General features: G+C 52.5%; 1 protein-coding gene across 2 annotated transcripts; it reads left to right on the top strand.

Annotated features, from left to right (window-relative positions):
• The first annotated feature begins 5,461 nt into the window (after nucleotides 1-5,461).
• Sdc3 (syndecan 3) lies at nucleotides 5,462-38,471 on the top strand. 2 transcript variants are annotated; one of them, XM_076934108.1, is made up of 5 exons: nucleotides 5,462-5,743; nucleotides 29,623-29,740; nucleotides 31,107-31,771; nucleotides 34,021-34,309; nucleotides 34,888-35,093. In XM_076934108.1, the coding sequence occupies exons 1-5, from the start codon at nucleotides 5,612-5,614 to the stop codon at nucleotides 35,052-35,054; spliced, it is 1,371 nt and encodes a 456-aa protein (XP_076790223.1). In that variant the 5' UTR covers nucleotides 5,462-5,611; the 3' UTR covers nucleotides 35,055-35,093. The 2 variants fall into 2 exon arrangements, with proteins under 2 accessions (XP_076790223.1, XP_034358255.1); XM_034502364.2 differs by having other exon boundaries at nucleotides 5,480-5,743; nucleotides 31,131-31,771; nucleotides 34,888-38,471.
• Nucleotides 38,472-65,056: the final 26,585 nt, after the last annotated feature.

Here is a 65,056-nt window from a genome sequence, read left to right as displayed (position 1 = left end):
TCTTTGGACAGGACAGTGGCCATCTAGAAAAGGGGTTGCCATGGCCACGCCACACCTTTGGGAGACAGGACCCGTTCTGGTGTGAGTTTATATAAGGTGTGAACAATAATCTGGAACACAGTGGCCCTCTGCAGTAGGGTAGCTGCCCCTAGGCTCGGAAGGGATACAGCTTCTCTGAGTCACCCGTACTGGGGGCTTTTGGAAGATGCAGCTGCTTTTGAGTGAGTTATCCATGCTTCTATGAGTTACCTCAAGCTGGGCTCGGATGGGGTTGTTCTGTGGTCTGTTGAGTCCTGTCTGGGTCGAACAGGCATCCATCTCTCAAGGAAAAAGAACAATGCTTAATCTAGGATTCCCAGATAGATAGAAGCTCCTGCCTCTGCGCGAGCAGAATGACAGAATGAAGCTCCAGGTCATACTCCAGGTGGCTTCAGAGCACTTGTCTGCCCCAGCCTCCTAGGAGATGTCACTACTAGGAAGACCACCTAGATTTCCCCAGGGAGAAGCCTCATCCTGGCACCAGGCTGGGTCTGAGGATCTGTTCAGATGTGAATGGCTGTCGAAACAGCATGGCCACAGGCTCAGGCCCCTCACACAGCCCCCTTTCAAGGCTCTGTTCTCGGTGCTGTATATGGGCACCTCAGGGCAGCTCTGGGCCAATCAGGGTCCCCAGAGCCAGTCCCACCATCTCCCTTCCCCTCCCCAGCTGCTGGTCCGGAAGCCTCATCTGCCTTCCCGCAGCCCCCTGGCTACTCTGGCAGTTCTAGCCCAGATGCTTTGTGCTGCCAAGGACCTGTTGGGGTCTTGAGACTTCTATGGGCCCATCCTCAGCCATCCCAGACACGAAAGTTCCTTTAGCTGGGACTCTGACTTCCCTTCCACAAGCCCATGAACCTGAGGGATGTTTGGGCAGACAAGAGTTTGAGTAGGGGACAGGAGGGGCTGATGGTGCAGCAGATGCTTGTGAGGACCCTCTTGTCCCAAGGCCACCACCCAGGTTACACAATGGTGGTGCGTGCCTTTGATCCCAGTGCTCAGAAGTCAGAGTCAGGCAGATCTCTGTTAGCCTATCTCAAGGACAGCCTAGCCTACTGAAGAATCCAGGCCAGCCTGGGATACATCGTGACACCATCTCTATTTATTTACTTTTACTTTTAATTAATTAATTAATTAATTTTTTTAAGGCGAGAGATGGTTGAGTAGTTAAGCAAACTTGCAATGTTTTCAGAGGACCTGAATTTGGGTCTCTGCAGTCACATTAGATCTGATGCTCATGGCCACCTGTACCTCTACCTCTTGAGGGTCTGATGCCTTCTTCTGGTTCCAAAGCCATCTTCATTCAAATACCCTCTTCACATACACACACCTAGACAATATAAACTTCCGTTTTAAGAACTGGGTCAAGATTCCTGGTTTGAATCCTGACTCACCCACTTCCCGCCTGTGAGACCAGAAGCAAGTTACTGACCTCTAAGTCCTGGCTTCTCCAACTAAATAGTGGGAGCCCTCAGAATCAGCAGGCAAGGCACTCACTGTGGGCTGGGCTCTCTCCGAGGAATTGGTCTCTTGGTCTTCACAGCACCAGGCCTGGGAGGCGTCAAAGAAAACAGGTGCCTGGCCAGCATGTGGTAATGAGATGCCCTCTGCGATCTCAGCTTTTCCTACTCCTCAGGGGTTTTGAGGACCCCATCTGCTTGGCCAAACGTCTGGGAGAAGCAGGTGGAGAGATCATCCTCAGTCAAGTCTGGGGTGCAACCTTGAACAGAGTGGAGTATTGATAACCCTAACCCTCCAACCCTTTTTGTGGGGCTCCCATAGTTAGGAGACAGTTTCATAAGGGTATAAGGATTGAGGAGACATGGCTCAGATGGCTGGTTGGGGGTCCTCTGCGTGCCCTTGGTGGAGAGGGTGCCTCCCTCAGTAACTCTGTAATTCACTCACCAAACACTTGCCAACACAGCCTGGGGGTAAGAGCAGAGGCCAAGGTCTGGGTTCTCACTGGTGCTAAGATGGTGGTGGAGGGGGGGATGGGGCTGGACCTTTGCCCTGGTTTGCTTTTCTACTGCTGTGATAAAATGATCAAGAGCAACATGAGGAGGAAAGGGTTAATTTCGTCCTAAAAGTCTAAGGTCACTCTCAGTCACTGAGGGAGGGCAGGGCAGGAACTCAAGACAGGAACCTGGAGGCAGGAACTGAAGCCTAGGAACTGTGCTTACCGACTTGTTCCCCAGGGCTTGCTCAGCCTGCTTTCCTTTCCTCCCTGCTTTTCTCCCTCCCTCCCTCCCTTCCTCCCTCCTTCCCTCCCTCCCTCCCTTCCTTCCTTTCTTTCTTCCTTATTTCTTTTTTTATTTTTTGAGACAAGGTTTCCATGTAGTCTTTCCTAGCCTAGAACTCACTCGGTAAACCAGGCTGGCCTTAAATTAGGGGTCTGTCTGCCTCTCTGCCTCTCTGCCTCTCTGCCTCTCTGCCCCTCTGCCCCTCTGCCCCTCTGCCCCTCTGCCCCTCTGCCCCTCTGCCCCTCTGCCCCTCTGCCCCTCTGCCCCTCTGCCCCTCTGCCCCTCTGACTCTCTGACTCTCTGACTCTCTGACTCTCTGACTCTGACTCTGCCTCTCTGACTCTGACTCTGCCTCCTGAGTGGCTGGGATTAAAGTCATGTTGCCTCCACCTGGCTTAAATATTTATTATTATTTTTGATGTGTAAAAGTGTTTTGCCTGCCTGTATGTTTGTGCACAACATTTGTGCCCAAGGAGGCCAGAAGAGGACATCAGATCCTCAGGGACTGGGGTTACGGGCAGTTGTGAGTTGCCTTGTGGGTGCTGGGAATTGAACCCAGGTCTTCTAAAAGAGCATCCAGTGCTTTTAATCACTGAGCCACCTCTCCAGCCCCAGTCTGCTTTCTTATACACCTGCAAAGGGATCAATCACACCACTCACAGTGGCCTGAGCTCCTCCACATTCTCATCATTAACCAAGAAAATGCCCCTCCCACATCTGTTCATGGGCTAAGCTGACGGGGGCATTTTCTTAACTGAGGGTCCTTCCCTGATGACTCCAGTATGTGTCAAGTTGACGACTGTCCAGTTCTTCAGCTCTGAAAAACAGGGGCAGTGTCCTGTCAGAGAGAAGGGTGGAGTGCAGGCGGCCTGGTTAGAGCCCTGAAGTTATTCATTAAAAATCTGAATTTTCCCAGTTCCAGGAAAGACAGGACTGTTCGAAGGTGGGGTGGGTGTGGTCAGGATGGCTTATGCTTTAGGAGTCTTTGCCAGGTGACCTGTGGCTGGATGAAGGCAGTTTCTGGAATCTGTTTGGATGGGGATAGAACAGGGAAGGAGACATTAGTGTTCTGGGGGTGTGGTAAGGACACACATGGTGGTATAGACAGGGTGACCTGTGATGTACTGTATGCCCAGGGACTAAATGTGCACCTGATACCCAGGGAGAATCCCATTTCAGCTCTGTCTGTGGCTATACCTATGACAAGCAGCAGGCGGCGCTCTTAGCCAAAGAGTCCCCACAAGGTTTCTTGCCAGAATCTCAGTGAAGGGGGTTTGCAGAATAAGGAGGGCAAGGCTGGGCCATGCTCCCTGACAACTTGGTAGGCACCTTTGAGCAACAGTCTGAGCCTTGCTTGCCTCCCAGCATGGTCAGCTCAGTACTTTGTCCGTCAGTCAGATCCAGATGTCCCAAGGTTTTCTTTGCACCAAGTTGACATGCCACTCCTTGGGTCTCCTTCTTGATCCCTGCCAAGCCTTTTGGGAGCACCTCAGAACCAGTCTGTCCTCTTGAGCTGCTCAGCCACTCTCTGAGGTAGGGTTATGTCCATATCCGAGTCCCAGCCACGTTGGTTGAACGCCCAGTACTGGAAAAGGCAGAGCTCACAAAAACTTCCCAGCCTGTCCCCCTGACCTGGTACAACACAAGGCATTCAATGTTTGTTGAATGAATAAGTGAAGCCCATATGGTCATCATTTCCATCATACATTAGAGAATAGGCTCAGAGAGGTGAAGTTACACAAACAAGTACCACAGCTCATGATTGCCAGAACCAAGATTTGAACTTGCTTAACTCAGAGCTAGAGACCCTCAGCTCCCGACTGTGCTATCGATAAAGCCAGCTCCTGATTCCTCTGCGGGTCGATCTGCCTGTCCTATTCTCTAAGACATCCTTGTTTCAAATACCAAAATATTTTGAAACGGGATTGACTTAAAAGACTGTTTATGAGGGCCTGGAGATGTAGCTCAGCGGGTGGGGCACATAAAGCCCCGGGCTCCGTTCTGCATAAATTGGATGTGATGGAAGGTAGGAGGATCAGAGGTTCAAGGTCATACTCAACTACATCAGAGGTTCAAGGTCAGCCTGAAAGCCCATCTTCTTAAAACAAAACATGTCAACATTTATTTTTATTATTTTTTAAAAGATTTATTTTTATTATTCCAGTGCATGTGTGCAGGTGTGGGCATGCGTGCCACACCTGTGCACATGAATGCAGGTGTCCTTGAAGGCTAAAGGTTTTGGGTCCTCTGAAGCTGGAGTTACAGGTAGTTGTGACTTGCTTGATGTGACTACACTTACTTCCTTAAGTAATACACTGTATCTCTCCCAGGCTCTCCCTCCCCTCTGACTTGTAAAGACAGACTCAGTAAGTAACCCAGGCTTTGAGATCGCTCTGCCTCAGCCTCCTAAGTGCTGAGTGCTGGGGTTACTGGCAGCTACAACTCACGCTTGACTCTTTCTCAGTGATCTGTAAACCACACAGTGGACGGCCCCTCCCTCCTGATGTCTACTGAGGTTAGCTAGGCAGGCCTTGCATACCTGTGATGCCCCAGCCTCTCGCTCCCTCTGGGGAACCCATCTCATACTCTGCCTTATATGGTGCTGAGCTTCATGCTCTGGGTTTCTTTCCAAGGACACGTGGCGATCCAACGGATACTGCTGATGGCAGGGACATCGAGGGTGTCCTGCTCAGCTCACGTGCCAACTAACCAAAGCCTACCCTTTCCAGCCTCTCCGGAGACCCCTTGGTGCAAGTGAGCCCCTGTGAATGGAAAACTGGTGACTTCACCAATGTGTGTGGAGAGCGACGCGTGCTGGTGCTCCCCACGCGTGCCTGCAGCTGACCCAAACCCCTGCTTCCTGAACTCAGTTCTAGGGGCTATAGCCAGTGCCTCTCAGGCAGACAGGCCAAGGAGACGCTCAGGAGGACCAGGGGGACCCCAGGCCGGGGATCCTCTGACACCATCCTGCTGGAGGAGGAGAGACCCGGGTGCCGTCTGGAGGAGCCGGTTCTTCCGCAGCTCGCACACGGCGTGCTCCGCGGATCCACAGTTGGGGGGGCAGACGTCAACGCCCCTCGCTCCCACCGCGCCCGGGGAAACTGAGGCCGGGGGCGGTGTCGCGTGCGGCTGTCGCCGCGGCCCCGCCCTCCTGTTCGCCCCGCCCGCTCGGGGGGCGGCGGTGGCGGCGGCGGCGGCGGCGACGCTTCCTGCGGGCGCGGCCGCTGTGGGCGCGGAGCCGCGAGCGAGCGAACGAACGAACGAGCGAGGCGGAGCCGGCGGCCGAGGAGCCGAGCGCAGGTCCCGCGCAGCCCGCGCCGCGAACAAAGGCCGCCATGAAGCCTGGGCCGCCGCGCCGCGGGACCGCACAGGGCCAGCGCGTGGACACCGCCACCCATGCGCCCGGGGCCCGCGGGCTGTTGCTGCCACCGCTGCTGCTGCTGCTGCTGGCCGGCCGCGCCGCGGGGGTGAGTGATGGGCTCCAAGAGGGTCCCTAGCGTGTACCCCGCGTGTCTTTGCGTGTCCCCTCGTCTCGCGTGCCGCGCTGGGTGTGTCCCGGTCTCCCGGGGTCCCCTCCCCGCTGGGAAGCGTGTGCGTCCGGTATCCGCTGGGGTCGCCTTCTCCCCACCCCCACGCCAACCCAAGCTGCCTGCAGGGCCTTGGGGACTCCGGAGGAAGAGGGGGTGGGTCGATGAAGGTGACCCGCAGGGGTGAATGAGGGTGACCCTGTGTGTGTGTGTGTTGTGTGTGTCTGTTTCTAAGAAGGGTGCGTGGGCACCTGTGGGTGTGGGCACGGGAAAGGCTCTGTCCATATGGGTGGATGGCATCTGCATCCCGCTCCACACTAGGGTGACCCATTGTGCACGCTGTGTGCCACCATGGCCATGGCTGTATGACGGCTGTGTGAGGGGGTGTGTGCTTTGACCCATGGAAGTGAGTGAAAGCACACGCGTGTGTGTGCAGGTGTGTGGTGATGGTGGGCCTGCTTAGCTCCCACCCCAGAAGACATGGGTGTGCCGACAGAGGTGGGTACCAGGTGACCCCTGACTGTCCCTTTGAGAAATCCAAGTAGCTATGGGATTGAACTTGGTTCCGGTTTCATTAGCAGACCGGGAGGACGAGGGTCCTGCAGTGGATGAGCCAGGTCCCTGCTCTGAGGAACCCAGCTCCCAAGTGAGTTCTGAGTTGACAGGTGTCTAAATGCCAGCTGAAGGAGCTGGGGATTTCTAGGTCCTACACCCATGTGGCTGGCTCCAGGAGCAATGGCTGTCCCTACCCACTCAGATGACCACCAGAGCCCAGGCTGGCTGGCACGCCCCTTCTCTCCTAAGAACGGTGGCCAGGTGGGCAAGACCCTGAGCTGCCTTGATGACCATTAGCTTTGGGGAGGGGACCCGAGGATAGTGCCTTGCCTTTTTTTTTTTTTTTTTCTTTCTTCTTTTTTTCTTTTTTCCTTTTTTTCCTGATAGGGGTGAGGGGAGAGGTTCCTGAGGGAAAGGCAACACTACCCACACTGGCAGTGTGAACCGCTTTCAGCAGCATGATAGAAAATTACCCTTGACATCAAAGACCTGGTTTCAAAGTCCAGTGAGGACCACCATCCATTCACAGTGAGGTCTTGAGCCAGCCTGGCTGCTCCTCTGAGCCCCAGCTTCCCCTCTGCAAAGACGAACTAAGAGTCCCCTCCTGGGAGGAAGAGTGGACACAGAGGCACCTTTGAGGGTATTTTGGTGTTGAGTACAAAGGGCTCAGGACAAATGGCTCCACCGGAGCTGCTGTCCCTAGGAAGGAAAGGGCTAATACACGTTCTACCAATAGGGAAAGGATCCAGGGAGATTTTTGAGGACCCAGCACATAGTAGGGCCTCAGCCAGGCAGGTGTGAGGGCAATGTGGGGCTGGCATGGTTCAGACCAATGCTGAGTGACATGCCCAGGTGGTGGGCCTGGCTGAGTGAGGGGAGAGACTGTGATAGGGATGGAACTCAAGAGGTGTTCTCTCTGTAAGCATGCTGTCCTCTGGGGAAGGGCTGGGGCTATAGAGGAAAGGCTCTGCCCCGTTACCTGGCCTGGGAGGCTAAGGGTTAAAGGGTGGTACGCTCAGAAAGGACTGAGGCTAGACCAGAAGAAGCCCAGCTGGTGGCTCCAGGAATGGTCTCTGGTGTTAATTAGCCTTTGACAGCAAGGGACTGACAGTGGTTGTTCAGTGGCTCAGTAGGGGAGAAACAGGATGACCCTGGGTCTTCTTGCCAGTCTGGGAGGGAATTGGGATCAGGGGAACAGGACTCTAGGGAGGAGAAGGCTGGTTTGATCCAGGCTGTGGCTGGCAAATTGGGGGTGTGTCCTGACCTACAGATTTGAGATTTCGGTCCTGAGAGACTGACTGTCTGAGAACCTCAGGCCACCTCAGCTGCTCTGGTTAAGTGACTCCCAGAGTGGCATGGAATGTGGGGACACTAGAAATTATAGCCTTTGAAGAATGTCTTTTAAAGGTCCAGATCTGAGAGTGACCATAGCTGCCATTCAGTCTGCTGTCAAGGGTGGTTTGATTTGTGGTTGTGTGACTTTGTGGAAGGGACTTAACTGTTCTGGGCCTTGGTTTCCTAAGCTGGTCCTTGCTCTCTCTAAGATGGAGCAAAGAGTGACAGTGCAGCCGTAGCACTTGGTGCGTGTGGGTTCCTTTTTGGTGGGGGTGGGGGCAGGGTCTCACGTAGCTCAGGCTAACCTCAAACTTGCTATGTAGGCAAGGACGATCTTGAACTCCCAACCTTCTACTTCCCAAGTACCAGGAACCCTCTCCTTTTGCCCTTCCACACTGGTGACCTCACTATAGAAATGAAAAGCTGAGAGCTGTTCCAGGCTGGACCCTATAGTCAGCAAAGGGATTCAAAGGTACCATAACCCAGAGTCCTCATGACTTCTGGGCTGCTGGGCACCAGGAGCAGATATTTGCTGTGTGATCTGGGTAATGCTGACATCTGTCTCAAGACCCTCTCTCTGCATTAGACACTGCCAGGCTCAGCCCTTCCTCCCAGGAGCTAGAGTACGCTGCCTTTCTCTGGAGATAGCCCTTCTTGGAGGAAGCCATGGAGGCTTCCTGGAAGAAGAGGCCTTCTGAGCTAAGCTGACAGGGTTCACGACGGCAGCCTGTCTAACCCTCCACACTCTCATCACCTATAGAAACAGGGTTGAGTTTCAGGGCTATTGGGTTGGACCTGAAGCCTCCTGCCCTCTGGGAGCAGAATCGGCCTCCTAAAGTCAGACAGCTGTGGACAGGTTGCATGGGAGGGACCACTTGCTTCTTTCGGGAGAAGGAAGGCTCCCTGAAACTGCCCCCACCCCACCTTTCCAAGCTGCCCAGGGAGAGGCCTGCTACTTAGAGTCCTCTGGGCCAGCTGCGGACTGGCTGAGGAGGACTCGAGGTAGACACCACAGTTCCAGGCCAAGCACTGGGCAGTTCTGACATCCTGTCCCCAGCATTCTGTGTGGCTGGCTGTAGGATGTGTACAGAACAGTCTTAGAACTAACCAGAATCCCTGTTCAACAGAGGTACTCGGTGACTTGCTCAGAGTCACTTAGCCAGAAGTTAGCTGTTTTGAGTTGGGGCCAGGCTGGCTCCAGCCCTAGGCCTCAGTTCTAGTCTATGCCCTCATACTCCGTGAGGTTACATGCTTCACTTCACCTCTCTGGGCTCTCCCTATGCCCCAAGTTAATGTATTTATTAATTAGTTTTTTTTTTCCAAGATAGGGTTTCTCTGTGTAGCGTTGGCTATCCCAGAACTCACTCTGTAGACCAGGCTAGTCTCAAACTCAAGAGATCCGCCTGCCTCTGTCTCCCAAGTGCTGGGATTAAAGGCGTGCGCCACCACCACCCCACTTATTAAAATAATTTTTGAGACCAAGTCTCACTGTATAGCCCAGGCTAGCCCTTGAACTTGTGATTTTTTTTTTCTGCCTCAACCTCCTAATTGTTGGGATGATAGGCAAGCGCCACACTGTCTCCTCTTGGCTACGTTTGTTAGCTCCTCAGTCTCCCTGTAGATGCTGTCCCTGCTGTCCCCACTCATACTTCATTCTGCCTTAGTCTTGGAGGATGTAACAAACAGCTCACAGGAGAGGAGCTTTCCTAGGGCGCTTCCCCTACCAATTCACAAGTCCCTCTCATCTGCAAAGGGGTGGCTCTAAGGGTCCTTGGGAACAGGCTGGGGGAACTTTGTAAGGGAGGTGTACAAAGCCAGGGCAGTGGTGGCCCATGCTTTTAATCCCAGCACTCACGAGGCAAAGGCAGGTAGATCACTGAGTTCGAGGCTAGCCTGAGCTATAGAGTGAGTTCCAGGACAGCCAGGGCTACAGAGAAACACCCTCCTCCCCCGACTCTCCCCCAAAAAGATGTATAGAGCTTGAGTCCTTGTGTTGGGTCACATGAGCACGGGGCAGGAGACATTTAGGATCTCGAATGAAAAGGGGCTAAGGGTCTTAGCCCTTGGGTATGAGCCATGAGCCATGTTTGTCTCTGCACCAGCCACCAGACCTGCCTTTGCGCCCCTCCTCCACCCTCCATCCCTAGAAAACATTAGGAGCCCAGAGCCTCGCCTCAGCCTTCCCTTTAGAGCACCAGCTCGCTGACCCTCACTTTCTCTCTCTTCTGGCAGCAGAGGTGGAGTGACTCACAAGGTCTAAGACAGGAGGAAGGGAGTCACAGGACTTTCTTGACAGACCTTGAGCTTCTGGGGGCACCTGAGGCCACTCTGGGCAGCGGGAACTGAACATAGAAACACAGAAAATGCAGCCGGGCCAGGGACTTTGCTCCTCTGTGGAGGGATCAGTTGGTGAGGTGGGCGGGGACCTTCCCTATTCAGGGTATTGGTCGTGGACTGGGAGACGCCAGGGGGCTGCTTAGGGCCGGCCTGTGGTATCGCTGTCACCTCCAAGTCTGGCCATGACCATGAGGTTGTGGCTCTGGGCTTCAGCCCAGCTTTGTGCAGCCCTGTAATTTTGTGTCTGGGGGCAGGATGACCAAGCGGGACACTGCCTGGGGGCTGGTCCCTTATTTCTACCACCCCTCCTGGCTCCCACACCAACCAAAGCAAGGGCTGGGTTAGTGATCACCTGGACCATTCAGATCTCTGTCCCACAAAATGTCCTGGGAACATTAGCCTTATTGACTGTCCCCCTGCCCCCACTCCCATTTGCCTTGGCTCCTAGCCTTCCAAGATTCCGGGAGGCTGGGCAGCCTTCACTTCCGGCCCCTCACTCTAGAGCAGGCCCCTAGCCAGAGGAGTGGCCGCTCCCCTCCCCCACTCCCACAGACCAGGCCCGGTCTGAGTATCAAACAGGAAGATGGTGATTACAGAGTGGAGTCTGAGCAGCCATGGCTGGGGGTGGGGGGGCGCCTAGTTGTGGGAGAGTGGGGACTCTCGAAAAAGGATCTAGCACCTTTCCTGCCTGGTGGCTGAGGGTAGCAGCCTGGGGCCATCTTGCTGGCCTTTCACACCGGGCAGAATTCTCTTAATCTCCACTGCTGGAAGAGTCAGGGCTTGTCTTCCCACCCAGACCTTGGTGCTGTGCCTGTTTGTGGGGAGGGGTGTGTGTGTGTGTGTGTAGGGGGACCAAATCTGAAGGTGAACTTGAAACAGAAGAGCAGAGACCTCTGGGCCAAATGGTGAAGGTTGAAATCCTGTTGTTTCTAGTTCCTTGCTGTGTGATCTGGGCACATCCGCCCAACCTCTCTGAGCAGCTTTATAGCAGGGAGTGTGGTGGGGGTGGGGGGTGTAGTAGGAGTTAGAATATGGTGTCAACAGGGAGTGGCGCTCCTTCAAACCTTAGATTAGCTTCTTGCTTTTAACTTCCCAAGCTTCTGACTTTTTTTTTTCCCTGCCCTCTTGGTATTACTAAGGAGCTGCTGTCTGGAAACAGGGCCAGACTTTCCCTACAAGAGTGTGGGAGCCAGGTCTGAACGGCCTGAAGCAGAGCCCTGGGCCCTGAGTAGAACTTGGGTTGGGATTCCCAGTTGCAGCTGGCTGGATTTAGGCCAGATTAGACAAAGTATTTTCTAGGCTCCATTGGTGCTGAGTTTCTGGGAATTCTGTCCCCTACACCCACCCCCCCCCACACCCACCCCCCACCCCACCCCCCACCCCCCCACCCCCCACCCCGCAGTGGTGGCTGGAGGCAGGTAGACCTATCTACTGCTCAGACCCCATGGCCCTGGGACTCCTGGAAGATCATGTTACCTGCAAATCCCTGGGCAGGGTGGTGTTTGTGGAATCTGAGCAGCCACGGCTCACACACCCATGGTCCCACAATCCAGAGTGCTTGGCTGCATTCTGTTGGTCCCCTAGGCCTGGCTAATGTTTAGGAACCTTGGAGAGGGAGGGTCCTGGAGAGATGCTCACCCTCAGCCAGTCCCTCTCAGTGGATGACCTGTGCCTTGCCCAGACATGGTGGTACATTCTGCAGTCATAGGTGGCTCACTGGGCCTTCCAGCTTCTCTAGGAGACTGGTATCATTGTCTTACTTACAAGGCTCTGGGATGGACAGATACCCACCGGCACCCACACATGCCAGGAGGACATGGAACCTGTGCTCAGGTGCCCCAGTCCTACTCTGGAGGTTTCCCCCCAGTGGCTGATGTTGTGTCACACCTTCAAGGGTGGGTAGACTATGCCCGAGCAGCTCTGGGGCATCCTGCACCCTCTCCTTACCCAGCGGACCCCCAACTCCACCATCCCCACCTCAGCTCCTAGCCAGGCTGGAAGAGTCATATAGAAGCAGCACCAGTGACATCTGGGAGTCTAATTGCAGCTGGCTGGTTGCCAGTTCGATCGCCAGTGGCTGTGGCCAGCACCAGAATGGGCGGAGGGAGGAGGAGTCTGGGATGGTTCTTTAGTGTCTCCCGCCCTCCAACTTCAGGCCCAGGGGACCACTGAGGAATCCTGGGGGTAGGGAGAGCTGCTGACCTCTGCTCTGGGTACATGGTGGAGCCTATGACTGGCACACTTCTCCAGGATGTGGCGGGTATGGGTGTCCACCTATCCTTTTCTCCTGACTTCTGTCATTGCCTCACCTGGGTTGCAGAGTTTGTGTCTGAACCCCACCCACATTCTGCTTTCGAGGTGCTTCCTGTCAGAGGGTGGAGGCAGACAGCAGGGATGACAGTTGCAGGGACGGTGGTCAGAACATACAGGGTTCTGTTAGGCACTAGGCATCTCTGGGTCCTCAGCACAGCCTGTGGGACGTCACGTCACCCTATCTTACCCTATCTGGGCAGCAAGCTGTCTGCCAAGGTGAACACGGTGCTTTGCATTCTTCTGGGTGCTTGCCCAGGGAACTGGGCCACCAAGTAGAGCATACAGTGGTGAGGGCTTGAGCATAGCTTCTGGATCCTGATGGTGGACTGTTAGATTGGTGCAGCAGTCTTTATTGGGCACCTACTGTATGCATGACCCGTACTTGGGGGCTTGTGGTATTAGTCTGAACAGTCTCTCTGCCTGGCTGTGGATGGCTACAGGAGGATGTGAAATTTGTGGAGATGGGGCTGGAGCCCACTTCTGTCCACTCAGGGTGAGTCCACTCAGGGTGAGTCCAGCCTAGCCATGGAAAGGGTCTCCTCTTCTGTGGTGAAGGGACTGGTTCCTTAGGCTTTGGAGACAAAGCTGGCTCAGCAATCACTAGTTACAAGGGTGGCAGGTTTTATTTTTAGTATCAACTTCCTCTAAGATTGCCTGGGCTCAGAGGTGATTCCCCCAGCAACTCACCCGTGGAGAGGGAACTGCAACTGTCTGTGAAATGGAGCCATTGGATGGGGGTGATCTGGGCCTGCAAGTCCTCATAGCCAAGGATGGCCTGACCTCCAGTGTCCCACACCCTTCACGTGTCCTGTTCATGGTTCCTCTTGGGCCTGGGTGGGAGTCCCTTTCCTTTCCGGTCACACTGAGAGCCACCTCTCTCCCTGACCCTGGGGACGCGGTCACTCACACCCAGGTCACCCAGGAACAGGAAGAACACTGAGTGTGGAGTCTATCACTGGGTCCTTGTCCTCATCTGCCTGCTGAAACCCACCAAGACCCACAGCCCCCATCTGAGCTGCGTGTTTCTCCCCCACCCCCACCTCATGTCTGCCTCCAGACTTTATGAAGCTCCAATAATGGAGAAGGAAGGAGTCAAGGAAGTGAGGTGTTGGTTTGACTCTAGAGGCTAAAGAGAGGCCTCTTCAAGGAAGTGTTCTTGGTTCCAGCCCTCAGAGGATGACCAAGGGTCAGAGTGGGCAAAGACTCAGAAGCAGGAAGGACCATGGTCTATTGGAAGGACTGGCTGTGGAGAGGAACAGTAGGACTGCCAGCCACAGTGAGCATCTAGTGTGAAAGGCGAGCATGCCTCTCTTTGGGATGGAAGCTTTTTTCTCTGTCCCTGTCCTGTTGCTAAGTGTGAGGCCACTTCCAGGTTTCTGGCTTTATGCCTCAGCACATTCTGGGGTTAAATAGTTGGTCCCACCCAATCCAGTCCAGCCCCCAATGCTGAAGACTCCACACTCCACACAGGTGAGTTGTGAAGTGAGACCCCTGTGTTCTGCCCTGAGGCAGAGGTGTGGCCTGTAGGGGGAAGGGGCAGATACCAAACCTGGCATATCAAAAAACACATTCAGCCCCATGAGAAAGACACAGGTATTATTTTCATTTCTTAAATATGATAGAAACACAAGATGAAGTACTTTGCGCAAAGTCACAGAGCTAGTTGAGCTGGGTTGGGATTTGAACCCATGTAGTGTACAGCTAGGGTGGTCCTATCCATTACACAAACTGCCAGCAGCAGAGAAGCTGTGGAATCTGGTGCTGCATCAAGACTGAAGTAAAGGCCAAGGTCTTGCCAGGTCCCTGAACTTGTGTGATTGCTGGGTGCTGACTCAGACCAGGCCCTTCGTGACTTCAATGATGAGGGTGGTTCTCTGTCATTATTGTCCCTGCTGAAGCTAACCCAGGCTTGCGGAGAGGGGACTGGTGGTGGCAGAGGACCCAAAGTAACAGTAAGTTGATTATCGAACCGAGATTAAGAACCTTCTAGAGTCCTGGGGTGGCCACCACCCCCTACACCAGGTTCTGTCTTTTACCTGTCTCCATTTTTGCCCAGAGTGCAGGCATGGTTCTATTATACGTCTCTAGAAGCCTCGCCTGGCTGCCCCCAGATGCTCTCGTGTCCCTGGGTATCTATGCCACATCCATTCTCATTGTTCAGTGCGTGGCTTCAGACTGGTTCCTCTGCCCCGTGCACCCTACACACTGCTCCCTCGCCCCTCCAGTGGCCTTCTACTCATGCTCCAAAGCCCAGCTCAGATGGCCCTTCTTCCTAGCTGCCAAACACAGGGGGAGCTTTCCTTCAGTCCCACCTCTTCTAGATTCCTAGGCCCTGCTCTTTCTGAACACTAAGATTCTTTGCCAGGCCTGGGTCCTGCTTCATTGCTTCTTCTTGTCTGTGGTCTCCCTACAGGGTTACATTGTTACCTCCCCTCTAGGGATACACTGTCTTGGATACACTGTTGCAGCTGCTACCCCCCCATGACATCATCTCCCGGCCCAACTCACACATCAACGTTTCCCTGTCTGACATTGCTGCATTGTTTCTTTTCCCCATTTTCACACATCCTCATTTTGATTTATTTCTGGTTCTTCTCACTCTAACACCTTGTCTTTTCTCCCTGGCCCTCCCCTGTATGACGCCCCCCCCCCCCCAACCTGGGAAGAAGAGGAAGCAAAGTGCAGCTGGGGAGATGTAGCCAGGGTGCTTTGGCTTAGGAGCAGCCCGCTGTGGAGATGTGTGTGTGGTGTGTGAGTGTGTGTGCATGTGTGTGTGTGGTGTGTGGTGTGAGTGTGTGTGCATGTGTGGTGTGTGGTGTGAGTGTGTGGGGGGTGTGTGTGAGTGTGTGTGTGGTGTGTGAGTGTGGGGGGTGTGAGTGTGTGTGTGGGGTGTGTGGGGTGTGTGGGGTGTGTGTGAGTGTGTGTGTGTGGTGTGTGTGTGAGTGTGTGTGTGTGTATGTATCTAGGGATGCTTTGACTCCTTGAAAGTAGGCCCTGGGGGCTGGGTTACCTGAAGGTGTTCCCTGCCGCCACCTTTCCCCCTCCTCCACCTTTGCTCCCCCTCCCTCTTCTTTCCTAGTTTTTTTTTTTTTTCTCCTCCTCTGATTCCCTGAGGCTGGCCCTCCCTCCCTCCCTCCCTCCCTCCTTCCCTGGCTGATTGGTACCTCTCCCATCCCTGGCTGTTATTCAGTGGAGACTTAAAGTCTTATTCCTTGGTTAGAGCTGGGATAGACACCCCTTGTGGGAGTCCTCACCTCCTGGTCAAGAGCTCATATCTCCCTTTAACAAGCCCCAAGGAATCTGAGGCCAAAGCTGCTTTGAGGACAGTAGACACTGGTCTTGCTGGTCAGGGTCCTGTGCCCAAGAGAGCTGGGAAACTTGTTTTATCTTCCTCTCACGTGAAGTGGGGGAATAATTTTAGACCTGGCCGGGAGTCTGTGATGGCCCCTGAGTGACCCTTTCTCATGTACAGTTACTAATGTCATGTTTCTGTCCAAGCTTACACTATGGGGAGTGACTAGGTCATCTGCATGCAGGTATGTATGGATATTGCCAGGAGTCCAAGCTTATGATCAGGAGCCTGGAGTAGCAGAGGCTGCCTTTCCCCCTTCCCCAGCTGCTAAGGTTCACCCCCAACCCTGTGGCTGTACATGGGTTTTGGTGGAGGGAGTTGGGAGATGCTATGGCAACGCTGTGAGCGTCAGATGTGCACACAGAGGCTGGGCACTTAATCACTGAAGTTCTAGCTGTGCCAATGTGAAGACCTAGAGTCCAGGAAAAAGCTGGGTGAGCATGGTGGCCCGTGTATCATCCCAGCACTCATGAGGCTGACACAAAGGGTCCCTGGGACAAGCTGGCTAACTATGCTCCCATGTCAAACTGAGCTCTGGGTTCAACAAGAGACTCTGCTTCAACCATGAAACCTGGAGCAGGAAGACACCCAGCATCAATTTTCGGCTTCCGCATGCACTCATACATGGGCACATGTACCAATGCGTGTATACATGTTAAGACGCAGATAGATGAATGTGCATGGACTCCTAGACAAGTGGCAGGGACCCTCTTCCCATGGTACTAAGACCCTTTGTGCCCATAGGAGCAGGCTCAGACTCACAGTATCTACACCCACGGATGATCCCGTCCCACGCACACACACGGGGTCCCTAAGGGCTTCCACAAGCCCTCTGGCCACATGTGTATGTGCCGTGTAGGGACAGCCCTGGAGCTGTGCTCATGGGAACAGGCCTGTCCCTAATCCAGGTCTTAATCCCAGGGTCCAGAGCTCTGGCCAGGGGCAGCTGGTCATCTGGCCTCCTTAGAGAGATTAAGGCAAGGGCAGAGGAGACACCGGGAGCTCTGTCTCCTGCCCAACCCCCCCCCCGCCCCCCCGAGGCACTTCATTCTCATCTGCCAAAAAAGCTACTCTTGGGCCCCTCAGAGAACTGGTTCTATACGTCACTCATCAACTCAGGGTGCTGACAGGGTGGGAGTGAAGACAAGAGCTGTGTGTCCCCCAAGAATGGGACAACTATTAGAGAGAGGCCAGGAGGGCCATCTTTCATCACTTAAGTACCTACCCGCCTGCAGTGGCCCCTGACTCAGAATCTTCAGCACTGAAGCCCTCTGATTCTAATACTAGAGCATCCTGATGCTACAGGAACATGAAGACACATCATATTTTGGGTCCCGAGCATGTGTACAGCTAAGCGTGAGACCTGTCCAGGTGGAGGGGAGATCTGAGCTGGAGGTCCTGGAGGTGACTAAGGACATTGTTGGTTATTAGCAGAATGCTGTAGGAGATGTCACTGAGTAGTTTGTGCCTTGGTGCATGGCTGCTGGCTGAGCGTGGTCCCCTGGTGGGCCGCTGCGCTATGAGGCATATGAAAGCACTTCCGCTAGAGGAGATTGACATGAACTGTGGCTCTGAGGTGACTGTCCCTGGCCCACTGTGGGAGGGCCCACACTACCCGGGACCTAAGATTGAGCCTTGTCTCTGTTTCTTCCCACCTCAGCTCTGTCCAAGTTTGGACGGGTAGCAGTATGCGTTGAGGATGATGGAAGGAGGTGACTTAGGTGACAGGGCTGTGACTTAGGCCTCTGCTTGTCAAGTGGGCAGGTCATCTTGTACCTGTGCCTCTAGATCCCCGCTGTAAACAGGATAGTCCCTGTTCCACGGAGGGAAGCCTTAGGGCTCATGCGGCCAGTTTATGGTGGCAGCCTCAAGCTGTGGCCAGCGTTTTGGTAGTGGGAGGAGTCTCAGCCACTACAGAGGTGACATCCCTACCCCACCCAAGGCTCAGTGAGCAAGACTTCCTTAGCAACAGCCCGCTGGCTGACATCCAGGTTGGTGGCCATCTTTTCAGCTCAAGCCCTCTGTTACTAACACTGTCTTCTTACAATCTGGATCCTAGGCAAGACCATCTGGTACTCATTCATTTGTCCCCTCGTCCATTCATTCATTCATTCATTCATTCATTCATTCACTCATTCATTCATCCCCCTCATTCATTCCATCTCTCACTCATCTCCTTCCTCAATTCCCTCCCTCATTGAATTATTCTCTTATTTATCCATTCCTTCTGCACTCTCTTATTAGTCCCCACCCCCCATTCATTCTTTCCTGAGGCTGGGCTGGAGGCAGCCACTGCTCTATGTTGGCCTTGCCCCATGCAGCTCCCTATAGGGAAGGGTGCCAGGCGAGTGTTATGGGAATTCTTCCAGCCTTGCCTGGGAAGGGTCTGGGAGCAGTCTTGGTAGAGGGGACATAGTAGCTTTGTCTTTGGGCTGCAGAGTGGGTGGAGGCCAGAGCACTCAAGGTCCTTGAAGGTGGGGTGGACTCGGAGCCCAGTGCGGAGCCTGTGCTGAGGGTTAGGGGGAGAGGACATATATCCTCAAGCATCTTGGGGTGCTGATGAGGGCAGAGACAGCATATGGGGCTTTCCATGCTCCCTCCACCCTGTCACTGAGGGGACACTGAGAACCTGCCAGACAAAGGCGGGCAGCTGGGGCCTGGGCCAGGCCTCAGGACAGATGGGGCCTCCGTCTGGGAGCAGAGAGCGGAAACTGCCTGGGGCTTGGCAGCTGCTGTTGGCTTGGTAGAGGTTCGGCCGGTGAGCCAAATGGAGGTGGGTTAGGCTGAGGGACAGATCCTGGAGCCTACAAGGCTGTCTGTCCTTGAGGCTATACTGGACAGCCACAAGGTAGGGGACAGATGGACTTGTGTCCAGCCTCTGGGGCCCCCTCTGGCCCTGTATCTTGTTAGGGCAGCTAGCAGGCCTCCCGAGGAGGCATCTGGATGTGAGCTGCACCTGCACCCTTTAGTGACCCTTAGAGAGTTGGTGGCCTACAGACGCAGAGAGGCCTGGCTGGGCCCTGATTACCTGGGGGCTCCACAGCAGGGGGTTGTCCATCTGCCACCGTGGGGCTTCTCTTGGGTGCTGGGAGCGCTGAGATGTGGCAAGGGTGTATGATAAGTTGCCTGGAGATTCTGAACTTGAGTCCAGGCTCTGCCGTGTGACCAAAATTTCTCCCTCCGAGCCTCAATTGTATACTCTGCCTTCTTGCACAGTTGTACAGCGAGGAGACTCACATGCCCTAAAGTGTAGATGTCTCCCTCACCCATGGCTTTACTCCCTATGCTCAGCCAACCACAGCGTGACAGTGCTAAGTGGAAAATTCCAGAAACAAACAGTTTATCAAGTTCAAATTGTGCATCTTTCTGAATCCTGAGCTGTCACGCTGAGTTCTGCCTGGAAGGACAGGGCTCATGCTGTGTGTGCATGCAAGTCACTTAGGAACATCTCTGTTACCAGATGGGCTGTCACTGTGTCACCGTGCGGGTCTTCAGGTGTTATGCTTGCTAGAGGCCCCAGTATCAGGAGTGGAGATGCATACAAGGTACCAGGTGTAAGATGTGGAAGGACCTCTGGGCCTCATGTGGCTGCAGGGCATTGTGGGAATGATACTATACCTCTGGGTCAGTCTGTCTGAGGTTCTGTATGCCCTCCAGGGGTCACAGGAGGAGGGTGGAGGCTGTTGTAATTCAGAGCTGCAACCATCACCTAGATTAGGATTTAAACAAACAAACCAGGTTTCTGGTAGTCCAGGCTGGCCTCAAGCTTGCTCTGAGCCAAGGATTACCTTGAACTCAGTGAGTCTCCTGCTTCCACCTCCAAAGTATACGGGGGTAGAGGGAGGGGAGTGGGGGTAGGGTGGGGGTGTCTACAGATGTGTGCCATCATGCTAGGTTATTTCAGAATTTTTTTGTTTGTTTGTTTTGTTTTGTTTTGTTTTTGAGACAGGGTTTCTCTGTGTAGCCCTGACTGTCCTGGGACTCACTCTGTAGACCAGGCTGGCCTCGAACTCAGAAATCCGCCTGCCTCTGCCTCCCAAGTGCTGGGATTATAGGTGTGTGCTACCACTGCCCAGCCAGAATGTTTTTTTTATTAAGTGTTTTGTTTTGGGTTTTAAGATAGGGTTTCTCTATGTAGCTCTGGCTGTCCTAGAACTTGCTCCATAGACCAGGCTAACCTCAAACTCAGAGATCCACCTGCCTCTGCCTCCCAAGTGCTGGATTAGAGACATGCTCTACCACCACCTTTGTGACTTTTTTTTTTTTTAATCATTCTGAAAGGAGCCGCTGTGCCAACATCATTGTTGTCTGTGTGCCCAGCGTGCCCAGTGCTAGCTGTCAGCAGACTGGACACTTCCCTCCAGGGGACTGCCAGTATATGGTCTGCGAACCTGACTTTGTCCCTTAGCACAATGCTTGGTTTGAGGGAGCTTTGCTCATGGGATAGTGTCCGCCATCTTTGTGGCTTTCTCTGGTGAGTAGTATTCTTCTACGTGGATGGATCCTGCTTTACGTATCCTCGCAGCAGGTGATGCGTGCTAAGAACAAGGGTCACGTGAACATCGTGAACATCGGCACAATGACATAGTAACTGTTCATCTGGTAACAGAGATGTTCCTGTGTGACTTGTGTGCACACCCAGCAGGGGCCCTGTACATCCAGTCACGATGTATTCGCTTTTGCCTCTTATCTATCTATCTATCTATCTATCTATCTATCTATCTATCTATCTATCTATTTTTGTTTATGTTGGGCATGTGGAGGTCAGAGGGCAACTTATGGGAGTCTGTCCTTGACTTCCACCATGTGAACTCTGGGAACTGAACCCAGGTCTTCAGCCTTAGCCGCAAGTGCCTTTATGAGCTGAGCCCTCTTGCCTGCCCCACTTTTGTGTTTCACTGGGTCATATAGACATTCTGTTTCACATTCTGAGGAACTGCCCGGTGCTCTTTGAGAGTGGCCTTGCTGTTTTGATGTACCACTGGAGGGGGTCTGAGGTCTCTCTCCCTAGCTTCCCAAGCTGGTTGTTCTCTGGCTTCTGGGCACAGTGGTCCCTGCATTGCTCAGGTGTCTATGGGGTGGCACAGTGAACAGGGCACAAATGGGTGACAATGGACAAGAGCTTGTCCTTTGAGGGGCCGCTTCAAAAGCCTAGCACATGTAGGTGCTCAGCTGACGGAGCCAGACCGTCTGGGGAGCTGGGACTGCAAACCCATAGCTTGAGAGCGAGACACGGGAGAGTGGAGAGAGCTGCCCATGGGCTACCTGCTGTGCCCAGCACCCTGTGCTTCATTCTCAAGGCCCCCTGCCCTGCGTCAGGGTCTGCAGATGGGAGCCTGAGGCTCAGGTGGACAGCTTGCTGAGAAGGGAGGCTCTTACTGGGCCCTTGTTTGGGTCGAAGTTGTTTTTAAGCGTACATAAGCAAAGCGAAAGACATTGCGGCTCAGAGAAGTTGGCTTTCTGCCTAGGGTTGCACAGCTGTAGAAAGCCATTGCTGGGGTTTGGCCCTAACTTGGTCTAGCCTGGGTCCCTGTTCCTTTTGGATGATCTATGTGGCTTCCAGGAACCAGGATGAAGGTGGCCGGGGACAAGTGTGTTGGTTCCTAATCAGGCTCTGAGCGCTCGGCCTATCAGACCCCCCTTGGTGTCTTATGTGAATCCTTCTGTATGTGTCATTTTCTACCTGGACATGGGGATGGTGGCTCCTGAGGCCTCCGCTGCTCAGAGCATCCAGAGTCCCCCGAAATGAGGCAGCTCTCCTCCAATGGGACAACAGACTGGGGAAGGATGGGACCTGAGGCCCTAGTGTGTGAACTCACATGAGGTAAATAACCTGACAGGTCACACTGTACAGTAGGGAGCTCGTGGGGTTCAGCTAATGTTGGTTTATCTTAGTCCTATTGCTGGGAGACTCAAGGCCAGTTGCTTCACCTCTCTGAGCTCTGGTTCCCAAGCGTGGAATGAGAAGTAGCCCCCACCAGTGAGGTTTGTGAAGAGAATTGAGGCTGTGTGCATACAAAGAACCAGGACTATGGTGAGTGCTCCCTGTGGGGAACACTAACTGTTCTTCACAATGAGGGATGGAATGGCACTGAAGTCCTCCTGAAAAATGCCCAGGGGATACACCATGCTACAGCTTGGGGCCTGTGTGCACTCTTGGAGTCTCAGGGATTCAGTCAAGGATTCAAGTCCTACTGGGACACACTTGTTGGTGGTCAGAAATCTTACTGTCTTTATAAGTGAGAAGAGCTGGGGACCCAACATGGTCAAGCAAGCCTAGCAAAGCCCACTGAGGCCCGAGACCAAGAGCTGGCGTATCACCTTGGGAGGATGACTGGGCAGAGGTGGGAGGACCCAGGCCTCCATGGGTGTTCCTCCTTTGTACAACTCAGGGCTGGAAATCAAGGAGCAGTGTGTCAGGGTGGTCCCAAAGGTGATATACAAGAGCAGGTGACTGGGACAATGAAAGTTGTCTCAGCCTGGGCCGAGGAGTGTCCTAGCTTACCAGGGCTGGTCATTGTCTTCCATCCAAACACAGGAACAGAACATGTGCCATGGAGAGTCACTGCCGGATCTCATGCTTGGACGGGTGGCTGGTGGGTGCCTGTTTGCAGGGCTATCATGATGAGGGTGGTGGCTGGGGGGGGGGGGCAGCCGGGCCCACCAACCTCTATCTACAGCCAATTGCTTTTTCGGGGGTGTCCACAAAGGAAGAGGGCTGCAGAGGCCGTTGGTTGGGGGGTGGGAGGCGTCCTGCACAGGGTCAAGAATGGACAGCGCTTAAAGCCTGTGCCAAGTTCTGGGAAAAGCCAGAGACGGGCCCAGAAAGCCGGCTGGCCTCTTCCGCTTTCTGAAATGTAACTTGGAGATGTCACTTCTGCAGCGGGCTCTGCTGGGCTGGCTCCTCTCCATGCATGTTTAATAGTCACCCTCTGGAACTTGGTGGTGAGAGTATTAACTGCCGACAGTCCTCGGCCCAGCCTCCATTATGATGCCCCAGAGAGGTCATACTGCCTTTGTTTTGTCTGGAAGGGCAGACTGACAGAGTTGGTGTCCGGCCAGGGCCATTCAGGCATTGAGGGACAGAAGTACCCGGCAGTCACTTTAGCGGCCCAGCTGTCCCTCTCCAGGCAGTCAGTGGACAACTTTTCCCTTATTCTGGAATAGTCTTTCAAAACAACTTTTTTTTTTTTTTTTTTAATCTTCTGGGATGCATTCAGGCCTTTTAGGGACCTAATAAGGCAACATGGGTGTGTGAGAAGACACTTACAAACTAGTCCATGTACACTAACTTCTTTAGCAAGCCCCTATTGTTGGGAATGAACAGTGCTTCCAGTTCCCCTTATTCAGAGCACTGCCCTGGGGCTCCTGTTCTTGGGGGGGGGGGCAATTCCAGAAGGCCAGCAAGGTCCCTGACCTGGGCTTCATAGCCTGAGGGTTTTTTTTTGCACTTTATGAGGGGGGGGGGGAGGAGGAGGAAGAAAGTCCTGTTTGGAAGTGGGGAGGAGCTCACGTGACCTGTGCTCTGTTGGTCTGGGGTAGACATTAGTGCTGCTGTACAGAAGAGATTTGGGGGGACACCAGCAAGCTAGGGAAGGTGATAGAGAGAGGTTTTGCTGACACCCCCACCCCACCCCCATCCCCTGGCACACAGCTGGGGAGGGGTGCAGCTACCGTCTTGATTTCTGTTGCAGAGAAGTTAGCTGGCTAGGAGGTGCTAGGTGGGGGTGAGGGGTGAGGAGTGGGGTTGGCGGGGTAGGCAGGTTTTGGGGTGGGGGTGGGTAGGAGCTGGGGTTGGGGGTGAGAGGGTGAGAACTGGGGTGGTGTGTCAGATGGGGATGAGGGTGGGGGAGGGGGAGGTGGGGTGCATTTTCTGAACTCAGTGCTGCCCCGTGGGGTGGGCGGAGTGGGGTGGAGGGGAATCTGGGGAGTAGGACTGGGAAGGGGGAGGACTGAGGTTATCCATGCTGTCATTGTCACCCTGGCCATCCTTCTGCCCAGAGCCTGGCCACAGCCCACATTCCTGCAGAGAGGCTCTGGGTCTCCCTGGTGGAGCTGGTGAGTAGGAGAGGCACAGAGTTCTCACAGGGCTGAGGGCCTTTGGGGACGGAGCCCACGGGGACCCTGGGGCTAGTGTGGACTGCTCCCCTCCCCTCCCACTCATCTCTGCATCTGTTGGGAGAGAGACTTGAACACTGTGATCTCTCAGGCCTAGTTTACACTTGAAATTGAGGTCTGGTTTGGGAATGTGTGCTGTGGGGACATCAGCCAAAGATGAGCGTGTAGCGCTCGCTCCTCACAGGCTGGTTCTCACTACAGCTCTGTGAAGCGTACATTATTATTGTCATTGTTTAGCCAAATATAGGCTCAGAGAGGTTATATAACTTGCCCAGAGACATCCAGCAAATACAGCTTGACTTGAACCCAAGACTTTCTGAGCCTAATGCTGGGCTCCCAGCCCAGCTCACATTGTCTCTGGTCACCAGGACAGTGGAGCCCTAATCTGACTAATTGGGAGAAGGAAGCTGGGGCAGAATTAATTACACTTGATTTTGTTCTAGCTTTTGCAGTATGATTAGCGGAGCGCTAGGCTCCTGGCCCCCGGCGGCTGACCTAATTTATGTGTCCGAATGCTTCTGCACCTTACCCTGTCTTTCCTCCTCCAGCCTCTGTCTTCAGTCCTCTGTGTGGCTTTGGCAATGTTACTCAACCTCTCTGGGCATCAGCAGTTTCCTCTGCATCTGTCTCCTCCAGGAGGAGGCTGTGGCTTCATTTCTGTAATTGTGGAGAGATTAACATAACTGGTAATCAATCGCTACTCACCCCTCCACCCCCGCCCCTCCTGTTCCTACTTTGCATGGCCCTGGCTGTTCCTCCTAGCAGCTCAAGATACCTGCTCTTACCAACTCGGCTCACAAATGAGGAACCGAGGGACCAGATTCTGCACTACCCTGTCTCTCTACAAGGTGGGGAAGGAGGTGGAGAGGATCCCTTGGGACTTTGTTGGTGACTTAGGGCTCTGAATAGGGGATGTGTCTCAGAGCTAGCTGTCAGTGGCTGCTGTGGACCATGGGGACATGTCTAACTTGAGGCCTCACCTTGCTTGGTCCTGGGCAGGGAATCTGGGGAGAAGGGGTGGCCTGCAGGAGGAAGCCTTCTGCCCAGGCAAAGGGAAGCCCAGCACCTCCCACAGCTCCACGATACTGGGGAGAGAGGCCTGTGAATGGGCGGGTGGCTGGCCAGGTGAACTTGCTTGTCATAGGGCCAGGTTCCCCACAACCCTGGACAGGGGTCTGGGTGTCTTTGAGGGCTGAGGCTTTGTCAGTCCATGTGAATGTGATAAGGAGGGGTGGGACACTGTAGCTGATCAGGCGCACCTGAGTTTGTGCTGTTCCTCGGGGGGGGGTGCATCTCTGTGAGTCTGGGGGACCTGCTCCAGGAGTGAGGGGCCTGTGTCTTCCGTGGGGAGGGTGTGTGCTGTGAAGTAGACTCAGTCACTGAGGCCAACCTTGGTGAGCAGTCGTGGGGCTGCAAGCATAGCTAGGTGCTGATTGCTGGCGTGGGTGTCAGACTGGGCAAATGGGGCTGGCCATATGTGTAGGAAACCTGGGCGCTGGCTGAACATGGGGTTGGGTGGCCTGGAACACTCAGAGAGGACTTGGGATGAGGGTGGTGCTCGTGCCTTGGTTGTTGGCCAGCCTTGCTGTCTGGCTTTGTAGACTGAAGATAATGACCCTCCCCCCAGGGGATGATGATGGTGATGGTGGTGATGATGGTGATGGTGATGATGGTGATGGTGATGATGGTGATGATGGTGGTGATGGTGATGATGGTGATGATGATGATGGCAGTGGTCTGATACCCAGGTCCCCAGTGACAGGAAGGAAGACGTACTACTGGCTGTTTGCCTTGAGTTGGCCATGGCAGAAAACATGTCAGGGGTACTTCTCTTCATGGTATGTGCTGGACTGGGGGTGGTACCATGATGTGCAAGTGTGAGGGATTGGATTCAAGTTGTGATGTGTGTGTTTGAATGGAGCAGGCAGTGGAAGAGGAGTGCCACGTGGCCTAGGGAATGTGTATGTGCACACATGGAGGTGAGCCTCGGCACATGTGCTGAGGTTTGTGTGGAGCAGCTGCAGGGGTGAGTTATTCATTCATAAGTTCCGTAAGGTATGTGCACATCTGGAACAAGAGTGCACTGGCATACACCACTGATAAGATCTACTGGGCATGTGTGTTGGGGTCTGTCAACGCTGCTTTTAACTGTGTCCATTAGGTTGTGTGTCTGCTGAGGTGTTGGTGTGAAGGAGTGTGTGTGTGTGTGTGTGTTCACAGGTGTATGTATGGGTATGTATGTGCGTGTATATGTATGTGTATGTGCTCGCGCGTGCATGCGTGTGTGTCTGCTGAAGGGAGTGTGCCCACTGGGATATGTGTATGTGTGTGTGTGTGTTGTAGTGTGTATGTATGTGCTAGAGTGTGTATACATGTGTGTTTATCTTTGTGTATACTTGGGTGTGTGTTCAAAGGACTGTATTTGTGTGTGTGTGTGTGTGTGGTATATGTATGTCATGGGGGTGTGCTGCGGTTGTGTAGTTTGTGTATGTGTACATTAGACTGTGTCTTCTCTCAGTCACTTGCTGGGACATGGATGTCTGCAGGTTGCTCAGCCACAGGGGCTTGTAGATCGCTTCAGTGGGGAGCCACAGGGAGGGTCAGACAGAGAGGCCAACAGGGCCCAGGGCACTAGGACTCTATTCTTTAAGGGGGTGACAAAGACAGTTGTATTCATCAAATGTGAAGTCAGGCAAGTTCAGATGCCATTCAAGGGTGAGATACTGTCTTTGCCCCCCCCCCCCCCGCCAATTTGTGACATTTAAGGCTTTCTTCACTGCTGCCTTGAAGGTTGCCCCTATCCCCTGTCCACACACACACACACACATCCCTCCTGTTGTCCTCTGGGAGCTGAGCTACCAGCATCCCTAGTGTCCTGCAAGCCTCTTCTTCCTTCTCCTCTGCTCTTCCTCTTCCTCTTTCTCCTCCGATTCTTTCTCTTCCTTCTCTGTCTCTTCCCCCTTTTCTCCTTTTCTTCCTCTTCCTCCTCTTCCTTCCCAGACCCACAGGGTGACCTCAGGGTGACTAGGGTATGGGCTACTCTCCAACCCTGTCCCGGCATCTCTGGAGGAACGATGTCTGGTGGAGGCATGGTGGGGAAATCACTAAGGTTGCCTCTCCCCAGCAGCCTCTGATGAGTAAGACACACCCCCCCCAACATTCTCACCTCCCTTTCTCCCCAGCCCTGCCTGCTCTGGCCTTCCCCCTCTTGATCCCTCCTGTCCTCTGATCCTTCCCCATCTCCCGCTCCCATACTCTCAGCTCTGTGGGGAGCTGCAGCTCCTGGTCCTTAGCATGGAGAATAAGGTTGCCATGGCAACCGTTGTCATGTCAATGGCTACTGAGCCAGGATGAATAGTATCTAGGTGAGTGCTACCTGAGTGGAGGCTGATAGGTTCATGAGAGGCTACATGCTCCTTTCTGAGCTCAGAGCTGCATGGAACACCCCCCCCCCACACACACACACTTCTCTCACAGACCCCAAAAGCATGCCAGTCTGCTGCCTTCAATGGCTGCCTCTAGGTGAGTGTGTGTTGGTGCAAGCCTGTGTCTCTCTGGCTGTGTCAATTGCAGCTTTGGAGCTTTGGCACTGTCTCTGAGTTTATGCAAGCCCCTTTTGGCCTCTGAGGAGGCTTGAGGAGTCCCCATTTTGGGTCCCTGGAATGACAGAGCTCTTACAACGGTCCTTCCCAGCCTGCTTCGGAGGAGAGACAGAGATTCCTGCTTAGTCCCCATCCTGCTGTGTGACATCGGGCTACTAGCTGGGAAACAGAGAGGGACAGGTGTCCAAAGCTCCCACAGGATTCTAGCTTGTAGATGTGACTCTTGCAGCCCAGGACCTGGGAAGCGTGGGCTGGGCAAAGATGGGAGCTGGCAGGGGCTGATGGGCTCGCTCTGAGCTTCTGGGATGTCTACAAAGGAGGAAGACCCAGTGATTAGTCATGGGGGCAATTACACTAATTGTTCCACCCCGTGACTCACTGGTATAAAGTAAATACTGATTAATTCATTACTTCCAGACGTGTGTGTGTGTGTGTGTGTGTGTGTGTGTGTGTGTGTGTGTGTGTTGTATGTATGAGGGGCATCTCCTGGCTCCCTGCCCTGGCTGGCTTGGTTGGGGCTCTGGAGCAGGTGCTAGGGGTTTGGGGCAGAAAGCCAGGACTAAGAGCCTCTCTTTGGCTCGGCATGAATTCCAGAAGCATCAATGAGTGGCAGGGGTATAGGATGCACCAGCCTAGTTCCTCCTCTGCTTGCACACCTTCCATGTCTCCCCTCTGCCAGCTGGGGCAAATGCCCAGGCACTACCCAAGAAACCCACCCCTGGCTAGGCACTGGGCCCTCTGTGACCAGCCTGGTGACTTTGTATCCACACCTCTAGCCATTCCGGGTCCTAACTCCAAATCAGTCATCCTAAGCCCCCTCAGTGCCAGGGACCTTGCTAGACAGGGCAGCCAACATCTTGGAACATCTTGTTAGTAGATGGTAAGTGGGAATAGCCCCTTAACGTTGGTAATTCAAAGCGAACTGCTCAGAGCTTCGGGCATCATGACTTGGGAGCATGAGATGCCTTTCAAAAGAAGAAACACTGGAGGTGGCTTGGGAAGAATGTGGTAGGCAGAGAGATCAAGGGGCTGTGGAGGGTGCTAGGTGAATCTGCAGGGTAGGCAAGGCTAGCCCAAGGGAGGCAGCTACCTTGACCAACCACAGAGTGTATGTATTAAGTTTCCCTTGCCTGGGGTGCCTTTCTCTTTGGATTTTGGTTGTCAGATGCAAATACCCTAGGCTTCAAATTCTAATACCAGGGGCTTGCCCTCAAAGCTCTGGGGGTGGGGACCACAGCCAGGGTAAGTCAGGCAGCAAGTCAAGGCTGCTTAGCAGTCTTTGGGAATCTCCGTACAAGCCTTTGAGGTTCTTAGAGCTGGTTCCAACTGCGGGCTATCAGTTAGAGCTGAGAACACCCGCTCCAGGCTCCCCAGGTTCTGACCAGGAGGGGTCCTTAGACCTGGGGAGCTAGATGATTGGAGAAGCCTGCTGGAAGCAGAAGTACCCCCCCCCACGTCTCCCATATACTGTGGGGTAGGCCAGACGGGAGCTAACTTTCTGTTAGGGGAAGAGCCTGGGCTGGCTTATCGTGGAGAGCCCTCCTCTCCCTTCCCCTCCTCCCCAGCATCCATGTTTGTCTTATAGAACTATCTCCTTGCCTTTGCCAATTTTTGATGTCATTTGGATCCCAAACCTCCTTTCACTCCTAGACTTCTGGGCATTGGAGCCTCAGTTTTCTCATCTGTGAGTTGGGCTGGTGGCTGCCACCTTAAGTCACTTATCTTAAGCCCCCGGCCCCCCCAATGGGATCCTGTCTGTGGGCACTGTTCACCCAGAGGTGATGGTGGACCTGTGTTGAATCTGCAGCACACCAGGGCAATCTTGGGATAGTGAGAGAGACATTTTTTGTTTGTTTGTTTACCAAACACACAAACGGAATGAACAACCCAGCGAGTGTGCAAATGACCTGTCTTGGTTTCAAACTTAGCAGTGCATGCTCTGAACCCATTCTCCTGTGTGGGGGTTCTCATGGCTGGGGCCGGGGGCAGGGCGTCGGCAGCCAGCGGTCCCTAGTGGCAGCTGGCAGGTAGGGGAGAGCTCTTCTGCCATGGCCTTGGGTAGGTGGGAAGTGGCCATCTGCCAACGCCCAGCTCTCTGTAGCACGTATGGGCCACTCTGCCCATGAGTGTGCCTGCTGTCTCTTGGACCTGGATGGGCTAATACCTTGGGTACCTAGCTAGCCCTGTTCGTGTCTGCACCCTCCCAGGCTCAACGCTGGCGTAATGAGAACTTCGAGAGGCCGGTGGATCTTGAGGGCTCAGGGGACGACGACTCATTCCCTGATGATGAACTGGACGACCTCTACTCGGGATCAGGCTCTGGCTGTAAGTAGTCCTGGGTCTCCCTGCCCGTCTCTGGTATCTAGCACCAGTCCAGGAGCCTTTAAGGTCACTTGAGTGAGTCCTGCCACTATATGGAGATCAAGACCTCAAGGAGAAGGAGGGCAGAGCAGCCTTCTGGTAGGGAGAAAGCTAGGGAAGCCTTCAGAGCCCAGGACTCTTGTCCAGGTGTCTGCATGTGCAGCCTGGGCCTGTGTCCAGCCTCATGCTCCTGCCCCATGGCTCCTGGTCCATGGTTCCTGACCTGTGGCTCCTGTCCCGTGGCTTATTGGAGAAACATAGATAGCCACTCAGTGTTCCCAGCTCTGCACCCATTATATACGGAGGTCCATGGGAAGTCCTTATCAGGGATGTCCTTTTGGTCCCATCTGGAGCAGGTGACCCTTTGGGTCCATCAATAGTGGGCAAGCTCAGGTTGAGGTAGGGCCACAATGGGCTTCAGGGGCCTGGGATTGGGTTGCGGGCTTTGTCTTTAGTTGACTGTGGGTCAGGCAGGGTGACGCTAGATGCAGCAGCTCTGTCAGAGCCTTGTGGCAGCTGAGTAACTTCTGACCCCTTGCAACTCCCATATTCCTATCTGCTGAGGAGTTAACCTTCCCCCCAAAGGCTCTGGGAGGTGGGGACAGGAAGTTGGTGTGGTCATCAAACTGGTAACTGGGAGAGTGTGCTGAGATGGACCCAGCCGGGAACCGGTGTGTGACCACTGCTCCAGGCTCATGCCCCTTCCTGGGCTGGCTGCCTTAGCTCTGCCTCTGGTCTCCCTCCAGTGTCTGCTTTAAGCTTCTTCCTCAGGAACCCGGTGTCTTCCTCTAAGATGTCACTGTTTCCGGCTCTCACTCTGCCTGCTCAACCCTTATGACCCTCCCTTGTCATGCCTCTCCTCACATCTCCTAACTCCCTCATCTCTTTCCCTCTGAGTCCCTCATCTTATCCCTCCCTGAGTTGTCCCTGTGGCCTGGGAGGTGCCCTGCAAGAAGGCCTCATCCCCTCTGGTGATCTGCTCACATCTGGGAGGTGGAGTGGCTCAGGTCTCCGCTGACATGGCTTTGTCCTTGGGTCTGCCCTTCCCACGAGGCCAGGCCTCGCTCTCCTGTAACCCTGAGTGGATGGATTCCAGACAGAGGCTTCACTCAGCAGTTGCTAGGCCTCTGGAAGAGTGGGTTGGCAGAGTCAGGGCAGGCTGCCTGGAAGTCGCAGCCCCCTCGAGGATTTTGGCTAGGCACTGGCTAGCATCTGCTTCTAACCTCTTTCTTACTGTCCTGTTTTCCTGGGGAAATTGCTTGTTGAAGTGGGGCGTACTGCTGGGAAGGCAATGCCTGCCTTCCGGCAATGAGGAACACCTACTCCCCAGGGATCTCCTTTCCCACCCCCCCAGACTTCGAACAGGAGTCCGGCCTTGAGACAGCCATGCGGTTCATCCCTGACATGGCCCTGGCTGCGCCCACCGCACCTGCCATGCTGCCTACGACCATTATCCAGCCCGTGGACACCCCGTTTGAGGAACTCCTTTCTGAACACCCCAGCCCCGAACCAGTTACCAGTCCCCCGCTGGTGACAGAGGTGACAGATGTGACAGAGGTGACAGAGGTCGTGGAAGAGCCCAGCCAGAGAGCCACCAGCATCTCTACCACCACATCTACCACTGCAGCCACCACCACAGGGGCCCCAACTATGGCCACGGCACCTGCCACGGCAGCCACCACTGCCCCTAGCACTCCCGCGGCACCCCCAGCCACGGCCACCACTGTTGACGTAAGGACCACCGGCATACAGGGGCTGCTGCCTCTTCCCCTGACCACGGCTGCCACAGCCAAGGTCACTACCCCAGCAGCACCCTCACCGCCCACTACTGTGGCAACCTTGGACACGGAGGCCCCGACACCTAGGCTGGTCAACACAGCTACCTCGCGCCCACGAGCCCTCCCTCGGCCAGTCACCACCCAGGAACCCAATGCTGCTGAGAGGAGTAGCCTGCCGTTGGGGACCACCGCTCCTGGACCCACGGAGGTGGCTCAGGTGAGGACAGTGGATGAGGGGTTAGCATGGGCAGAGGTGGGTTGGGCAGGGACCTGGAGGTGCCGGGGTGAAGTAGGCAGGGTGGGCCTGGTGTGTGTGCTGGGGGGTGGGGGCTCTGGATGGGGTTAGGGGAGGTCAGAGAGCCAGGGCACCTGAGTAATGGCTGCTATTGAGCCAAGGTACCAATTAGGTGGATTTGTGGGGTGGAGTTGGGGAATGGTGGGTGTGCCTGGCTGGGAGTTCACGTCCAGAGCAGCCAATTGGGTGTGGTGGTGCACAATTTTAATCCCAGCACTCTGGAGGTGGAGGTGGGTAGATCTCTGTGAGTTTGAGGACAGCCTAGTCTACAGAGTGAGTTTCAGGATGGCCAGAGCTAGATCCTATCTCAGGAAAACAAAGAAAAGAATAAACAAGAGGTTGTCCCCCTGCATTTAAGCAGTTTGCCATCTTTTTTCTCTTTAGTCTTAGGGCATTAGCTGGTGGTTGGTGCTTTCTAGTCTTCATTTCTTTATCTGTGAGGGGAAGACCAGAGAAGGCAGACACACCTGTAATCCTAGCACTGGGGAAGCTGAGGCAGGAGGATTGCTGCAAGTTCAGGTCAACCTGAACTACATGCTAAGACTGTTTCAAAGAGAGAGAGAAACAGAGACAGGTAGAGACAGACAGGGAGAGAGGCTTGTCATGGTCCGCACATGGTGTTTCCTGACCATTTAGTTCTTGGAATTCTGGAACAGTCCACAAGCCAGCTACTCAGCTGTTGTCATTGTCATAGTCACCGTGGTTGTCATCATCATGGCCTGAGGGTGACTGAGTGGGTGCTGTGGGGAGCACCTGGCTGCAGCCAGTGCAGGGCACTATCCCTGAATACTTCTCCAGCCCCGCCCCCTCCCATCACCTCTTTTTACAGGTGAAGCAGAGGAAGCCGTGTTTCTAGGTTCCTTAGATAATAGGTGAATCAGGATTCAAATTCTAGCCGGCTGGGGCCTCTTGAGCTTGGGTTCCTAAGGCTGAAGGCTCCTAAATCTGGGAGGGGGGTGCTCCTGACCTGGGAGGCTTCTGAAGCTGGAGGCCCCTGAAGCTAGGGGTTTTCTGAAGCTGGGGGACTTCTGAGCTGGGAGCTCCTGAAGCTGCCTGGTGTCCAGGGACAGGGTTAAGCTAGGTAGGGCAGGGGATTGAAGGGAAGACCATGCTGAGAGTGGAGGAATTCCAGGGGACTGCAGCCTGGCCTGTGCATTGCACCATGAATGCACATGGGAAACCCAGGGTGGTGGCACATGCCTGTGAGCTCAGCACCTGGGAGGCGGAGGCAGGAGGATTAGAAGTTTAAAGTTGTTCTTCTCTATGTAGCCAGTTCTAGGTCAGCCTGGGCTACATGAGAGCCTAACTGGACAAACAGTGTTTTCTAGCACCAAGCCAGAAGGGGACACTATGGAGACCCACAGAGCAGCCTTCCTTCAACCTCACAGGGGCCATAGGGCCTAGGAGCAGACTTTAGAACCCAGCTGACCCTCTCAGGTTCCAGCCAGTCTCATAAGACACAGGCCCAGGCCCTTCCCTCAGAGAGGGAGCCTTTCCGGAAGGAGAAACAATAGCGGGGTGTGGCCCAGAAGCAGAAGAAGCAGAAGCAGAGGCAGGTGTAGGAGGTTTGGGGCCTGGCCTTACCATACTCAGGCCCACCCTCGCCTCTCCCTCAGGAAGCAGCTGTGTGCACCACCTCTCAGCAACTCCCGCAGCTGAGCTTCAGCCTTCAGCTGTCAGCTAATCTCGCCTCTGCAGTGGGGAGCTGTACACTGCTGGTCACTGGGTTGGTTTGGGAATACCAGCTCACGCTCGGCAGGTTTGCTCACGGACTGGTCTCCAGGTGAAAGGACCTACTTATACAGTGCACGTGAGGACAGAGCCAGGCCTAGCAGGCCCCAGACAAACCCCCCGCTCCTGCACAGGAATTGACCAAGGATTGTTCTAAGGCAGCTGGAGAGGAAGTCACAGGGACAGGATGGGGACAGGATGTGGCCAGGATGAGAACAGCAACACCAGGTCCAGTAATTGGAAGTGCAGACTGGAATCAGAGAGGTCTAGATTTTAGTTCTGCTTCCACCATGTATTAGGGTGTCCCCGAGAAAGTCTTGTTTACCACTCTGTAAATTGGGGAAACTAATCCCTTCTTTGTGGGGACAGTACTGGCCACACTTGGTGTTGGTTTGTATATATGGAGTACCTAACCCCAAGTCATACTACTGTTTCTGCAGACCCCAACTCCAGAGCTCCTTCTGACTACGATCCAGCATGAGCCAGAGGTGCCAGTAAGTGGGGGGCCCAGCGGGGACTTTGAGCTGCAAGAGGAGACTACACAGCCGGACACAGCCAATGAGGTGGTGGCTGTGGAAGGAGCTGCGGCCAAGCCATCACCTCCACTGGGGACACTGCCCAAGGGTGCCCGCCCAGGCCCTGGCCTCCACGACAATGCCATCGACTCGGGCAGCTCGGCCGCCCAGCTCCCTCAGAAGAGCATACTGGAGCGGAAGGAGGTGCTCGTAGGTGAGGCCAGGTTCCAGTGAGGCAGGAAGGGAAAGCAAGGGCTTTACCCCTGAGCCTCTCTTCCCACTCCACTCTTTATTCTGTGTTCTTCTCTCTCTAGAACTTTCTTTATACCCTCTGACCCCTCCATAGACTCTGACTTAGGGACCTTACTTTTTAGGGTCACCCCAGTTGACCCTTCCTAGGTGCTAATCTCTGACCTGTCTTTGGCTTGACCTTTAACCCAGCCTTGACCTAAGACCTTGAAGGCTTTACCCTGGTGAGATTCTTCTGTCAAAGTTCCTGTCTCCTCATAGAGACAGCAGGTGGTGGTCTGGCAGTGTTGGGGAGAGGCCTTCCCTTCCTAATAGTTTAAGGAAGTGGGGCATCTGATGTTTGATATTGACAAGGACCAGGTCGCCTGCCTCCATCCTAGTGATGCAGAGTCTTTGCTGATCCATTGGAAAGGAATTGGTACTAGCACTGTCCTTACCAGTGCTCTGTCTCTGACTGCAGGTCCAGGAGGATCCCTAGCCTGCTAGCACCCAGACACCCTCTGAGCTGCCTCTGGGCCTTGACCTCTGTCTCTTTCTCCACAGCCGTGATCGTAGGTGGTGTGGTGGGCGCCCTCTTCGCTGCCTTCCTGGTGACGCTACTCATCTACCGCATGAAGAAGAAGGACGAAGGCAGCTACACCTTGGAAGAGCCCAAGCAGGCGAGTGTCACCTACCAGAAGCCTGACAAGCAGGAGGAGTTCTATGCTTAGCAGAGCCACAGTGCCTCCTGCAGCCTCCACTCCGCCTTGCCCAGTCCCCCCTGGCCCCAACAACAGCCCAGGCCTGATCCTGGGCCTGGGCCTGGGTCTGGGCCTGGGAGGGAGCCTGGCCCTGCTTCCTTCTGCTCAGGCTGCTAGCATAACACAGACTGTCCTAAGGAGCAGAGGCACCACCATCTGCCCCAGACTGTGCCCTTATGACCCCTTCTCTGGTCCCACTCCCTCCAGCCTGGGGCTTCAGGATCTTGTGTCCCATGGACAAGAGGAAGGAAGCCCTCGGTTGCTGGTTGAAACAGGGGCAGGGCCAGGATTAAGATGGCCCTCAGTGCTTGCTGATGTCCTCCTGCTACGGAGGCCACCATGCTGGAACCAACACATGGTACATCTAACTCTCCAATTCAAAATCATCCAGATGCTGTGGCCTCTCTCAACAGGAGGGTGTCCTTTGTGGTCACTGCCCCCTCTCCCCTGCCTAATGCACATGACCCCAGGCTGCACCTCTTTCTGCATTGCCTCCCAGGGAAAGGGCTTCCTCAGTGCACAGGGCAGCCAGTGGTGAGGGAGGCCACTCTAGTGTCCCTCCTGAGAGGGGATGCCACATCACCTCTGTCAACCACTGCTATAACCCTATAATGCATTCACACAGGAGACAAAAACATACCCAGTCCTGACCACCCGGCCAGCGAGACATCACACACACGTACCACCTTCACGCAGTGCTCAGACATCCTGATGCTTCCGCCACATAGGCCACTGTCATTGTCACCAGTGGCGACCACGCCACCTTCCTCCCAATCTATCTCTTTACACACATTGGTCCTGCATCTGGCTCCTCTAACCATCTGGGTCACTGAGGAAGGCAGGACCGAGTTGTAGGCATCAGCCCATATTGGGTCCCCCAGAGTCACCCTATTCCACTTGGTCCCCACCATGACACCTATACCAGCCACACTGATGCTGATTCCAGCTGATGTCAGTCACAACCCCACACAGATAATGCAGGCTCTCCCTCCCCACTGTGGCTCACAGAGAAGTTTGGGGCTAACCTCCACCAGCCAAGTCTGAAGGAAGAAGGGAGCTAGGGTCTCCCAGGACCAAGGAGCTGTGTGGGTTGTCCCTGGTCTTCGTGTATCTCTTTTCTGCTCTGAGCCAGGAGCTGTCTCTGCCTCCCAGGACACGTGTCTCCAAAGTGCCTGTGAGGGTGGGCGGAGCCCACTGTGTCCCCTGCCCTGCCCTGGCCTGGTGAGGCCAACCTTGGGCCTACCCACCCTGGGTCCTCTCTGTGGACACAACTGACCAGGCAACTTGGCAGTTCTGGCTACAACCAGATGGACTCATAGCCCAGCAGGCTCATCCCATCCCGTAGGCCCTGAGAGTCATTGATGGGGACAAGGGTGACACAGGCCTCAAGTCTACCATCCTGTCTCTGATATCCTTAGAAGTGGCTATTTCAGAGGTATTTTAAATGTGGGATCACCGTTCTCTTTGTGAAAGCGGTGTGCCGAGGGAGCTCTCAGCACCAAAGGGACACGGCTTAAGTAGCGATTGGCCTCTGCCATCTCTCACATGTCCCAGGTTCAGTCAGGTGATCACATGATTTCTTTCTGTTTCATTTTAAAGATTCCCTGACAGCAGAGTTGGGCAGAATGAAGAACCACATCTGGGCAATGGGACAGAATCTAGGCAATTGGCACAGTTTGTCTTTCTGGGGTGGGGGGTATCCCCCTGTCAGGCTCTGTTCTGTCTTCCAGACCCCCATGACTTCTTTGATGGGGCTTTAGAGTTGTGTAAGGAAGCCAGGTGGCCAGGACTTCAAGGAGGGGAAGGAATGAGAGGTGCCCTAGGTCCCTGAGACATGGAGTGGGGAGCTTGGCCAGGATCTTCCCAGCAGCAGGAGAGCTGGGTAGGAGCAGAGGAGAGCTCGTGTCCCAGGCCCTCCCACTCTCTGGAAAGCTGCAGTCTTGAGAACTAGAGCTTTGGAGAGAAAGGCTCGGGAACTGAGGGAGGCAGCCTCCAGGTGCTCAGCTCAAGTGGATACTGGGACCAGGGCAGGAGGCCCCAGCTTCTGTGCTGGGCTAGAGCTCACTTCTCAGGGTGGCTCTGACCCTGGGGCTGTGGGTTTGGCCTTCTGGTATCAGCACTCTTAATGTGTCAGCATTTGAGAGAAGAGGCTGTGGGTCTTGTAAGTATGGGGTCCAGGCCCCGAGGCTAATGTCTAGGCTTTATGCCTGTGACGTTTGACCTGATGGTTAATGGTGTGAGCAGCCCAGATCTACTGGGCTAGCCTGGTGAGGCCAGGACGATTTAAGAGAACTCAGTTCAAGGGTGAACTGAGCTCTTCCTAGTGCAATGTGGGTGTGGGGTTCCCGCCCTGCCCCAGAAATGGTGCGGTACATGCAGAGCCTGCCCAAAGGAGTCCAGAGACACCTCAGTGCTCCTGGGAAGGTATTCAGGACGCCGGCATGCCAGGAAGCATAGTGCATTCTGAATCAGAGGAGTTGATGTGTCCTGTACCTCTCCAGGCCCTGGTTTCCCTAGAGTATGACATACTGAGGCCAGAGAGCTGAAGAGCTAAGCTTCACCTTTCTTGGGGGCCAGACTAGGGACTCTATGGGCAAGGATGGTTCCTTTCCATTGCCAGAGGCCTGTGGGTGACAGCCAGGACTGGCTGAGCAGATCTGTGGCAAAAGCTTAGGATGCTGGAACCAGACCCCCTGGGCTTGGCTTCGCTACCCATCAGGCCTCCAGGCTGGGGCTCGTGCCACAGAGCAGAGCCAACGCTGTGTTCAGGGCAGGGGTGGTTGCCTGGGCTGCCCTGGCTTTCTCCTGGGATGTGCCTCCCCAGCCTTGGTGTCTGTAAATAGAAGCCCACACTGTACAGATCTACAGAGAGGCCCAAACTGGGCCCTGGAGTCACCATCTGAGGGGCTGATGGCCTGGCTTCCCCCAGGTACCCTCTGGGTGCTTGGGTATGCCTGGCCCTGGCGTGGTGAATGCATGTAAATACTTTTCGTAGACAGTGTGGCTCCAAAGAGCCCCCTGAGACAGTGTCCCCCCCCCTTACTGGTTCATCCTCTCTCCTGTACAGAGCCCTCCCAGCCCCTGAGCCACCAGGAGCAGGGGTTTCCTCCCTTCCCCAGGCCTTTCCGTCCCGTTCTCTCCCTATAACCTGTTTATTAACCAAACCTGTCCTGAGTTCATGGCCAAAACTTAAATAAGAGAAGGAGGAGAGGGTCAGATGGATAAAGATAAAGATACCAAGGCCTGGTCCATCCTACCGCGGGCGCTCGTCCACCCCTGGCTTGGGAAGGACAGGGCTTTGTTTCCTTTTCTGTTTGTTTTGTTTTTGTTTTTTAACATTTCCCTGTGCTGTGCCCATTTATAAGAGGAAATAAAATTAAGCTGAAAGATGCTGTGTGGTGGCCCATGTGTGACGTGAGTAGGGAATTGGCTTGGGAGGGACAGCCCACGCTCACCTTGCCACCCAGCCACTGTCCCTCTGGTGAGACGGAGAGTCACCCAGGGCAATAGGATAGCATCTGCATGGAAACCATGAGCTAAACACTGTGGTTGGTTGAACGAGGGGAAATGGTGTATATGACTGTGCGGTTGGGCAGGGAGGGAGTAGGGGGGTTGCTGTTCATACCCTGGGGGAGACTCCAGCTTCAGGCTGCAAAGAGCATCCTGGCCTAAAGGGTGTGGGAACTAGAGCCATGCATGGGGGGAGACTGTGCCCTTGAGGTCTGACATGCCCATTCTTGTTGGTTTTGTTTTTTTATTTTGTTTTGTTCTGTTTTTGTTTTTGGAGACAGATCTCTCTGTGTAGAGTTTGGCTGTCCTGGAACTCACTCTGTAGACCAGACTGGCTTCGAACTCACAGAGATCCGGTCGCCTTTGCCTCCCGGGAGTACTGGGATTAAAGGCGTGCGCCACCAGCACCCTGATACGCTCATTCTTGTGTCCAGGTGGTGGCATTTTCCAGCCTCGGGTTCTGGCCTTGGGCGCTCCGAGTCTGTTTCCCTAGCTGAAAAGTGGGATGATCGCGGGTCTCCTGTGGAGCGCCGGGGTGGGGGGGTGAGGGTTGGAGGGGGAGGCTCCGTGGGGAACACACCGCGACATTCCCCATCCCTAGCTTGCTCATGGTGTTTTTGAAGACAGTGTAGGGACAAGAGCAGGACTCCGAGACCGCAATTTCTGTGGCCTGGATCACTGGGTGTGGGCGGAGTAAGGCCCCTCCTAGCCTTTCTGGGCACCAGAGCCAGGGAGCGGACACAGGCAGGTCCACTCAGTGCCTGTCCCAGGCTCCTCTCGCTCTATGAAAGCTGCAGCCCCACATTCACTATTGCTCCTGTTCCTCTGGGGATCCACAAGGCTGTTTGACCCCAAGTCAGGAGATAGAGGGCAGGCAGAGGTGTCACAGTCACAGCCTGCCCTCCTCCAAGGGGAACCTCCTCATGACTCATGAGTATTTCTTCAGAAAATGGGGCACTATTTCTGGTAGGTTGGATCCTAAAGCCTGGGGACCTAGTGATGGTCTGGCTCCTTCCTCTCACCCCCCCCCCCCCACACACACACACAGTCTCTTCGCCCTTTTCACTAAATGTTCTCAAATGTCTACTCTGCCCCTGGCCTCTGCTTGGAACTGGGAGCCAAGAGGCCACCAGGAGGGGATGACTCAGTGGATAAAACACTTTTAACACAAGTGTGAGGGCCTCAGTTCGAACCCCAAGAACTCACAAAACCAGGTGTGGTAGCTCTTGTGTGTAGTTTCCACATTTACACAGTGGAATGCACAGGGGAGATGGAAGTCTCTGGGTTCTTGCAGGTGAACTAGCCTGGGATACCCAGTAGTGAAGCAGGCACCCTGCAAGCAAGACAGGCAAGGAATACCACCTGTGACATGGCACATTGATGCCTGCACATGCATGCATGCACACACATGCACATGCACACCATAGCCAGTCAGACTGTGGGGCCACTAGCCTGGCAGGAAGTTTTTTTTTCTTCTCAGCTGTCACCTCCACTGGCTCCAACCCTCTGTGGAGGTGTCTCAGAATTACCCACTGTGTGGTGATTCTGAGACAGCTCCCCAGGGCCTCAGTGGGGGGATGTCAGACGGTTTGTTTCCAGGAGGCTCCATCAACTACCCCGGTGCATTCTGCTGTGTTTGAGCAGCGAACACTCATTCTCAGTGTGGCGGAGGAGCAGGCTCAGTCTTGGAGCAGTTGTGTGTGCTTGTGCACGCCATTCTCCCTCTCTGAGCCCAGTGTCCCTGTATGTGCACAGAGAGGATCATGCTTGGCGAGCGTGTTGAAGCTTCACGGATGTGATAGTCTGACGTAGCTGGTGGGAGGCTGGGCCCGTGGCTGTGGGTGATGGGACTTGGATTGCTCTCTGCAGTGTCAGGGTCTTGACAAAGCCGGCTCTGCCATGACTACATGATGTAAGCAAGTTGCTTCAACTCCGGGTCGGTTGTTTCACCTGTAAAATGGAGACTGTAGAGGTTGCCTGATGCGCACAGCACTGAGAACCATGTTAGGTATGGAGAAGACACCGGATAAGTGGGGGCTATTACTGCTGTTACTGTTATGGTGACGTGATAATGGTGATGATGGTGATGATGGTGACGATGGTGAGGATGATGGTGAGGATGGTGATGATGGTGATGATGATGAGGATGATGGTGAGGATGGTAAGGATGGTGATGATGGTGAGGATGATGGTGATGATGGTAAGGATGGTGAAGATGATGGTGAGGATGGTGATGATGGTGATGATGGTAAGGATGGTGATGATGATAAGGATGGTAAGGATGGTGAGGATGATGGTGAGGATGGTGATGACAGTGAGGATGGGATGATTTAATAGCCTTTTTAGATAGTCTAGGCTAGCCTAGAACTTGTGGCAATCCTCCTCCCTCAGTCTCCCAAGTAATGAGATCACTGGAGTCTACGACTACTCCTGGCTAGGCCTGGTGTACTGCCTACTGAGTGAATAAATGACCTGGACCTGGGCAGGGGTCAGGTGACCTATGTTGACGTAGTACATACAGACCCTGACTTGAGCCAACCCTCATCTGGAGCAGCACTGGGCATTGTGAGGAGCTGGGGCCTCCCCTCTGGGCCTCTGGATAAGTAACAGGACCGAAGGAGAGGGGGAAGAATGGCCGTTTGTTTCTGTAAGTCCAAGAGGTCACAGAGGCCAGCCGAGCCTCCTTGGGAACAGAGTGTGCTTGGCTTCTGGAGGCCACCCACCTTGTTCTGTTGGGCTGAGGGTGGTTGGCGGCCATTAGAGGTTCCAGTCTGCTTGCAGCCGATTCTCAGGCCCATCTCCCTCTGGAAGGAAGGAGGCGGGGCCGCTGTGGGAATGGAGGGCTTGGGGTGGGGGTGGAGAAGTGGATCCATTGGCCGAGGAGGCTGGGCCAGGCTCCCTCGTGCAAGCTCTCCACCATCAGTCTGCAAGCTCTCCACCATCAGTCTACGCTGTCCTTGCAACGGTGTATTTGCAGGTGGAGAAACTGAGGCTCTAAGAGAAAGGATGCAAAGCCCTTCAGCTAAGAGGATGCAGGGGACCCAGGCCAGAGCCCAGTCTCTCCCCCTCCCCCTCCCCCTCCCCGTCCTCCCTCCAGTTGTGTGCTGCATGAGTGTAAGCCCAAGTCAGCAGCTGAGGAGCCAAAGGAACAGTAGGTGTGATTGAACGACTGAAAAACAATACATGTGACATCACGGGGGCGGAGTTTCCTCGTCAGTGCCGTCACGGGGGGCGGGGTTTCCTTCAGTGCCTCCCCCACAGGCTCTGTGCTTAGTTCTTACACAGAATCAGCACCCTCATCTCACAGCCAAGATTGGCTTCATCAGCAAAACCCAAGCTATGAAACGTTCTATCAAATGGTCCACTTCCTTCAATAAATCATTTGTAAAGAAGGAGAAAGGAACTTAGAATATATAGAAAATGCACACAGATGTCTACACATGCATATTTTCTAAAATAAAGGTGGACAGCGTTCCTGAGGATGGACCCCTGAAGCTGACCTCTGACCTCCACATGTAGTCCATATATGGATAGAGCACACTCACATGCAAACATACTAAAGATAAATAAAAAGAAAAACAACTTTTTGAGACGTGATCCTGCTGTGTTACCCAGGCTAGCCCTGAATTCCTGAGTTGAAGTGATCCCCCTGCCTCAGCTTCCTGTACCTTGGACCATAGGCATGCACCCACCTAAACACTCTATAAACAAGATTCAAAGATGTAGTGCCAAACACTGTAGAAACTTGATATGGATCCTGCTTCAAATGAATCATACTTGAAAATGCCAGTTCTGACACAAGTGGAAATTTGAGCTCACTGGAGTCTATATAGCCTGAGTATATATGTAATTAATTCTCTGTGACAGTCTCCTGAAGCCCAGGTTAGCCTCAACCTTCTTAGTAGCCCAGGATGACCTTGAACTTTTGATCCTTCTGCCTCCATTTGCCAAGTGTTAAATTATGGGCACGGATAATCAGGTTTGTGTGGAGTTGGGGATCTAACCCAGGGCTTCACGGGTGCTAGCCCAGCACTGAGACATCAGAGCCACACCCAACTCCACTCCCTTTAATATTTAAAACATTTTTCATTAAAGCAGAGGTGGTAACACTCCACCTTAACGTGGGACGCAGAGGCAGGCAGATTTCTGAGTTCGAGGCCAGCCTGGTCTACAGAGTGAGTTCCAGGACAGCCAGGACTACACAGAGAAACCCTGTCTTAGAAAACAAAACAAAACAAAACCCAAAACAAACATTTCCATCATTTGCTCTTACTTTTTCCTTCCCTTCCCTCTTTGTTTCTTTGTTTCTTTGTTTCTTTCTTTCTTTCTTTCTTTCCTTTCTTTCTTCCTTCCTTCCTTCCTCCCTTCCTTCCTTCCTTCCTTCTTCCCTTCCTCCCTTCCTCCCTTCCTCCCTTCCTCCCTTCCTCCCTTCCTCCCTTCCTCCCTTCCTCCCTTCCTTGTGTGTGTGTGTATGTATGTGTGAATGCATGTGTGTATGAGTGCATGTATGTGTGTGTGAATGCATGTATGAGTGTGGGTGTGAATACATGTGTATGTGTTAATGCATGTATGTGTGGGTGGGTGTGAATGCATGTATGTGTGTTTGCCTGTGCATCTGTATCTAAAGACCAGAGGGTTGCTATCAGGCACCTTCCTCTATTGCTTTCCCTCATTGTTTAAATTTTTTATTGTGTTTATGCATTGTGTGTGCTCGTGTGTGTGTGTGGGGGGGGGTGTGGGTGTGGGTGTGGGTGTGTGGGTGTGTGTGGGTGCACTCGTGCCATGGTTCACATGTAGAGGCAGCTTGTAAGAGCTGGTTTTCTTGTTCCACTGAGGATTGAGCTTGGGTTGTTAAGCTTGGCAGCAGGAGCCTTTGCCTGCTGAGCCGTCCTGCCTGCTGCTCTTCCTCCTTTAGCTTTTAAGATTCTGTCTATCTAAGCTGCACGTCTTTAATCCCAGCACTTGGGAGGCAGAGGCAGGCAGATCTCTGAGTTCGAGGCCAGCCTGGTCTACAGAGTGAGTTCCAGGACAGCCAGGACTACACAGAGAAACCCTGTCTCGGAAAAAAAAAAAAAAAAAAGGGAGTGTGGACTAGCAGACACAGGTCCTTCCTGGTTGTCTATGGGGGTGGGGTCATCCTATACCCCTAGCCTTGGCTGCATCTCCTGTATTATACCTCTTGCTAGACATAGTCTCAGCATCTATTAGTGTTGGGCAATTAGAACAGTGCCTCTGGCAGATGTTATATCTGCTCATATATGAGATAGTTCTTTTTTTTTTTTTTTCTTTTTAACGTAGGTCAAGTCATTATGCTAACCTTACATTACTATGTAGCTCAGACTAGCTTCAAACTTGGAGCAACCTCCCACCCCAGTCTCCTTCATGCTGGCATGACTGATGTGTACTACCATGCCTTGACCTCTTTTCCAGGTTTTTTTTTTTCTTTTTTCGAGACAGGGTTTCTCTGTGTAGCCCTGGCTGTCCTGGAACTCACTCTGTAGACCAGCTTGGCCTCGAACTCAGAGTTCTGCCTGCCTCTGCCTCCCAAGTGCTGGGATCAAAAGCAGGCACCACCAACATCCAACTCATTTCTCATTTTGAGACCGGATCTTACTAAGTTGCCCAGGCTGACCTTAAACTTGTGATCCTCCTGCCTCAGCCTTTGAAGTTGCTGGGATGATAGACCTGTGCCAACATACCCGACTTGGGTTTTAAAGGCTATTCAGGAGTTTTCTATGAGAAGAAGAGAGGAAAAAATATTTTCTAGAAGAGACAGAATTCTGGAAAGTATTCTAGTGTGGCTGAGGATGGATAAACCCAGGTCAAAGGTGGATGGAACACAGCTTGCTGGGGACCTATGCAATCCCATAAGCTGCCTTGTGTGGGCATGTGCATCTGAGCATGTGTGCTTTTTGCACCGTCCACAGGGAAGTAAGAGGATGCTGACGGCCCGGGGTGTCAGTTCCCCAAGTATACTGTTGAAAGTCTTTGGACAGCAATCATCCATACCTCTCCTACCTTTGTTTCCCCCAAATGCTTTTAGGAGTGGGGTATGCAGCTGGTACTTAAGCAATGCTTTTGTGTAAAAACACAGGTACCCCAGGTTGTGGGCCCACCACCATGCTGTCCTTGGTGCTAACACAGGCTCTAGGTTTTAGGATCATGCAACTCCAGTGGGCTCCCCGGTGGAGGCTTAGGGCTGGTGTGTGTGTGTGTGTGTGTGTGTGTGTGTGTGTGTGTGCGCACACCTGCATGCACTTGAGTATACACCCACATATATGCACAAGTGTGCAGAGATCCCTTGGGGTATGTATGCCTGTAAGCCTTAGAGCATACATATAATGGAGGCAGAAACTGAAGCCAGGCAAAAGCCTGGGATGGGAGTTGGGGAAGGTATTTGCTTTTGCTTTTCTTTTTCTGTTTTTTGAGACAGGGTTTTACTCTATGCAGCAAGTTGGCTCAGCCTCCAGAGTACTAAGATTACAGGTCGCTCCCATGCTCAGGCCCTGTGAGGAGTTTCGAATGTGACATTGAGCATGACAGAGCTGGGTGTGGTAGTATACACCTGTAATCCCGCACGTAGGACGGAGAGGCAGAAAGGTCCCAAATTCCAGGTCTCTTATTGCAAGAATAAAGAAGCTGGGAAGGAAAGGCTGAAGTCTCCTAGTCACACCCAGGCACCAGATGCCACACAAGGAAGGACTAGAGTGGGAGGGACCTGAGTTGGTTTTGAAGGGCTCATAAAGGGTTGCAGGTCAGTCAGGGGAGGAGCCTGGGCAGAGGTGACAGGTGGGCCTAGCTGGTGGCAGACCAGAGAGTGGAGACCTTGCCCTTCTGTCCCCCTTTTCTCCCTGCCTCCTTTCTGAGGCCCTTCTGGGTGGGTAGAATGCGTGTGAAGGCTCTGGGTGTCTCTGGCTGAGGGAGAGGCTGGGCAGGACAAAGCTTGTCTGGGTCTTTCCATTGTGAGGCCAGGCAAGAGACAGAGTCCTTTGTCTGCCAAGTCACCCACCAGACACTCTGGTGGCCTCTAGTTCTCACAAGCCCTAGACTCCAAGGCCATGTCATGAAGACAGATTTTTCTCCCTGGGCAGGCTGTGACATTGTAGTTGAGGGAAGGGAGGGAGAGAGGCAGGGGTGAGTAGTAGTGGCCTTCCAGGCTGGCCCAGGGCTGATAAATTGCCTCTTGCCCTCAAGGCTCAGCAATTACCAACCCATTAAATCCTTTAACCTCGGGAAACAGACTGCTGGAGCCTCTGGTCCCAGAGAATCCCAGAGTAATGAAACCTTTTATAACAGACCCTGTGGACTAAGCCATTCTTAAAGATCACAGACGCAAAGGGGTAGGGTGGCTCCAAGATAGAGAGCACGTGTCTACAATGCATGAGGATGGGTTCCATCCCCGGCAGCACACACAACCAGACGTCATGGCACATAGTTGTAACTCCAGTGCTGGAGAAGTAAAGGCAGGAAGATTAGGACATCCCTGGCTATGCAGTGAGGTTGGGGCCAGCCTAGGCTACTTGAGAGTTAGTCTTATAAAATCAAAGCAAAGCAAAGCAAACAACAAACAAAACATAACATAGGCTCAAGGCCTGGGGTTGTGGCTCAATTGTAGCGTCCTTTCTTAACAAAAGGAAGGTCCTGGCTTCAAGCCCCAGCACTGACAGAAAATAGACTCGCTGATGTTTTCTTTGGAAGACTGTGGTGAGACTACCCTGAAATTGTGTATGAAAAAGACACAGAATAGCCACGGATATGGGCATGCTTTCTACAGAGCAGGCGTTATCTACATTTTGAGGGACCTCAGACCCAGAGAGGTGGTGTGTCTTGTCCAGGAACACACTGTGAGGAAGTGCTTGCATACACTGACCTGGAGAAAACCCAGGTGGGCTGACACCTCTTTAGGTAACCTGTCCCTGTGGTCCAGGACTCGCTGTTTCTTTCTGAAGCTGAAGGTCTCAGAGGCTCTTCCTTGATTCGAGGCAGGGAGACCCTGAACTAGCCCTGGCTCAGTCCCTTTGTGGTTTCAGCCAATCTATTGAATCTCAGTTTCTTTTCTTTTTTTTTTTTCTTTCTTTCTTTTTTTTTTTTTTTTTTTTTTTTTCGGTTTTTCAAGACAGGGTTTCTCTGTGTAGCCCTGGCTGTCCTGGAACTCACTCTGTAGACCAGGCTGGCCTCGAACTCAGAAATCCACCTGCCTCTGCCTCCCAAGTGCTGGGACTAAAGGCATGGGCCAATGAATCTGTTTCTTTGTCTTTAAAAGAGCAATGGAAATCCCCTCTGTGTGCCCTTAGGCTGGAGACAGTAGCTCTCTGAGAGGCTTCCTCCTGCAGGCACGCCCTCTTCAGTGTGTAGACACCGGCCATCCCCAGGTGCAAAGACCATCACAGGGAGACATGCTTAGCCTGACTTCCAAGACAGTGCTGGGTGCTGCCCAGCGGGAGGTGCTAACCGTGTGTCTAGTCTCCGGTAGGACAGAAGATTCTGGCCTGTGAGGATTGCTATTGTGTTAGGGTTTCTATTGCTGCAACGAAGCACCATGACAAAACCCAAACAAAACAAAAAAACCCAAACGCGGGGAGGAAAGGGTTTATTCGGCTTACACTTCTATCTACACTGCTGTTCATCACCAAAGGAAGTCAGGACAGGAACTCAAACGGGACAGGAACCTGGATGCAGGAGCTGGTGCAGAGGCCACGGAGGAGTGCTGCTGACTGACTTGCTCTCCAAGGTTTGCTCAGCCTGTTCTCTTATAGAACCCAGCGTCCAGAGATGGGCCCGCCCACAATGGGCTGGGCCCTCCCACATCAATCACTAAGGAAATGACTTACAAATGGGTCTTATGGAGGCACTTTCTCAACTGAGGTTCCCTCCCATCGGATAACTCTAACTCGTGTATCAAGCTGATGTAAGGTCAGGGGCAAAGGCTTTGGAAAGCCCTGCACACTTGTGTCTGGATGTGTGTGGGAACACGATGTGCCATCATGCTTGCAAAAGGCAGAGCCAGGGCTCAGAGTTGAGCTGTGGGCTTGGAATTGCAGCTTCTTCTTCTGGCTCTCCCCAGGGACCCAGAGGGTAATAAGTGTTTACCGAGGAAGCCCCACCCCCTGCCAGGCAGAAATGAGATGCTCTAGCCAGCATGGGAGCTCAGAGCCACGAGCAGGCTGGGGCTGCGAGCCCAGTCTTATCATATTAATGAGCATCAGGGTGAGGATTACCACTAATGAGATTAGTCACCAGCCGAGTCCCCTGCCCCGCCCACTCCCCTCACTCTCCTCCCCGTCCCCGCGCCAGCCTCTAGCGGAGCATGCGGGGCAGATACTGGGCACCCTGGCGTAGTTCATCTTCCCAAAGCCCCTGGGTGGAGGAAAACACGCCCCCACTTTACAGGTGGGGAAACGGCCCAGTAAGGCTCTAGGTCATGGCATGCATGGTGCCTTTTGCTTGCTCTTTCTCTGGCTTTTAAACATTTACTTTCTGAGTGTGTGTGTGCACGTGGGGATTAGAAAACAATTTACAGGAGTTGGTTCTCTCCACCATGTGGGTCGCAGGAGTTGACTTATGTTATCAGGCTTGGCAGCAAGCTCCTTTACCCACCCACTGAACCTTGAGAGAACTGGCCTTGTTCTCTCTCTCTCTCTCTCTCTCTCTCTCTCTCTCTCTCTCTCTCTCTCTCTCTTTGAGACAGGGTCTCTCCTGGTTGCCTTGGAACAAACATCGATCCTGCCTCATTAACACATTAACATCGGCTCCTTGTTTTTCCCTTCTGGGACCCCTTTTCTCTGAGAAGACATCATGGTGGGTCTCTAGATCCCTGGCAGAGCTGAGGTGGAGCCAGAGACTTCAGTACTGTTCTGTCTTTTACCCCCCTCAGGCCCCTGTGTCAGGCCAAGCTCTTAGTGTCACCCGTTAGGCAGAACTGAGGCTAGCACTTCTCTGCACAAACCTATGTCCCCTTTTGGGAGCAGAGAGTCAAGCCTTTCAGGATGCATGCGGGGAGTCCAGCTTTCCACTGACTTCACAGTCAACCCAGTGACCTTCCCAGGCCCTGGGGACACCAGAAGGAGACATCTCTATCCTATGAAGCCTTCCTCCTTACCGGCAGTCACTGTAGCACGTGACAAGCCAGTCAATAAGGCTGTGGGACTCAGTCTCCCTGTTGAGAAGTCTGGCCCTCAGTGGTTTATGAACCAGACTGGAAGAGAAGTAATTTCTCTCCTATTTAAGCCAGTTATTTTTGGTTTCTGACTTAGAAGCTAAGCTACATCCTGTCTAAGAGGCAGACCAGAGGCTATAATCTGCTGGGGCACAGAGAGATGCTGTTATTTGGAGGTGGGGGAGTGGGGGCGGGCGGGGTGCTGCCAGAGTCACATCTGGTGGATCTGTCCAGATGTGTCATTTCTCCTGCCAGTGGGAGGACCAGAGGGGGGTCTGCACTTGGAGTGCAGCCTGCTCTGCACAATGGACCAGGAGGAAACTCACATCTGAGCTTGTGAGTTAGGCCTGTCCAGCTGCCTACAGACGCTTTCTCCTTATGCCCAGGTGGTTCTGGGAAATGAATCCTCCTCTGTTCTCATAGCCCAGGACTGCAGGGTCTTGTGAGGATGGATTTAGGGAGAAGTGAAGGATGATGGGTAGCTGGCCTGGGTGGGGGATGGGATGGGCAAGGAAATTGTGCTGTGAAGCCTCTTTCAGTTACAAGCAGAGTCCAGTCAGGTACCCTGACCTCCTGTGAAGGATGGCTGGTGCTTGCTTTGGTGTTTGTGACTCAGAAGTGGGAATTGTCTTTCTCCACTCTGCCTCATTGTATTGGGTGATTTCACCTCCAGTGCTAGATAGCAGGCAGGAGACTTAGCCATAAAGGGGGAGGTGTCACTTCCTTTCAGCTGGCAAGGGCAGAAACCCAGCTTCTCTTTCTCTCCCAGAAACAATGTATCAAGACCTATGGTAATGCCTATGGGCCAGGTGGGCCAGAGCTCATCTCTCTGCTGGGAGAGGGGAATGTCCTGATGGCCAGGCCTGAGTGTCCTAATGGCCTCACATCATGAGATCTGAGATCATGTCACTTGAATAAAGGGGCAGGAAAGTACACTGAGAAGGAGCCATGTCTTCTGGTACCCAGGACAGGACTCCTGGGTGGAAAACAGACATTGCTGACAACTGGAGACAATGGAGGGGACCCATGCAGGATGTCAGATGGGCTGCAGAAGACAAGAGAATTCAGAGGGAGGGAGGTGGGAGGGCTAGGTGGGGAGGGGACAATGGTGTTCTTGTTTCTTGAGGCAACATCTCACTGTGTAGCTCAGGTTGACTGGAACTGGCCATCCCTCTGCCTCAGAGTCCTGCCAGATGCACACTCATGGACACATTCACACAGACACACCCACAAATGTATATATTCAAAGACATATGCACACTCAGAGACTCCAGACAGCCCCCACCCCCACAGTTACACAGATACACAGCCGCACCCACAGGCCTGCTGCAGAAGCCTAGAAAGCAACGTGGCTGCAATTTTACAGGGTTTTCTCTCTCTGTCTGGGTCATTTTTCTGTGCCCAGTAGTGCCTGGGAGCCAGCCTGTGATCTCCATTCCTGTGGTTGGGACCACGCCTCTGGCATCAGGATGCAGCTGGTCCAGCTTCCAGCTTTGGAAAACAGAGGTGGATCCTATGCCCCTGAGAGGAGGCAGCTGTCATGGGGCTGGGGGCAGTACTCTGCTCCTTGGTCAGTTTCACATGTCTCTTTTACAGTGCTCACAGGCACTTAGGTGCAAGCCCTGGGGGAGGGGGAAGTGGAGGGATCCATTACTTCTGTGCTATCCCAAAGGCCTTCATCACCATGGACGCCCTGGTTCTGAGCACAGGAGAGTTGTTCAGCACACTGCTGAGGGTTGAGTTCGTGGGGCAGTGCCACCTGTAGACATATGTAGACATAGACCTGAGGGTCCTAGAGGGCAGTTTGTCCCAGGTGGAATGACAGCTGAATGCACAAGTTTCCTGACTCTTTGGTCATTGCCATGCTTAGAGACTCAGTTTCCTTGTCCCCACAGTGGGTTGCTGGAAAGACAATGGGGATTGGGTAAGGGAACTACAGACAGCTGTTTAAGATGAGAAACCCCTCTCCAGCATGAGTCTGGGTTCTCTGTTCTTTGCCTAGTTTTAATCACACACACACACACACACACACACACACACACACACACACACACACACACACACACAGAGAGAGAGAGAGAGAGAGAGAGAGAGAGAGAGAGAGAGAGAGAGACCCACTTGTTTTGAAACTCTTGTTGGTTGACCAGGAACTCACCAGGAGGCTGGCCTGAAACTCAGGGTGATCCTCCTGCCTCAACTTCCCATATCTCAGGGTTCACGTGTACACCACGTTGGGCTTCTGCTTTGAGTCCTCACTTCATTCCCTCAGCAAGGGCAGGAATCGGGCAGCTCAGGGAAAGAGGACAGAGAGAATCTTTTGGGGTGATAGGTTGGAGACCTCCTGGGGGTGGCTTTCATCTCCTGACTGACTTTTGGGGTTAGCCTCGGCCACTTGACTCCAGTCCTCATTCCTCTGTGTTCCCCAGCTCCAGTCATCCCTGGGACCCTCCTGAGCCTGACCAGGGGCCTCCTTGAGTGGGGTGTGCTGGTAAGCCCTCACCTGGGGTCTCTTTGTCTACATGGTGGGGATGAGGACCCACAAGTGTCAGGAAGTCACTCACAGGGGCTGTGGGATGGACAACAGATCTGCAACAGTGGCCTGTGGGGCTTCTGATGCCACAAACTCAGGGATGGGCCAGTCCCATGATTTCTCTACAAAAGCTATGCGGAAGTGCCATCTTGGGGATCCCTGGTGTGGATTAGCTGTGTTCCCCCACCTCCAAATGCAACCTAAGGGCTGACCTCTGCTCTCTGAATGTGGCTTTCCTTACCAGACAGTTTCTGCTGGTGGGATCCATGTTAGATGCTGTCACTGCAGGATACGACAGGTCCAGTGCCTGCTGTTCTTTAAGGGGGACATTTGGACACACAGGGAAGTGAACAGCAAAGGCAGAGGCTAGAATTTGCTGCCACAGGCTGGCGAGCGCTGGTAATCATGTGTGGACCTCAATCTGGCTTCTCAGAACACAAGCAGGAGAAAGGAGAACAACATTCATGTCTGAGGTCACCAGACCCTGAGGGTCAAGCAATGCTTCTTACAGTGTCCCCATGACATTGTAAGACAGAATATGTTTGGTACCTAGAGCTCTGGACAAGGTTTCCAGAAGTTTCATTCTCAACTCTCACCAGCCTTGGAATCTGAGAAACGTCCTTAGTTTCTCCATCTGAAGAATGGGTATGGGCTCCCAGGGCCCAGGATGTAGGGAGGGAACATCTTGGGGCATTGTAGGGACAAAGGACCCTTGTTTCTGTGGCTTTCTCACCCACACAGGCTGTGGGATGACGCAGGAGAGGTGATCTGGGGACAGATTTCACCGTGGCTAAGGGGAGGGGAGGGAGGCAAGCGACTTCACTGTAGCCTCGCATTCCCTTGGGAAACAGGAAGTCCATTCTGCCCAGGCCCTGCCCTGGTTCCAGGAAGCCAGATGACCCCTTCCTCTCCTGTCTCCCTCCCAGCTGGGGAAGGAATTCACTGTACTGTCAACAGTCCTGCCCAGCTTCTGACTATGATTCTCAGAGCTGGGGAGGTGGGGCAAGGCACTGCCCAGACCTGCCCCCTCATTCTACTGGGGGGTTTGCTGAGGCCCAGAGAGGGGAAAGCACCTGTTTCAGACCACACAGCACACAGAGCCTGTGTGGGTAGACCTTGGCAGTTAGGAGTTCTTATGCTTAGCAGGACTGATGTCACAGCCGAGCACTGTGCCACCACCCTCATGGTCAGCCCCTCAAGGCCAGCCCCCTCCCCTGAGGATCTCTATCTGCCAGGTTCCACCCACACAACACTTTATCTACTCTAACAGCCAGACCCAGGCCATATCTCAGTCACATAGAATGCATAAGGATTGAACTGCTCCAGCCTTGTCGTTCCCCCTGCCCCATGATGCCCCATGGTGCCCCATGATGGACAGCAGGCTGCCTACGAGTTTCCTCTACAATGTTACCCACAAAAACCAGGCTGCTTTACGGTGGCAGTGTGCAGTGGAGGCGCCTGATCTGGGTACATCAAGATACCACAAGACCCTCACTGTGCCTGGCTTCCAGCAGAGTCTTCAGGGGAAGATCTGGCATGGGTCTGAGCTCTTTGCTTGTTCATTTCTTCCTGCTCAAATGCAGACAAAAGGCTGGGACCTCCGAAGCCATTCTGTGATAGTGAGGCTCTGAACATGAAGGTGCATGTGGAGGGTGCCTGAGATATGAGAAGGAAGGAGCACAATGCCCTAGGATATCCTCTTCCAGCCTGTTTTTTGTTTGTTTGTTTTTGTTTTTAATGTTGCTGTGGTTTCCTTCTTCTCTTCTTCCTCCTCCTCCTCCTCCTCTTCCTCCTTCCTTCTTCCTTTTTCTTCTTTCAAGACAGGCTCTCATGTGGCCCAGGCTGACCCTGATGTTTCTATGTAGCCCAGGCTACCCTTTAACTCTGGATACTGCTGTTCCAGTCCCTGAAGTGCTAAGATGAGAGAGCTGTGAACCACCACATGAGGCGAACAGACATTTAAAGCAGACGAGGCCGTGGCTCAGAGGTATATACAATGACTAATCAAAGTCGAGATAGCCGGAGTAGGGTAAGCACTTGTGTGGGGAAAGCCCGGGCAGAGAAGGGTGATTGATTCCATTGTCTCTAGTAGACAGCAGCAGCTGACCCTGGTGTAGGCAGAGTGTGCCCTGGGTGCAACTGGAGAGGGATTCATGGGACAGCGATGGAATACCCAGAGTGAGACTCCTGTCACTCTGTTCTGAGTCCTTGACTGTTACTATTCCTGCCTGGAATAGCAACAGGAAGATAGGACCCAAGTGCTGTCTGACAAGTGTCTGACTGACAAGTGCTGAGGCCCAAGGTGCTCCACAGAAAGCCAAGGTGCTCCCCTGAGACCCCAAAGTGCTCTACAGAAAGCCTAGTGCCCACTTGCAAGTTGAGGGAAGAAGCATCCTGGGCAGAGTCTTCTATTGAGCAGATGACCTTGCCCTGTGTGCTGTGTAGTCGGAACCAGATCCTGCCCTCTCTGAGCCTTGGCAGTGGTGAGGGGGAGGTGCTGTGCTCTCCTATGAAGAACCTGGTGTAGCAGTGGGAAGATTTATTTTTCTGCATTTCTAAGCCTCCTTTATGTGCCTTTTCTTTCAGTCACAGGTTCCAGGGTCTCAGGGAGGACCAGAATTGGGGATCTGAGGACAGAAGGGATGGCTTGATGTTGGCTTCTGAGTGAGTGCGCTGCTGCTGCTGTTAGCCCACTGACAATGGCCAGCAGGGGAGGGGTTCCTAAGTCTAGACATGCCCTTTATACATTGAGAGCCAGATCACAGGACTGTGGACAGGATGAAGAGAGCAGGGAGAGGACACAGAGGCCACCATCCTGGGAGTGAGAGGGACAGGGAAGACACTCAGGGATCCTGGGGTCCCATGTAGTAAGGGTCTGGGTCAGCCTCTGCTTCTCATGAGGGGAAAAAGGAGGCAGTGCAGGATTTGTGGGGTTCAAGGAGCTGGTGCCAGCCTCAGGAAGCAGGGGGAGGAGCCACAGGTAGAACAAGTATTACCTGGGGCCCAGGGTGGGAGTGTGTGGCCCACCCTTCTGGTTCCTTCTGGAAGATGCATCAGCCCCTGTCTCCATCCGGGAGGCCGTGATGGGAAAGGATTATTTTTATTTTTTCTCATGTAAGGCTAGGGTTGGAAGCACAGGCCTGCTGGATAGACATTCTACCACCAAGCTGCAGCCCAGGTTTTAAAACAGTTTCTCTTCAGTTTTCCTTTACAGTGTTTGTTGGAATCCAGGTCCTCACAAATGCTATATAAACACTCAACCACTGAGCCACACCCCTGCCATTTGGAGACAAAGAAGAAAGGAGAGGGCTCCCGAAATATTAGGTATTTGTTCCCCACAGCCACTGAGTCAATCCCAGAGACATTGCAAAGGAACAGAGCTACATCTATGTGTCAGATGCAAGCCCCCTTCTCTACACCTGCACTGTCAGGAGGTAGGGGCACCAAGAAAGCAGCATGCATAAAGATCACATGTACAGGCAGGCGTGGAGAGATGGCTCAGCGGTTAAGAGCACTGGCTGTTCTTCTAGAGGTCCTGAATTCAATTCCCAGCACAACATGGTGGCTCACAACCATCCATCTATAATTGGATCTGATGCCCTGTTTTGGCATGTACACAGAACGCACACACACCCACACACCCACACACCTATATATATATATATATGTATATGTATATGTGTATATGTGTATATGTGTATATGTGTATATGTATATACGTATATATATATACACATATATACACGTATATATATACGTATATATGTACATATATGTGTACATATATACGTATATATACACACATATATGTATATATATACACACATATATACATATATATATATATATATATATATATATATATATATATTAAAAAAAAGAGATCATATGTGCAGGTCTGAGCTCCCTTCTCCAGAAGCTGGCATCTTGCCTTTGTTTTGTCTCCTTTTGGGTCAGGTTTGCCCTGTGGGTAACCTGGGCACCTGGGCAGGGTGGCCTGTGAGTAGCCAACCAACCTAAGGTGGTCTGCCCAGTCTTTAGGAAGCCTGTCATTTGTAACATTGTATTTGACAGCGTAAAGGGTGAGCGCATGTAGCTGGGGCACCTGGTGTTCAGAGAAGGTAAATGATTTTTCTCAGGTCACACAACATATTCTTAACTGAGCTGAGATTTGAACTTGGATCCTGAGAATCTGGAAGCCACTTGTTTCTCACTTCCACAGGCATTCCAGAAGTGTCATGGCCAGGTGACTGATGACAGTGGTCAGAAAGCCATGACCTACTTGGGAAACCTCCCACCATGTGACAGTAAGCATCCACAGTGATTAAAGAGGGGTAGGCGGACCTGTGTGCTGGTTCTCCTGCGTTCCTGGAGGTGCCTTTGTAGCCCTTGCTCTTCCTGCAGTGCATGGGGGAGGGGGATCAGAAGACAAGCCTTAAACACAGTGCTGGGCAATGCAAAGGCAAGGAAGAATCGTCCCTCTGGCTCCGATGGAAAGAGGTTAACTGTCCCACGATTATCTTTATTATGAAACGTCTCATCCTGGCAGAGCTGCCTGGAGTGGGACTGGTCCCAGCTCTGGCTGGGTCTCAGGCTTGCAAGTGTAAAAGTGGACCCACACAGGAGTGTTGAGTCCTTCTGCCCACAGACAGCAAGATGAGGCGCTCTCCTGCTCTGGCTGACTTGCTGGTCACCTTCGCCTAAAAGGGAATCATTTCCCAGGAGAGGAAAAGGTTTTCTGGTACTTAGTGCCTGCCTGATGCTTCAAGGACTCTGACCCATGTGGTAAAGACCCCAGCATGCTCACTAGTGAGGCCTTAGTAATCCTCCCAGCAGGGGTTGGCAGACATCATTTGTGGGGAAGACCCACCTTTAGGGATAGTGTCTACCTCTCCACATGTCCTATCTTTGGTGATTTGCAAAGGAGGACATCATTCCTGACTGATGCTAGTGTCCCCATTCCCTGAGATGGCACTGCTATCAGAGTCAATAAGACAAGAAGATAAGATTTGTGACCTGCCCAAGGACATACATCTGGTTAGCAATTCTCAGACCAGTCCTTACCATATCTCTTGAGAGCTTTAAGCCATGAGGGAAGAGAGAACTAGAGCTTAGAAAGTTCCAGAACCAAGGATAAATGAATGACATCGTTGCTACCTCCTTGTGGCCACGTACCAACAGTTCCACAAGGGTCACTCGAACAGCAGGACAATCCTCAGTAAGTGACAGACAGCTGTTTATGTGCCAGGTCCAATTTTACGTAGTAGTGATGGAGACACTCAGTTTCAAAGGATGCCTTGTCTGCTGGGGTAGAGTCTGGAAGGGTGGTAGGAGGTGTTAGGGGAATGTGGAATTAGAGGGGTCTCTGTGGGGTCTGGGTCAGACAGGAGTCTAGAAATTCCCTGGCATCGTTGGTGCTTGTGTGTATGCTAACAGGTGGGGGCAGAGCCAAGAGGAGCAGGTGATCCTGTGCAAGGGCCCTGGGGTGAGGGGAGCTTGGCTCAGAGGATATCGAGCACATACATCACAGAGGGCTAGAGCCAGAGGTGAGGGTGAGAACTGGATCCTGGGCAAGGAACAGAGGAGGCCACAGGGGTGATGAGATGGGAACTAGGGTGCTCCTCAAGGCAGAACTGGGCCCAGAATGTGGGATCCCTAGCAAGGCGGTCCTTCCCTAACCTCGAAACTATGCCAGGAACCCGGCCTGGAGGCAGCTTTGCCTGGCAGAATGGAGAGCCGGGTCCACAGCTGTCACAACCTGAGTTATTGTTTAAATATAACTACCTGGCACAGAGCTACCAGGCCATTGCTCTGTGTGTTAGCTGTGGCCAAACTAGTTAAAGAACCCAGGAAGCCCAGGCATGGTGGTACACATTTGTAATTCCAGCTTCTGGGGAGGCTGAGCCGGTGGATCAAAGTTTGAGGCCAGCCTGGGCAACGCTGTGAATGCCTGTCTTAAGAGGGTAAGTAAAGTCACAACAGAGAAAGCTGATGTTAAGGTGGCCCAGTTTTCTAGCATGCCTGAGACCCTGGGTTCCATCCTCTGTGTCAGGTACATGCATGTACACACATGCACAGGCATGTGATGCACACACAGGCATGCACACAGCACACACAGACACACAGACTGAGTGAGGGCTGGGGAGAGAGCCCCCTTGTGGGAGGCTCCCTTTCATACATTAGCATCTCCATGCTCGGCCCCATCCTGTAGGTGAGAAGGCTCCTTCCAGGGTCTGGGGCAAGTTAGCTGAGCCTCTCTGGCAGGGTGAAATCTGCCCTAAAGGACCAAGTGCTCACCAGCTCTTACAGCAGATGACAAAGGGTGAAGCAAACACTGTCCTAGTAGGCAAGCCTAGGTCTCAGGAGGCAGGAAGCCTATGAAGGCTGGGAAGAAAGCCTTGGGGAGGCTCGGCCTGCTGTCTGGTCCGCTGTGGAGGAGCATCCTTTGGAGGTAGGCAGCGATCCAGTTGGTGGTCTCATACAGCATGCATTCTTCCCCAGCCAGCCCTATGCTGTCCACACATTCACACACACACACCCTCTCATCTCATCTCAAGTCTTCTACTGCTTCATCCCTCATTTCCTCCTTCCTGCCCTCCCCCATCCTTCCCTTCCTCCATCTGTCTACTTATCCATCTACTTACTCCATCACTCGTCCCCATTCCAACATTCCTCTATCACTCCTGCTTCCTTCCCTCTCTTCCTCCATCCCCACATCATTAATCTGTCTATCTCCCCACTCATATTCACTTATCCATTAATCTATTCACCTGTCTGTCCACCTATCCATCTGTCCATCCATCTATCTGTCCATCCATCTATCTGTCCATCCATCAAAACTATCCATATACCAATGTATCCATCTAGTCCCACTCCCATGAAAATATTTTCATTCACTTATAGATTTCTAATTTCATTCATTCATCAAATACATTTCCATCCACCCATCTGTCTGTCTATCATCCATCCATCCATCCATCCATCCATCCATCCAGGAACCCACCCAGTGACACTGGTTAATCTAGTGATCCAAAGATAGTTCTGGGGAACCAGGTTCCTCCTGGATATTTGCTCTGTGGCACTAAGAATGTCAGGTTTTTGTCCTTTGTCATATCTCATGGTTACAAGATGGCTGCACATCTCTGTGTGTCATCTCACACACCCGTGTTGGAGACCAGAAGAGAGAATGTTCCCTATTCAAGTTCCTTTAATGAGGTGTTGCTCTTGTGGGGCCCCAGTGGGCTTGCTCCCCTGTCTCTGGAGCCAGAATTGCATCACATAGCTGTTCCTAAGCAAGTCTCTGCCTGGGGAAAAGACAACATGGCAGACTGGAGCAAAGCAAGATGTGCTGCCTGGAGAAGGGCTGGTCTCCTCCCTGAGTGCTAGAGACTGAATAAAGCTGGGATTCAATTAACATGGAAAAAGGCAGGGGAAGAGGGAGGTGGCTGTTGAGTAGGCAAACGCAGGACCACTCTATCCATCTTTCTGTTCCCGCCATCCATGCCGCGATTCATTCATCCACAGACCTCTCATTTATCCATGCATGCCTTGACTCATCCATCAAACGTTTATTGATGCCCACTGTGAGCCAGGCCCTCTGCTCGCTCTCTATCTGCTGAGAACTCAGAAGAAAAAGATCTCGTTAGGGAGAAATATGGAATTTCCCATAATACCCCTGATAATGGCTTTATTTAGTCACAGTAAGAATAATATCGGTGGCGTGTGCTGGGCCTCGCAGTCTGCAGAGATCTCTCAGGGCCACTCCTTCATTCCACACACGTTTATCAAGCGTCTGCTGTATGGCAGGCGCAGGCTTTGAGCTTTACAGAGTGTTCTTTCCTACATTTGTCAGCAAGAGGCTTCCAAAGTCAGAGACCTGACGGCTTCTAGAGCCAGGAGAGGAGTGTCCCTGGGGCCTTCCTCAGAGCTGCGATGTCTCCCGGGCCAGGTTGTCAGGAGACTCCTCCAGGGAAGAGGGAATGTTTTTCAAAACCTTTCTCGAATGGCAGATGAATCTGTAGAATGTGTGATAGGGTGGTGTTCAGAGTCGGGGTGGGGGTACCCTGTCCAGGCACAGGTGGCTTCTGGGTCAATTCTGATGGAATTGTGACTTTACAGTACAGTGTACCATTTCCACTGATCCCAGGTGCCCAGACATTTACTCTGTCAACCCAAGCAGTGTTCACAACCACCTCTCTGAGGTCTGCAAAGTTAGTAGCTGTCAGGTTGTTCTGGATGCATGTGTCCCTATCTTAGTCAGGACCGGTAGCCTATCTGGTCCCCATGACTCTCTGGAGACTCATGTTCATCTTTATATCTCAACAAAAACTTCCATCACCCCTTATCTGTTTTCCTGTTCTCTGCTCAGAGGATGCCGGGGTCCCTGTGATGGTAGTCTTCCTTCATGTGTCAGCTAGAGAGGCTTGCCTCCTGGTAGCTCCTAGTCCAGGCCACATTCTGGGGAACTGAGGGGTGTGGTCAGGGCACAGAGACTCTCTCAGAGCATTGGGAGTGGGATTTCTGCTGTAAGGGAAGGGATGACATAGGTCAGTTGACAAATGACCAGACCTAAACATGGCTTCCAGTCTTAAACATGTAGAACCTAGGAGTCCTTTCAAGCCCTGGTCTGTGTGTGTGTGTGTGTGTGTTTTTTTTTCCAGCCCAGGATGACAAAGACATCTAGATCCACTGTCTCAGGAATCCCCATAGTCAAGGATTAGAGTCCTCCTAACTCAGTGGAGTCAGTACCCCCACCAATCAGTGTCCCCGCCAGTCAGCACCCCCCAGTCAGCACCCCTGCCAGTCACTGCCTCCCCAGTCAGCACCCCCACCAGCCAGTGCCCCCACCAGTCAGCACCATCTGCACTGAAAGCCCATCCTTCCACATCTCCTCACACCACAGAGACCTCCAAAGGCAAGCAGCAGGCTCTCCAGGAAAGGTTTTCTGGATTTTTGGATGTTGTGTTTTTTTTAGAATCCTGGGCAGAGTATGCTTCATAGTTAGGAAGGGCATGTTTCCTACATTTTGGGACAGAGTCTTTCCAGAACTATGTAATGCTTTCCTAGACTTCGAATTTTCCCAAATTGCAACTAAGGGTTACCTTTTCTCTCTGTCCCTCTCTGCTTCCTTCCTCCTTTCCTCTCTCCCTGTGTCTCTCCTTCCTCTTCCTCTCTCTCTCTCTCTCTCTCTCTCTCTCTCTCTCTCTCTCTCTCTGACTCTCTCCCCACTTCCTCTTTTTTTCTTTCTGGCCTGGGATTGAATGAGGTCTTCGTCCATGCATGGCAAGCTTGTCACCACTTAGCCACGCCCCTAGCCATCCATGCCCAAGTGAGCACGGAGCCACTGAGTCACGTCATTAGCCCACTCTTTACTTCTTAAGACAGAGTCACATCAAGTTGCCCAGACTGACCTTAAACCTGCTCTGTAGCCCAGACTAGCCTTGAGCTCAGCTGGGATTACAGGCCTGTAGCCACCAGACCAAGCCAAGAATTTTCTTAATACAGAAACAGATTTTACCCCCTCAATTCGTGGCCAGAGGCAACAGAAAAATTTCTATATGGATCCCTATCTGTCCTCCAGGGTACAGATGGCATTTCCTCCAGAGGTAATGGCCACTTGGCATTCCCAGGTCCTGTTCACACGGAGACTCAGAAGCCCCGCCCCCATAGGCCCAGTTGTAGCTCCCAGAGGTGGGTAGCAAACCTGTCTTCATGTTAGTCATATGAATGGATCCACAGAGGAATCCACAGTCCAGGCCCTAGTGAGTTGAGGAACAACTCATTAATCTATTTCACTCTTATGGAGGGAAAGGCCTGTGACCTGCCTAACCCAGTATGTGTGAAGGGCTCTAGGTTCTCCATTAGCTAGTGCCAGCTAGTGGTAACCCCTGTTCATCTATCTCCATGCTCACAACTGCTCAGAGCCCAAATCAGCAGCTCTGTGGACCTTGACACTGGCACACATACAGATGTGAGCCTCCACCACCAGAAGCATAGTTGTTCCCTGGGCCAACTTCCCAGCATGGTTCCTGGGAGGAAAGACCCCAATACCTGGGAGACACAAATGATGGGGTGACAGAGGAACCAGCATCGGTTCATGGTGGTTGGCATCACTTAGTGGGGATACCTTGAGAAGATGCATCTTTCTCCTCTGACTGTTGGGTTTTACACTGTAATACCAAAGGTTGCTGAGGGGCTGAGAACTCAGTTGTTTGCCCAGCATTCAAGGAGCCCCGGGTTTTATCCCCAGCACAGCATAACCTAAGTATATTGATTTACTCCTGTAATTTCAACACACAGAAGATGGAGGCAGGAGGATCAGACGTTCAAGGTCACCCTTAGTTACATAGTGAGTTTGAGGCCAGTCTGGTCCTCAAAACAAAAACAAAATAAAAGATGATGACAGTCAATGTCCTGCTGTGATGTGTCCTGCCTCAGAACAGAAAGCTGCTCCAGAGCCAGCCTGTGAGTGTTTCCCAGACTGCATTGACACCCAGCAAATCCCCCTGCTCACTGGGATGGGGTTGCTCTCTTCTTGTGGCCACTTGTTGTCTTTTTGGCAAAGGGCTTCGTGAGGTAAACCAGGAAGGTTTAAACTTACAGTCCTGCCCACATGTCTGGAGTTCAGAGATTACAAGTGTGTGCCACCATATTCTGGGTACCTTGCAACCTTTGGAATAGATGTTTTGATTCTATAAACATAATGACTTGGCTAGGGATTCCAGAAGAAGAATTCTTTGTCTTAGACATTTTTCAAAATAATGCTATAGAGAGATCTAAAAAAAACAAGTGGAAATCAGAATATTTTTTCAAGTCTAATTCACATTTCACAGAATGTGTTTTAAGGCTTGAGCTGTGATATTTATTTGTGAAGACCATTGAGCCACTAAAAGGGAAATCCATATAATTGATACAGTGATAATCTGAGCTGACATTTTGATGAAACTGTAGTCTCTCTAATTCTTCATGGTTTTGTGTTTAAAAAATATCTACAATTAAAATTTAGGTTTGGCACCCTGTGGTTGAAATCAAACAAACAAAACAGGAAATACAAGTGTCCTGCTGAGATAGCAGGTGGCACCTCCCATTCCTGTCCCCTGTACCCAGAAGGGATGAGCAGACGTTTGTCACATAGGAACTGAGTCTGCTCTTCAGACTCATTGGAAGGCAACACACTGGAGAGCCTGTGGGCTTCCTGGCTCATCTAACTCCAATCAATCAACACTCAAGTGTCTCAAAAGCATAGTGAAACATTTATATACAATGTTATAATGTTAGCTACAAATGTTAGCTATCTTCCCTTTTTTGGGGGGGGGGGAGGGGGGCAAGATCTGGGACCTATGTAGACCAAGGAGTCTGACCTCTAACTCACAGAAAAAAGTTCACCCATCAAGAACTTTTGACCCAAATAACACTTCTAACAATGAAACAAAGGCAATTGCCTTTTATTGGTTGGTTGTTCAAAGCATCTAACTGCAGCGGGAGATCCTTAGGTAGAATGCTTGCTTAGCATGCGTAAAGCTCTGGGCTTGATTCCCAGCACCATGTAAACCAGGCTTGGTTGTGATCCTAGCACTTGAAGGTAGAAATAGAAAAGCAAGGTCGTTCTTGGCTAGAAATTGACTTTTAAGCCAATCTGGGATACATGATGCTTTTTTTTTTTTTTTTTTTTAAATCATTTACCTAGGTCTGGTGTAGGCCTGTAAGCCCAGGTACCAAAGAGACTGAGGCAGGACAATAGTGAGATCAAAGCTTGATTGGGCTACTGAGTGAGTTCAAGCCTCCCCTGGCAATGTAATGAGATATATTTTAAAAAAGTCAGAAAGAGAGCTGGGAATCATAGCTCAGAGGGAGAGTGCTTGCCCAGCTGGCTAAAGGCCCTGGGTTCAATTCCCAGTGCTATAACCTAAAAATCACAGTGAGTATACAGTTATGTGCATGCATGCTTTTGGGGAGGCTGAGCTTTCCTTTTGGGACATAATGAACACCTGCCACAGCGTAAATAACCAACAGATATATCAATAACTTAAAGATGCTGAGAAATCCACCGGGGTTCTACCATGCTGGAGTGCCTCCAGGTATCCAGCATGACACAAGTAGGGAGAATAACTCAGCAATAAGCCCTAAACCCTAGGGAAGACCAGCTGAGGCTTGACCATAACGCAGACTCCACCTTGTCACCCAGACTTGTGCAGTGCAGGCCACTCCAGCTGTGCGCAGGACATTCATGCCTCATGGTGCTTATTTTACGTATTTAGGATAACTTTTTCGTGTGTGCGTGTGCGTGTGCATGTGTGTGTGTATAAACCATTCAGGTGTGAGCATTCAGCTAGCAAGGGACAAATACAACAAGTTACTTATCAATCCATATTTAATTTCTTAGCGTTATGGATCTCAGACCCCTGCTCCCGCCTTGGCTTTTGCCTTCTACCTTAGGGATCTTGATATTTTATTTATGAACCTAGTAATTTTTATATAAAGCAAGAATACATTTGCTAAGATCACATTTACTTTCTCATTGATTGGTATTCAATTAAGTCATAAACTCGACAGATTAAATCCTCGTAAACTTTTAAACCACTCAAACATTTAATTAAGCAAATTCCTTTAGATATTTCAAAGTACAATTACAAATTTAATTTATCCAATTCAAATACTTCAAGCACCTGACAAGGGAGCCTTACAAATATGATGAACAAATTCTTCTTAAGCACCCAAGCAACTTCTGTAAATCTAATCAGATGTGAAACTAGTTGCTTAGATTTCGTTTTAAATATTATAAAGGCAAAACATGACAGCACATGCCTGTCATACCAGCACAAGAGAGGCTGAGGAAGGAGAATCCCAGTTTGAGGCCAGTATGGACTTCCTGGTGAAAATATGTCTCTTAAGAAATCATAAGAAGGTCTGGAGAGTTGGCTCAGTCGTTAAGAGCATTGACTGCTCTTCTAGAGGTCCTGAGTTCAATTCCCAGCAAGCACATGGTGGCTCAAACCATCTGTAATGAGATCTGATGCCCTCTTCTGGTGTGTCTGAAGACAGCTATCATGTACTCACATAAAAAACAAATCATAAGAAGTATGTAGAAAGAAAAAATCTCTGACCCACTCCCCAGACCTAGTGTGTCTTGTTACAACTGAAACACAAATCATAAAAGTATTGATTCTATGGGTTCATTTCTTCCTAGTCTTGTGTTAGAGCTACTTAATTCTTCAGTCCTGGGGATGGAACCCACATGGTAGACAAGAGATCCATCACTGAGTCACACCGCAGCCCCTGAACCTCTCTATCTTTCTCATCCAGATGGAGAAGAACAGTGTTTTAAATTGAAGATACTTAGTAGAGAGCTGGGAATATGGCCAGTTGGGAAAGGGCTCGCTCAACATGCATAAAGCCCTAAGTCCATCGCCAGCACCACAGAAACCAGGTGACTGGTAGAACATGTCCACTGTCTCAGCACTTGAGAGGTGTCTGCAGGAAAGTCAGAACTTCAAAGTCTGAGATGGCGAGATGGCTCAGTGGTTAAGAAGGCTTACTGCTCTTTCAAAAGACCAGAGTTCAAGTCCCATCTCCCACAAGTGGTAGCTCACAATTGCCTATAACTCTAACCTCAGGTGACCCAGATGGTTTTTTCAAGCATCACATACATGTAGAATCAACTCTCTCTCTCTCTCTCTCCCTCCTTCCCTCCCTCCCTCCTTCCTTCCCTCCACATGGTATGAGGCCTCTGGCCTCTGCCACTCCATTAATACTGGAGCCTCACAGGGACTCCTCTAG

Source organism: Arvicanthis niloticus, chromosome 5 (genome assembly GCF_011762505.2).
Source record: "Arvicanthis niloticus isolate mArvNil1 chromosome 5, mArvNil1.pat.X, whole genome shotgun sequence".
Classification (NCBI taxonomy): Eukaryota; Metazoa; Chordata; class Mammalia; order Rodentia; family Muridae; genus Arvicanthis; species Arvicanthis niloticus.
This window is presented reverse-complemented; position numbering and strand designations above follow the sequence as displayed.

What these genes read in the sequence shown, in the direction of transcription:
- Sdc3 (XM_076934108.1), top strand. Translation starts at nt 5,612, where the DNA reads ATGAAGCCTGGGCCGCCGCGCCGCGGGACCGCACAGGGCCAGCGCGTG. An exon ending in TGGCCGGCCGCGCCGCGGGG is followed by an intron (nt 5,744 to 29,622) that starts GTGAGTGATGGG and finishes GCACCCTCCCAG; the next exon opens with GCTCAACGCTGGCGTAATGA. An exon ending in GCGGAAGGAGGTGCTCGTAG is followed by an intron (nt 34,310 to 34,887) that starts GTGAGGCCAGGT and finishes CTTTCTCCACAG; the next exon opens with CCGTGATCGTAGGTGGTGTG.